The sequence below is a fragment of the Pempheris klunzingeri genome, chromosome 8, assembly GCF_042242105.1.
Source record: "Pempheris klunzingeri isolate RE-2024b chromosome 8, fPemKlu1.hap1, whole genome shotgun sequence".
In the NCBI taxonomy this organism is placed as follows: domain Eukaryota; kingdom Metazoa; phylum Chordata; class Actinopteri; order Acropomatiformes; family Pempheridae; genus Pempheris; species Pempheris klunzingeri.
The window spans coordinates 122456-191888 of NC_092019.1; the positions used below are offsets into that span (position 1 = coordinate 122456).

General features: G+C 49.1%; 6 protein-coding genes across 9 annotated transcripts in view; 4 read left to right on the forward strand and 2 right to left on the reverse strand.

The window, feature by feature from the left end:
* Positions 1–2854, forward strand: part of LOC139205634 (ankyrin repeat domain-containing protein 34A) — a 5258-nt gene extending 2404 nt beyond the window's left edge. Inside the window, exon 2 of the mRNA XM_070835908.1 lies at positions 1117–2854. Coding sequence (XP_070692009.1) covers positions 1201–2802 — 1602 coding nt within the window. The 5' untranslated portion in view covers positions 1117–1200 and the 3' untranslated portion in view covers positions 2803–2854. The remainder of the gene's footprint in view (positions 1–1116) is intronic.
* Positions 2855–9876: 7022 nt separating this feature from the next.
* On the reverse strand, positions 9877–29885 carry iqgap3 (IQ motif containing GTPase activating protein 3). 3 transcript variants are annotated; one of them, XM_070835013.1, is made up of 38 exons: positions 29730–29885; positions 28939–29026; positions 27891–28047; positions 27711–27788; positions 27515–27591; positions 27361–27428; positions 27026–27139; positions 26766–26941; positions 26496–26577; positions 26196–26353; positions 26020–26107; positions 25574–25737; positions 25329–25489; positions 25118–25233; positions 23478–23641; positions 19426–19516; positions 19163–19330; positions 17764–17906; positions 17491–17661; positions 17316–17399; positions 17070–17141; positions 16143–16212; positions 15789–15997; positions 15483–15635; positions 15212–15375; positions 14876–15100; positions 14484–14624; positions 14254–14338; positions 13328–13560; positions 13092–13224; positions 12885–12987; positions 12633–12771; positions 11860–11947; positions 11541–11753; positions 11291–11451; positions 11019–11144; positions 10703–10811; positions 9877–10447 (listed from the first exon to the last, which is right to left on the reverse strand). In XM_070835013.1, the coding sequence occupies exons 1-38, from the start codon at positions 29755–29757 to the stop codon at positions 10334–10336; spliced, it is 4914 nt and encodes a 1637-aa protein (XP_070691114.1). In that variant the 5' UTR covers positions 29758–29885; the 3' UTR covers positions 9877–10333. The 3 variants fall into 3 exon arrangements, with proteins under 3 accessions (XP_070691114.1, XP_070691113.1, XP_070691115.1); XM_070835012.1 differs by having other exon boundaries at positions 26190–26353; XM_070835014.1 differs by lacking the exons at positions 27361–27428; positions 27515–27591; positions 27711–27788; ... (1 more) ...; positions 28939–29026; positions 29730–29885 and adding an exon at positions 27239–27288 and having other exon boundaries at positions 26190–26353.
* A 381-nt stretch (positions 29886–30266) lies between these two features.
* LOC139205595 (tetratricopeptide repeat protein 24) lies at positions 30267–35643 on the forward strand. Its single transcript, XM_070835854.1, has 14 exons — positions 30267–30335; positions 31399–31580; positions 31680–31967; positions 32075–32276; positions 32364–32570; positions 33263–33391; positions 33514–33683; positions 33757–33837; positions 33920–33990; positions 34065–34138; positions 34286–34379; positions 34541–34599; positions 35205–35244; positions 35392–35643. Exons 2-14 carry the CDS (start codon positions 31416–31418, stop codon positions 35492–35494), a joined length of 1683 nt encoding a protein of 560 aa, XP_070691955.1. The 5' UTR covers positions 30267–30335; positions 31399–31415; the 3' UTR covers positions 35495–35643.
* A 536-nt stretch (positions 35644–36179) lies between these two features.
* gnrhr1 (gonadotropin releasing hormone receptor 1) lies at positions 36180–42813 on the forward strand. 2 transcript variants are annotated; one of them, XM_070834889.1, is made up of 5 exons: positions 36180–36346; positions 36652–36733; positions 37681–38206; positions 41847–42048; positions 42153–42813. In XM_070834889.1, the coding sequence occupies exons 3-5, from the start codon at positions 37682–37684 to the stop codon at positions 42548–42550; spliced, it is 1125 nt and encodes a 374-aa protein (XP_070690990.1). In that variant the 5' UTR covers positions 36180–36346; positions 36652–36733; position 37681; the 3' UTR covers positions 42551–42813. The 2 variants fall into 2 exon arrangements, with proteins under 2 accessions (XP_070690990.1, XP_070690991.1); XM_070834890.1 differs by having other exon boundaries at positions 42156–42813.
* Positions 42814–51950: 9137 nt separating this feature from the next.
* On the reverse strand, positions 51951–66134 carry LOC139204768 (immunoglobulin superfamily DCC subclass member 3-like). The gene is made up of 14 exons (XM_070834761.1): positions 65750–66134; positions 60287–60592; positions 60053–60197; positions 59797–59927; positions 59464–59601; positions 59211–59369; positions 54228–54393; positions 53667–53917; positions 53385–53549; positions 53114–53302; positions 52765–52872; positions 52523–52643; positions 52280–52379; positions 51951–52025 (listed from the first exon to the last, which is right to left on the reverse strand). Exons 1-14 carry the CDS (start codon positions 66132–66134, stop codon positions 51951–51953), a joined length of 2439 nt encoding a protein of 812 aa, XP_070690862.1.
* A 215-nt stretch (positions 66135–66349) lies between these two features.
* polr3glb (RNA polymerase III subunit GL b) overlaps positions 66350–69433 on the forward strand; it is a 6088-nt gene continuing 3004 nt past the window's right edge. Inside the window, exons 1-2 of the mRNA XM_070835585.1 lie at positions 66350–66585; positions 68617–68800. Of these exons, the coding sequence (XP_070691686.1) occupies positions 68681–68800 (120 nt within the window). The 5' untranslated portion in view covers positions 66350–66585; positions 68617–68680. The remainder of the gene's footprint in view (positions 66586–68616; positions 68801–69433) is intronic.

Genomic DNA, 69433 nt, shown 5'->3' on the forward strand with positions numbered 1-69433 from the left:
TCTCTCTCTCTTTCTCACACACACTCTCTCACACACACTCTCTTTCTCACACTCTCTCTCTCTTTCTCACACTCTCTCTCTTTCTCACACTCTCTTTCTCACACTCTCTCTCTCTCTTTCTCACACTCTCTCTTTCTCACACTCTCTCTCTCTCTTTCTCACACTCTCTTTCTCACACTCTCTCTCTCTCACACACATTCTCTCTCTCTCACACACTCTCTCTCTCTCTCACACACATTCTCTCTCTCACACACACACACTCTCTCTCTCTCTTTCTCACACTCTCTCTTTCTCACACTCTCTCTCTCTCTTTCTCACACTCTCTTTCTCACACACTCTCTTTCTCACACTCTCTCTCTCTCACACACATTCTCTCTCTCTCACACACTCTCTCTCTCTCTCACACACATTCTCTCTCTCACACACACACACTCTCTCTCTCTTTCTCACACTCTCTCTCTCACTCTCTCTCTCTCACACACACACACACTCTCTCTCACACACACTCTCTCTTTCTCACACTCTCTCTCTCTCACACACTCTCTCTCTCTTTCTCACACTCTCTTTCTCACACACACTCTCTCTTTCTCACACTCTCTCTCTCACATACTCTCTCTCTCTCACACTCTCTCTTTCTCACACTCTCTCACACACACTCTCTATTTCTCACTCTCTCTCTCTCACACACACACACACACACTCTCTTTCTCACACTCTCTCTCTCTCACACACTCTCTCTCTTTCTCACACTCTCTTTCTCACACTCTCTCTCTCTCACACACTCTCTTTCTCACACTCTCTCTTTCTCACTCTCTCTCTCTCTCTCTCACACACACTCTCTCTCACACACACACACACTCTCTTTCTCACACTCTCTCTCACACACACTCTCTCTCTCACACACACTCTCTCTCTCACACACACACTCTCTCTCACACACACTCTCTCTCTCACATACTCTCTCTCTCTCACACACACACACTCTCTTTCTCATACTCTCTCTCTCTCTCACACACACTCTCTCTCACACACACACTCTCTCTCTCACACTCTCTCTCTCTCTCACATACTCTCTCTCTCTCTCTCACACACTCTCTCTCTCTCTCTCTGCAGCAGGTCATGTGACTTCTCGTGGAGGATGGGCAGTCAGCTTTGAGCCAGCTTTCAGTGTGCCGGAGGTCTGAGGCACAGCGAGGGATCATGGGAGATGGAGGCCCCCTGCAGACAGAGGGGAACGCCCTCCTCAAAGCCGTCTTCCAGGGGAAGCTGAGGCTGACCCGCCTGCTGCTGGAGGGCGGCGCCTACATCAACGAGGGCAACGAGCGCGGCGAGACGCCCATCTCCGCCGCCTGCTTAGCGAGCTATGACGATCCGCAGACCCGGCAGAGGATGGTGAGGTACTTGCTGGAGAAAGGCGCCGATCCAAACATCCCGGACAAGAGCGGGAGGACAGCGCTGATGCATGCCTGCGCCGAGCTGGCGGGGAAGGACGTGGTCTCACTGCTGCTGGAGAATGGAGCCGATCCGAGCCTCAAAGACTACTCCGGCTCCTCCGCCCTCGTCCACGCCATCAACAAGGGCGACCGCGACACGTTGCAGGTGCTGCTGGACGCCTGCAAGGCCAAAGGCAAGGAGGTGATCATCATCACCACCGACACGTCTCCATCAGGCACCAAGAAGACCAAGCAGTACCTCAACTCTCCGCCCTCGCCGGGAATCGTGGACAAACTGTCTCCGGCCTGCATGTCTCCCTCCGAGGTGGAGATTGGAACCTCCTCACCGGCCGGAGACAAGAGCAAAGACGGGGAGGGGATCTTCAGCTTTGCGCTCACCTCAGCTTTACCGTTACCATCAGCCCGATTTCCAGGTGAGAAGAGGCCGCCACCACGCAAGCTGCTGAAGAGGCTAAATTCGGAGCCCTGGGGCCTGGTGGCACCCTCGGTGCTGGCCGGAGTGCCTCAGGAGAGGGTTGACGGAGGCCTGGAAGAGGAGGGTGGGTGCGAACTGAGCAGGATGATCACAGAGATCAACGGCCTGTCCGTCACAGAACCGATGAGACCTCTGTTGTCACGACGACACAGCATTGAGACCCACGACCCCTGTTCACCCAAACTCATCGACCGGTCCTGCTCAGAGGACTGCGCGGCCCTCTCCGGTTCCTCCTGGGCCGACAAAATCCAGCAGCACCAGATCCTGTACCGCAGGAACACGGCCCCCGAGTCCCAGGAGAATGCTGGGGGACCGGGGGCGTTGGTGGCCCGGGCCCTGGCCCACCCCAAACTGACCCGGATGGAGCACTATGAGTCAGACACCCACCTCTGCCCAGAGTCCATCCCTGGATCTCCAGACTCCGGTCGGGTGTCTGTGGAGCGGAGAAGGTACAATGCCTCCCCCCTCTCCTTGGTCACCAGCTCCTCCAGGGAGTCTCTGGAGAACATCCCCAACTCGGTGTCTCCCATGACCATGCGCCGGCGTCCCCCAGGGCTCTTGGAGCGCCGGGGCTCCGGGACCCTCCTGCTGGACCACATCTCCCACACCAGGCCTGGCTTCTTGCCTCCGCTCAACATCAACCCCCAGAGACCCATCCCCGACATCCGGGCCAATGGCAAACCCACCTCCCCCATCCACTCCGGGCACAAGATCCTGGTCCCTGTGGCACCAGCGTCGCCCAAACGGGGCCCTGACTTCAAGACAAAGAAGAAGCTGATGAGGAGACACTCGATGCAGACGGAGCAGATGAAGCAGCTGTCCACCTTCCAGGAGATCCTGGCTGAGAAGGTCATCGAGTCCAACGGGGATTGATGGCAGGAGGCGTTGCAGCAAGGCATGATGGGTAGCTGCAGAGAACTTCAGGGTGGTGATTTACTGTGAAGCTGCTACATCAGGTCATCAGCCTGTGACCTATTTAAACCCATGTCCTGGTGTCCATGGGGGGCTGCACCCACAAGGCTTCTGATAAACCAGGGTTCAGTTCAGCTTGTTTTTACTTTACAGAGCCACTGTAAGTTTTTAGCCACTGGTTCTGGGGTTAATGTTGTTCAAGACTAATGATTTAAACCGGATCATGACAGAGACTCCCCCACATCCCTGCCCATTCCTCATGAACCATTAGAGTCCAGACCAAAGACCACCAACCTTTACTGTCCAGGTCCTGAGTGTCTGTGTACGATGCTCCAGGCCTCTTTAACTCACTGTAGGAACAGAGATGATCTATGAACCATCGCAGCTTCAGGCAGCTCCACTTAAACAAAACGCTTCAACTCGTTGTGTCTCTTCAAAGTGAAGCAGCTCCACGATCTATGAGCGGGTTCTGCTCCGTCCTCCACAAGGCTTCAGGAGTGTTTCAGAGACTTTCTCCTGCTCATCAGTGTTCCTGCTCAGATTTAGCTGGTTTGGTCTAACAGGATCAAACAGGCTGTGTTTCTTCTTCTGCTGCTTTAAATGTGTTTCTTTCTTTCCTGCTTTGTTGTGCTGCAGCTACAGACAGCAGCTAAAGTCAAAGTCAGAGTGTTTCTCCATCCCAGATGAACCTCTGGTCGTCATGGTGTTAAAAACCCTCTGACCGGCTGACGTCTGACCTGGTGCCCCCCCATTAGAGAATAATACTGATGTGCTGCTGGAAGATACCACTGACAGTCTGCACGGGGGCTTTTATTTTGAAAACTGAGCAGATTCTCGTTGCTGTTTGTCTGTCTGACTTCCTGCTGCCTCCTCTGCTCTGAGCTGCTTGATGTCCGTCAGAAACAGACCAGGAGTGAATCTTTAGCGGAGCACCAAGATGCTGGGGGGTCTGAAGCTGGTGGCAGGTTTGAGTCTTTGTGGGCGCAGCTCTCCTGTTTCCTTTGTGGGTTCAGCAACTGATGCTTCCTGTGAACCATCATTACTCACGTCAGTCCAACACTTGGAACTATGGACAGAAACAACGTGTTTGATGTTTACAGACGCACTATTTGCACTGAGGTTGATGACGGATGGAAACACGGACCTTCTGCTGTTGACCTGATCTGAGATCTGACAACAAACTGTTGCATCAACAAAGCCGACGTGTTTATTTGAGCTCCTTTATGAGCTCCTTTTCTGACTGAACTACTGAACTACTGCGCTGTACGTCCTCTAGCTATCTCCTCTAGTTTCTGTAGTCGCTGTTTCAGTGTAAATGCTCCCGAGCTCCTCTGGATGAATCTTTATTTTACAGCTCACAGGGACATCTGAAGTCCGTCCATTTCTGAACTTTAACCAACATCACAGAGACGACGCTTTGGTCTGATTTGTGTTGAGATGACATTAATGAAACATCATTTTTCTTGTTTGTGAAATTCCAAAGAAGTCGTGTGGACGAAAAGAACCAAAACCTGCTGAGACTGTAAATACTGTAAAGATGTGCAATAGAGCCAAACCGTTAACGGCACCCTGAAGCCCTTGTCTGGTTCAACTGCAGAGGGCACCAAAGGACACTTAAAGGAGCAGTCCACCGTTTTCTGGAGATCAGGTTCATCTTTGTGTGTCTGCTACAGATGTTGGTTCAGGCCGGGGTTAGCCTAGCTTAGCATAAAGACACATGAAGATGCTTAATGGCTCAGTCACACCAGGAAGAGTAACAGTAAAATGTATGTGAAATATTTGGTTCTAGACTCTCTGTGATATTGTGAGGACTCACAGCGTTAGCTGCTGCAGCTGGAGAGCTAACTGCTAACATGCTAATGGTAATCAGTCACAGCATCTCTGAACTTCTTTCCACTCTTTACTCTGATGCTTTGTTTATCATTTTGTTTAACAGAGTTACTACAGTTAACTAGTTTGGCTAACATTTCCCCCTTGCTTAGTGTCTTAGTGTTAAGCTAGGCTAACATTTCCCCCTTGCTTCCTGTCTTAGTCCTAAGCTCGGCTAACAGTTCCCCCTTGCTTACTGTCTTAGTGCTAAGCTAGGCTAACAATTTCTCTTTGCATACTGTCTTAGTGCTAAGCTTGGCTAACATTTCCCCCTTGCTTCCAGTCTTAGTGCTAAGCTAAGCTAACAGTTCCACCTTGCTTCCTGTCTTAGTGCTAAACTAGGCTAACAGTTCCCCATTGCTTCCAGTCTTTGTGCTAAGCTAGGCTAACCGTGTGCAGACACAGAGATGAAGCTGATGGGAGATGAAACAGAAAAGTTTGAGTGAAACCAGCCGAATGTCTCTGCTGATGGAGTTTGACTGAAATGTTTTCATTGACTCGTCAGAATGGAGATGAAGTGAATTCATGTTGTTTAAACTCGTCCTAAATTCAGGGCTGAATGTGGATCAGTTGGGAAACACTTTGGTCCTGATGAAGGCGCTTCTGAACTGTTCAGTTCATCATGTGACCTGTTCCCTGCAAGTGAACTGAGTTAATCTAACCAACAAACCAGTCTGATCCAGTTTAATCTGGTCTGATCCTTAGAAAACTAGTTTCATTACCACAGTTCAGTTTGAACCAGTGAGAGGGGTGAATCATTACAGTTTAAGCTGGTTTAAAGTGGATCAGACTGGTTTAAACAGGCCCGATAGATGGACCTTGTTGTTGAACGTAGATACTTGAAGTTGAACCTAAATGAAAGTATTTTTGTAAGCCCGTTAGCAGATAGAAACATCTCTAATGAATCCGTCATCTATTTTTCTTCCTTCGCTCTGATTGTAACTTAAACTGTGGAATAAAAACATTTGTTTCATGTTCAACCCACAAACCTGCTGCTTCAGTCTCAACATCTGACGACACCGCCCTCTTTACATTTAGCATCAGGACAGAGGAGGTTTATGTTGGGGGGGTTCATGTCCAAGTTAGGAGGACAAATACTGAATATTAATACACACTTAAACATGTTCTGCTAACAGGTACACTGCAGTGTGTTTACATTGTGGAGGGAAACGAACAAAGAATTTCAATGCTCAGTGTCACCATCGTGTTCTTACTGTGCATATGACAAATAAACATCTTGAATCTTGAATACTGATAACACCTGTAAACCACCTGTGGACCAGTCCAGCTGACTTCTGTCCTCACTGAGGTTCTCTAACCTGTTTTTGATTGTTAAATCTGGGCCAGTAAAGGACCAGTCCAAGGTCCCTGTCTCACCTGTATGTCTCTGAGTCCCCTTTAACAGGAAGAAACTCCCCTTTAACGGGATGTTGATGGTCGGCTACAGGGCACCACCAGAGTGGTGGGTGGAGTCCTTCATGATGCAGACGGCCCTCCTCCTGTTTCTGCTGGTGTAGGTGTCTGTGGTGGGGGGCGGGCTGGTCCAGCACCTCAGCCTCCTCAGGAAGCACAGGCGCTGGGGGGCCTTCCTGACCAGGCAGGAAGTGCTGCAGCTCCAGACGAGGTCCTCTGTGAGGTGTACGCCCAGGTACCTGAAGTTGGAGACCACTGCTGCTCCTCCAATGTGCCGGGGGGTCTGCCCTTCCTGAAGTCCTGAAGAATGGGTAGATGCCATCCTGCTGGAAGAAGTCTGGACGTTTCCAGAAAATGTAAAATATAAATTAATGTTACGTTTGACTCAGTACAAGTGGACCGCAGCCATGCGTGGAGGCTGAGAGCACAGCTAAAACCACCCATGGGTGGAGGAATGAGACCAGAAATAAAAATAAGATAAGATAATCCTTTATTGATCCCCATGGGGGAAATTCAGGTGTTACAACAGCCAGGATACAAAAAAAACAAAATTAAAATCACAATAGAAAAAGAGAAAGTGACAGTCACAGCATGATGTAGTGCAGTATGACAATATGGAATGGTCTAATATCCATCCGTTGTCTCTACCGCTTATCCGGGGAGCTGGAGCCAATCCCAGCTGACTTTGGGCGAGAGGCGGGGTTACCAGCCAATCACAGGGCCAACATATAGTGACAGTCAAACACTCACCAATTAACCTAACCTGCATGTCTTTGGATTGTGGAAGGAAGCCGGAGTACCTGGAGAGAACCCACACTAGCACGGGGAGAACATGCAAACTCAGGTAGATTCGAACCTGGAACCTTCTTGCTGTGAGGCTGACCACCACACCACCATGCTGCCCTGTGGTATATGTGCAAGATAAAAAAAGGACAGTGGGATACTACCATCAAGCAGAACTACTAGTTTAGTAATAATGACAATATTATTAATAATAATAATGACAGGGACAGTTCTAACAACCATATTAATGATAGTTCAGTAAAATACAAAATATAATAGTATAGTTAATAGAATGTTATGTGCATATTTCAGTCAGTTCAGTGCAAGAGGTGGGGGATCAGTGAGTGCTGTTTGTTGGGGGGGGGTCAGCATGATGGCAGGCTGTGTTCTCCACTCTTGTTAAACAGTCTGATGGCAGTGGGCACAAATGAGCCTCCTGGGTGGGATGAGCCGCTGAATGAATGAGCTGCCCAGCTGCCACAGCTCATCGTGGAGGGGGTGAGAGGGTTTGACCTTGATCTTGTCCTTCATCCTCCTCTCCACTGTCTCCAGACTGTCCAGCTCCAGTCCAACCACTGAGCTGGCCTTCCTCACCAGCTTGTTCACCTTGTTGGCATCACTAGCCTTGATGCCTCCGCCCCAGCACACCACCGAGAAGAAGAGGGCGCTGGCTACCACCGACGGATCGAATGACCTGAGTCTCCTCAGGAAGAACAGCCTGCTCTGTCCTTTCCTGTAGAGGGCGTCAGTGTTGTGCGTCCAGTCCAGTTTATTGTTTATTTGTACCCCAAGGTACTTGTAGGAGACCACCCTCTCCACTCCCTCTCCCTGAATGAAGACAGGGACAGGGCTCCTGCTGCTGCTGCTCTGGTAATCCACCACCAGCTCCTTAGTCTTGCTGATGTTGAGCTTCAGATGGTTGTTGGTGCACCATACGATGAAGCTCTCTATCAGTCCTCTGTACTCCTCCTCGTTGTCCTTGGTGATACATCCAACGATGGAGGAGTCTTCGGAGAACCTCCGCAGGTGGCAGGTACCAGAGTTATAGTGGAAGTCCGAGGTGTAGAGAGTGAAGAGGAATGGTGCCAGAACTGTTCCTTGGGGCACTCTGGTGTTGCTATCCACCCTGATGTACTGTGGCTGGCCAGTGAGGTAGTCTGTGATCCAGGCTGTGGTGTCGGGGTGCAGCTGCATCTCCAGTAGCTTCTCTCTCAGCAGACTGGGTTGGATGGTGTTGAAAGCACTGGAGAAGTCAAAGAACGTGACTCTCAGTGCTTCCCTGCTTCTCCAGGTGAGAGAGAGCCTTGTGTGTCAGGTAAATTCAATTCAATTTCAATTCAATTCAATTTATTTGTATAGCCCAATATCACAACAGAGTGTCTCATAGTGCTTTACAAAGTTCACTGAAATAAACAAGTGTAAGCGAGCAAACAATCCCCCCCCACGTAGTCCAGATGGAGTCACACTGCAGCCAGTCATTTGCTTCATCCCATTCCACACCTCTTTGGTGTTGTTCTGTCCCGTCTTTTCCTCAGTCCTCTCCCTGTATTTGTGTTTTGCCTCTCAGCTTCTTCTTTAACTCCTTTTGGACCGCTCGGAGTTCTATGAAAGCCCTTTTCTTCTTGAGAAGGTTTTTTATTTCTTCGCTGATCCAGGGTTTGTTGTTCTGGAAGCAGCGTACCTTTTTGGAGGGTACGATGTCCTCACAGGAACAGATGTAGTCTGTGATGCAGTGAGAGAGGCCCTCGATATCCCCCATAGTCCTCCTGAAACAGCTCCCAGTTAGTGGACTGGAAACAGTCCTGGAGGGCCTCCTCGGCATCCTTAGACCACACCTTCACCGTCCTCGTGCTCTCCACCCGCTGCATCGCCCGAGGCTTGTAGATGGTTTCAAGGTGTATGAGGTTGTGGTGTGATTCAACGAGTGGGGGGACGGAAGAGGTGCTGTATGCCCCCTTCACATTGGAAAATCCTTTTGCCGTTGACCATGAGAGTCCAGGAGTTTGATGAGGTCTCTTTTCAGAAGTTCAGAGGTCTGACTTGGGATGTCATCACATCCTATGTGAAGGACAAAGTGTTGGGCTTCGTGGTGCTTGGCCGGGATGGTGGGAATCTTTCCCATCATATCAGCAACTTTAGCGCCAGGAAAGCAGAAAGTCAGAGCAGACTTTTTCTTTACTTTCCTGATGATTGAGTCTCCAATAATGACGTGTGAAGACTGAATGGGTGAGAAAGGATGGTCAAAGAGGGAGACAAGAGCCTGTTGGACCCGATCCTTGTATTGACAGCCCAAGAATTTACCCGGAGAATTCAGTGGGTCCCAGAAGCAGTTTATTCAGGTCACAGGTAAGGTACGTGCAGCGCTGGGCTCGTGACAGAGCTCTCGGAGGAGCAGCTCAGTCAGAGGAGCCCAGACAAGAGTTAAACATCTGATTTTAAATGATTCTTCCACAGAGTACCGTACATAACCGTGTCCAATTGGCTGTTGGGGTTCATGCGTCACAGGTAGCACGACCCTGAAGTGATGCTATGATATTCTAACAGTCGTGGATGTTGTCTGCGTAGGCCGGTATCTATAGTCATAACTTCAGAATATGTTTTGCACATCACAAGCACTTTTGGTTCCTGCTTATCGGTTAGACTGAGGGTCGTATCTGGACGTTCTCAAAACAAGAGGAGAGAGGCACTGCTCCAGTGCAGCTCAGAAACATCTCATGGAGACACTAAAGCTCCAGTTTAACACCAGAAGAACTTTTTGTTGTTATATTAAGGGTTCTTATTAACAAGCCCTTCCCTTAGGGTTAACCCCCCCCCCCAAACCAAACAGATCCAGACTCGCCTGCTGTTAAACGTTCTCACAGCGGAGACTTCCTCCCTCCTTCTCCACACATTACAGCTCATGACCATCAGCTTGATCAATCAATCAGTCAGTCAATCCATCAGAGTCACAGAACAAAAAATGTTCACCTGGAGAAGTTAATGTGTTTATTGGAGTAAAAATTGTTCAAACATTTAAAAGAAAACACAAGTATTTACAGCTGATCTTATAGCTACTGGTCATCTGATCATTATTGATCAGTCAGCTGACTGATCAATTACAGATGACGTAGGGATAGAAAACCATAAGAGAAGAGGCTTAACTCTGTTTATAGTATAATGATTATTGATCTGTTTGATTCTCTTGTTAAAAAGTGATAACATGCAGCTAAGCCTTGACAATAAAGGAATATATCAATAAAGATTATTAATTGATAACCTTTGTCAATTAATTGATCAGATCTGAAGGACGATGTCTCACTGCACTGTAGTCAGGTACAGACACAGAGATAGGAGTGTTAGAGGATGTCTCACTCAGTAGCATAAACAGGTGTGTGAATGTAGTCAGGTACAGACAGATAGGAGTATAAAGGTAAGAGCTTCACTCGGTTCATTTCTTGAAGAACTTCTTGTTGAGGAGGAAGATGAGCAGGTTGACGTTGACCTTCGCCTTGTCGAATATCTTCATTACCGCCACACCCTCATACTGCAGCTGTAGCAAGTCCTAACACACACACACACACACACACACACACACACACACACACACACACACACACACACACACACACACACAGCTGGAGATGTGATAATGTGCAGGTAACCATAGCAACAGTACTGATGCTTCATTTAACTGAGTGGTTAAATTAAACACGAGTCAAACTGACAGACACATTAAAATATCACTAAGACAACCTCTGTGTGGTCTTCAACTCAGTATCTGGCCTGGTTGGGCCCAGTCTTTGGCCCGGTTTGGTACCTGGTATCTGAGCAGGAACTCCTCCATGTCGACACCCAGGAATCGAGCTTTGACGGTGAAGCTTCCTCTCTCGGGTCCAGGAACGATGTCGAAGACGACGTTCTTAAACCTGAACAGTTTGGCTCGGTTCAGCTCACTTTGACCACCACATGTGTTTACATGTTAAGTTTGATACTTTAACATGAAAGTTTGTAACATTAACGTGTGACGTTAAATGTTTTTAAATGAACATGTGTAACATTAAATTTGGCATGTTTTATGGTGTTGAATATTTAAGTGTGATGTTACATGTTCTCTGTGTGTTCTGTGTTCTCACTGTGTAGCTGGCAGATCTTGGATCTCTAACAGAACTCCTTTCTCCTGCAGGCGAGCGGCACTGTAGCTCACAGCAGGAACCTTCTTCTTCCCTTTGCCCTCTGCCGCCTTCTTATTGGTCGATTTACTGCAACACAGAACCAATCACAGCCTTTGAACTGAGAGGCGGTGGTTTACAGACAGCCAAACAGAGTTTGGATTCAGGCCTGGAGGTGAGTCAGCTTCAGGGCCTCTGATGTAAAACATTAATGAGGCATCGCAGCCAAAATGTACCTGGCAGTCAGGTTGTCCAAACAGGAAGTGATGTAATGTCTGTAGTAGTCAACCTGTTCGCTGTGGAAACCGCTCTTTGCCTGCAGGCTGCCGAGAGTCTGACGGAGCTTCTGAAGCTCCGCCCCCCGACGCTGGCGGTGCAGACGCTGCTGACGAATGTCCTGGGCAGGGGGGTGCAAGTTAATGTTACCTGTTACTGTGTAAAGGTGAGGTCATCATTCTTACAGCAGTATACCAAGCCACTGGTCACCTTCGCAATCATCTGTAGGATCTGGTTTTCAGTTTGGGGGGGTCTCAGGACTCCGAGTCCCTCCAGACGACGAAGACTCCTCAGGATCTTCCTCTTCTTCTCCTCTAAGCTCAAGTTGCCGTTGGCGACCAGCGACTGGTTCCTCTTCATCTTCTCAGGTGTGCGAGCATCCTGCCGAGCACGGCACTGCACCAGCCAACTGTGACACACTTCCTGTGTGGGAGACGCAGAAAAGACAACTGAAGTTTACCTGAGGGTCACCTGTACCTGTACCTGTACCTGTACCTGTACCTGTGTGTGTGTGTGTGCGCGTGCGCACCTGGTCATGTGACGCAGAGGCTCTTAGGATGTCACTCAAAGAGTCACCTGACTGAGTCCTGATGACATCGATGATCAGCTGTTTTGTGCTGAAAAAAAAAAACGCCTTTGTTTATGATGTCACAAACTGTTTGTGTTGTCTCTGTCTGTCTCTGTCTGTCTGTCTCTCTCTGTCTCTCTCTCTCTCTCTCTCTGTCTGTCTGTCTCTGTCTGTCTCTGTCTGTCTCTGTCTGTCTCTGTCTGTCTCTCTCTGTCTGTCTCTGTCTGTCTGTCTCTCTCTGTCTCTCTCTGTCTGTCTGTCTCTGTCTGTCTGTCTCTCTCTGTCTCTCTCTCTCTCTCTCTGTCTCTGTCTGTCTCTGTCTGTCTCTGTCTGTCTCTCTCTCTCTCTCTCTCTGTCCAACCTCCACCCAACATGGACCCCTACAGAAGCCCCCCCCCCCTGATCCTGGGTCTGTTCCAGGTTTCTTCCTGTTAAAGGGGAGTTCTTCCTCCACTGTTGCTCAGTATAACATCTGATGCTGCTCATGTGGGGATTCTTGAATCTTTGGTCTCTCTCTAATTAAACAGTTTGGTCTAGACCTGCTCTTTATTGAAAGAGTCTGGAGATAACGCTGTTGTGAATTGGCGCTATATAAATAAAGATTGATTGATTAATTGATTGGGGCATCTGAGCGCGCTCACTACTGCACATCCAGCTGCTGTCTCAGCATACCTGAGTAGGTGAGGCTAACATGCTAAGCTACCTGAACAGGTGAGACGAATGTGCTAAGCTACCTGAGCAGCAGCGCTCTGGCATCTGGTTTGTCATCTGACTCTTTGAAGACGTCAAACTTGTTGGTCAGCGTCAGAGAAACCTCCATCTTGCTGGTCTGAGGACTGGACTCTGATCCTGGATCTGATGATGAAGACTCTCCTGAGGAGCAGAAAGCTCAGGCGTCAGACCCTGGTTCACCGACACAAACCGGTTTGTACCAGCAGTGTTAGAAACAGTAGCACCAGCACTATCTGTGGGATTGGTTGTAGTACCGATGAGGTCCTGCAGGGGGGGCACTGGTCCGAGGTCCTTCAGCAGCAGTCTGAGGGGGTCTGAGGGGTCGGGACACAAAACCTCCTGATGCTCCAGCAGCAACTGAACACAAAGACACACAGAGTGAAGATCCCGGTGCAGGACTGTTAGTACCAGAAGTACCAGCAGTACCAGCAGTGTCACCAGTATCCAGGTCTGGTACAGACCTGGTGCGTGTTGAGCAGCTCGCTGATGGAAATGTAGACGACAGGTTTGTTGACGATGAGCAGCTCTGAGAACTCGTCCACGTTGAATCTGTCCTCAGGTTCAGGAACGTCACAGACGCTCGACAGGAACTTCCTGTCAGACACAAGCAAGAACCCCATGAACCAGGTCAGCCTAGAGCCGCGAGTCCAGTCCAGAGACAAGTCATTACACCCTGCACGGTCCTGTGGACACTGACCTGAACTTGGTGTGGGTCTGGCTGATGTACTGGTTCAGAGCTGTGACGTGGTACCCATCTCCGTGGAAATGTTTGTTGGCAGCGCCGTGCTGCAGCATGCGGGCGATGGAGCCCAGCATGTGGCGCTGCTCTGGCTGCAGGGCGGAGCCGACAGCACGGTCCACCACATCGAATCCGTCTGGAGCCACGATGGCCGGGTTCATGTAGCGGTAGTAGACAAGGTTCCCAACAATCTGAGACAGGAAGACACCAAAACAACTGAGGCCCGCCTGTTAGCAGCACATTACCAGCGTTAGTGGTATGGTATTAGCGTATGGTTCACTCAGGTGATTGTAACATCAGTTTCCTGATGTAACTCTGGTCCTGAGCTCATGTGTCGGCCATCTGTCAAGGTCAGCTAACGTTCTGGTAACGTTACACTAATTTTTAGCCTATGTTTGTTTACATTTTGGCAATCTGAATGAGCAGTGAGCAGCTCCTGTCTGACGCAGACTGGATGACTGAGACTCACCTGTTCAGACTCCTTCTTGTTTTCAGGCTCCGACTAGAATCAGTTTCTATGCTGTGACGTTAAACTCTGACAGACGGCATCCTGCTCTGATCACTTGCCTGAACACTAACTTCAGCAGCTCAGTGTTTAGGGGGTTAAACCTTGTTACTCTCATAATGAACAGAAAACCAGCGTCCTCTGTCACATGTTTAGGATTATTGTCCTCCTGTAAACATGGTATTTCCTACCTGTTTACTGTGTAAACGCAATGGGTCAGGTGTGTCACCTAACAGGTGAGCTCTGTTGTGTAGAGGGTTTTCATAGTGAACCTACACACTTGTTACATCCACCTGGCCAACCGGACTCTCGTCTACTTCCTGGATCTACACAACACTGGCAGCTGATTGGCTGGGCTCCGTCAAACACTTGGAGTTACCTTGTAGAGTTCGTCTTCACTGGCTTCGGGGAATTTCATCCTCAGAGCATCTCTGAGCACCTTTGCAGTGTAACGTAACCCATACCTGCAACACAGGTAAGACAGGGTGTACAGGTGGAGGAGTATAGGTGGACAGGTGTGCAGGTGGAGGTGGACAGGTGTGCAGGTGGAGGAGTATAGGTGGACAGGTGTGCAGGTGGAGGAGGACAGGTGTGCGGGTGGAGACCTACGGTAGTCTGTGCAGGTTGGAGGTGATGGCCTTGAGGACGCGGTCCGTCAGGTTCTTCAGGTTGATGATGGCGATGTCGATGCGTCTCTGGACCTCAGGGTGACTCAGAGCGACTGCAGGCGAGACGTCGTAGGGCAGCGAACTGCACGCACACACACAGGTGAGTCAGTACGGGAAGCACAAAGGTCCATAACTCACCTACTTCAGCACCATCACACATCCATAACCTGTCTGCTCCACCTACAACAGCCAATTCACAGTGCAACCAGGTAGCAGCAGGAATAACCAGGTGTGACGGTGTCCTGAACAGCAGCAGGTGGATTATGAAGTATCACCCATCCAGGTGAATGTGTGTGTGTGTGTGTGTGTGTGTGTACCTGACTGTGTACTGACCTCCTGTGTCCGGTCTGGCTCTCGGTCTGGTTGATCCAGGTCTTGTAGACGTCGACCGGGTCGGTCCTGATGCTGACAGTCCGGTCCATTAGGACGTCCTGCAGGGCTGGACCCAGAGAGTCCCGCAGGGTATTCTGACCACGGGCGTGGCGGTAAAAGTTCACCAGCATCTTGATGACTGTGGGGTTACCTGTGACCACGTCCTGAGGCCGCTCCACCTTCAGCCTGACACACAGAGACAGGTACACCTCGCTGATGACATCATCACACAGAGACGGAGACAGAGACAGATACACCTCACTGATGACATCACGCAGAGACGGGTATGTTGGTCACCTGATCTCGTAGCGCAGCGCCTCGGTGAACAGGTGGAGCAGCAGGTAAGCCTCCCTGCGGTCGGAGCCGTAGTTAAACAGGCTGAACACCAACATCTCCATGAAGGAGGTGGAGCGGCTCTGAGGCATCAGGAAGATCAGCTGGGCCAGGTACAGGGGCTGGGTCTGGAACACAGGTACACCTGCTCAAAGACCTCACCTGACCACATGCTGTGTGTGCTGGCGTGTGTGTTACCTGCAGAAGGTAGAACAGGTGCTGGCGTGTGTGTTACCTGCAGAAGGTAGAACAGGTGCTGGTAGGCCTCCAGTCTGTCCCTCCGGTCTCTGCTCAGAGCCTTCAGTCCTTTACTTCTCTCCACGTCCATCATGTCCGACAGCTGCTCCTTGTTCTTCTTCGTTAGTTTCTTACAGTGAGACACCACTTCCTGTTCACAGAGACGGACTTGTTAACGCCAACTAGGACACTTACTCTAACAGCACATCAGGTTTCTGTCTTACCTGTCCACCAGTCTGGTTACCTGTCCACCAGTCTGGTTACCTGTCCACCAGTCTGATTACCTGTCCACCAGTCTGGTTACCTGTAGCGTGGCTCTGTTCCGCACCAGCAGGCCGATCTTCAGGTCCATCAGGTCCAGATCGGCCTCCAGCTGTCGGTTGAAGCGGATGGTCCTCACCACCTCCTCCCTCTGACGCAGCAGCTCCGCCTCCTCTTTGATGTCACCATCATCCAGGTCAAGCAGGTGAGCGAACTTCCTAACCACAGACAAGGGGGGCGTCTCCGAGTGCACTGAGACAGGTGGGAGGAGGGGAGGGGCTTAATGACAGCTCAGTCTAAAAAATGACATAATTTCAGACTGACCAATGAAGTCTCATGATGTCAGTTTTTGGGATAATCCGACCAATCAGAGGCAGCGTCTCATTAGTTAACTTACCCAGCATCCTATACTCGTCTCGAGCCCGGCTGGCTCTGAAGAAGGCCTGGATCTTTATTACAGCGCCCACCTGTGGACACACAGGTACTACACCTTCACACCATGGAGACAGAACATGCTGGGGTGCACAGCTAGCTTAGCTTAGCATAAAGAACCCAGACTGGAAGGAGATAACAGCACTATTCTTACTGTTATTATTTTAGTTGCCGTTTGTTGTGCACCCCCCCTCTCTCAAACCTAGACCCAACATGGACCCGACAGAAAGAACCCCCCCCTTTAACAGGGAGTTCCTCCGTTAAAGAGGAGTTCTCCCGTTAAAGGGGAGTTCCTCCGTTAAAGAGGAGTTCTCCCGTTAAAGGGGAGTTCTCCCGTTAAAGAGGAGTTCTCCCGTTAAAGGGGAGTTCCCCCCGTTAAAGGGGAGTCCTCCCGTTAAAGGGGAGTTCCCCCCGTTAAAGGGGAGTTCTTCCTCCACTGGGTCCTAATCTAATCTCTGAGCTGCTCTGTGTGGATTCTTGAATCCTTCCTGTTGAATTCCTGAATCTTTGGTCTCTGAATGAAAGAGTTTGTTCTGAGCTGCTCTTTATGGAAACAGTCTGAGAGAACGCTGCTGTGACCTGAAGCTGGAGAGAGAAACACTGACTGATTGATTGATTGATTGATTGATTGGTTGATTGATTGAGGGGTACACAGCTTAGCAAAAAGACTGCGCACAAGGGCACACAGCTAGCTTAGTTTAACATTAAGACCTGAAACAGGGGGAAGCAGTTTTATTCTCTCATATTTGCTCTTTATTCTTGTGAAATGAGACAGTTTGACCTCCTCAGAGTGTATTTAGAGGTAACTTAATTTTCAGCTCTGGTCTGAAGCAAAGATTCAGAATATCTGACAGAACAAAGAGGCGACGCAGAAACATTTTGTGCAACTCACATGATGTCTGAAGAAACTCAGTCGAGCTTGATATTTTTTCCTCGCTGCCCACGTCCTCACCAACGACTGGATCTATTCATACAAACATTCACGAGGACAGAGACTTTATTACTGACTGTCAGCAGTCTCTCACTCTGATGATTCACCTGAACTTTAAATCTAACTTTAACATTTCAGTTCATCTGGAGACCTTGAAAGCTTCAAGTTGATAAAAACTAGCTTCAGTCGTGATTGGCTGGTTGTTACCTTGACAACGGCTCTCCAGTTCATGTAGAGAAACTGCAGCCGCTGTCGGTACGCCCTCTGCTGGACAAACCTCCTCCAGTGAGACTGAAACAGGAAGACACCACCAACAAGTACGTCACACAGGTGTGCTCTGATGTCACTAGACCTGTGCCCGCCAACAGCGGGGTGTTCTCACCTGGATGATGATGACAGCGGGTGTCTGACTGATCACATAACGCCGCCGAGCCTCCAGCTTCTGTCTGATCAGGAACCCTTGAGCGACGGCCTGCAGACGGACGACGAGGGCCTCACGGCTCCACCACAGGACGCCGCGACTGTATGAGTCCGAAACAGTGCTGACCACTTCCTGTAGGGGACGCACGACATCACACACGGCATGTCGCTGCTGTTGACCAATCAGAATGTTTCATCAGTCCCTCAAGTGTGTCTGTCCTCAGAAGCATCTCACCTGTATCTGGTGTCGGTCCAGGAACACACTGTTGTGTATGAAGCCGCTGGGTTTCTCCCAGCTGCCCTCCAGCCTGTTCAGGTGGAAGAAGTAGAACGAGTCGTCGTCCAGCTGGACTCGAACCCACGGACTCCTGTTGTCTCCTAGACACGGTGACATCACAACGTTAATGGTCGGTCAGCCGTACCTGTCTGTAGTCGGCACAGCCCCGTGCCTGTCAGTAGTCGGCACAGCCCCGTGCCTGTCAGTAGTCGGCACAGCCCCGTGCCTGTCTGTAGTCGGCACAGCCCCGTACCTGTCAGTAGTCGGCACAGCCCCGTGCCTGTCAGTAGTCGGCACAGCCCCGTGCCTGTCTGTAGTCGGCACAGCCCCGTGCCTGTCAGTAGTCGGCACAGCCCCGTGCCTGTCTGTAGTCGGCACAGCCCCGTACCTGTCAGTAGTCGGCACAGCCCCGTACCTGTCAGTAGTCGGCACAGCCCCGTGCCTGTCTGTAGTCGGCACAGCCCCGTGCCTGTCTGTAGTCGGCACAGCCCCGTGCCTGTCAGTAGTCGGCACAGCCCCGTGCCTGTCAGTAGTCGGCACAGCCCCGTGCCTGTCTGTAGTCGGCACAGCCCCGTGCCTGTCTGTAGTCGGCACAGCCCCGTACCTGTCAGTAGTCGGCACAGCCCCGTACCTGTCTGTAGTCGGCACAGCCCCGTACCTGTCTGTAGTCGGCACAGCCCCGTACCTGTCAGTAGTCGGCACAGCCCCGTGCCTGTCTGTAGTCGGCACAGCCCCGTGCCTGTCAGTAGTCGGCACAGCCCCGTACCTGTCTGTAGTCGGCACAGCCCCGTGCCTGTCAGTAGTCGGCACAGCCCCGTGCCTGTCAGTAGTCGGCACAGCCCCGTGCCTGTCTGTAGTCGGCACAGCCCCGTGCCTGTCAGTAGTCGGCACAGCCCCGTGCCTGTCTGTAGTCGGCACAGCCCCGTGCCTGTCAGTAGTCGGCACAGCCCCGTGCCTGTCTGTAGTCGGCACAGCCCCGTACCTGTCAGTAGTCGGTACAGCCCCGTACCGGTCTGTAGTCGGTACAGCCCCGTACCTGTCAGTAGTCGGTACAGCCCCGTGCCTGTCTGTAGTCGGCACAGCCCCGTACCTGTCAGTAGTCGGCACAGCCCCGTACCGGTCTGTAGTCGGTACAGCCCCGTACCTGTCAGTAGTCGGTACAGCCCCGTACCGGTCTGTAGTCGGTACAGCCCCGTACCTGTCAGTAGTCGGCACAGCCCCGTGCCTGTCTGTAGTCGGCACAGCCCCGTACCTGTCAGTAGTCGGTACAGCCCCGTACCGGTCTGTAGTCGGTACAGCCCCGTACCTGTCAGTAGTCGGTACAGCCCCGTACCGGTCTGTAGTCGGTCAGCCGTACCTGTCTGTTTCCTGACTGTGAGCAGTCTGTAGAGCTCTCTCTGATAATCAGCAGCACAGGTAGGAATGAGTCCCTGCAGGTGAACTTCAGGTAGACTCAGAACACGAAGAGTCTGGTTCACTTTGTTCTCCTTCACAGCCTGATTGATTGCAGCCACCGACAGACACACTGAGACACAGAGGACGACAATCAACACTGATTAGTAATGATCAATAGGGGTCTGAATGTTTGATTGATCCAGCTGTTACAGGTTCTCGACTCACGCTTCAGAGCGTTCTGGTTCTCCTGATTGGCTCTCCTCACTGCTTCCTGGATATCAGCCAACCACAGCTCAGCTCCGGGGTCTCTGCTCACCTGATTGGACAGAAGGAGGACATGTGACTTCAGGTGTGAAATAATCAGTAACTGAACAAGTAAGATCAGAGATTCAGATACAGTTCAAGGTTCAAGTGTGAGCTATCAGTTACCTGCGTGGATATAGTGTAGATGGCGCCGGTGAGTGTGGCTGCCGTCGTACCTGCTCCAGACTTATTTTACTTTTAGTCAACTTTTCTTTAACTTTTTGTTAAAGGCATGTTAAGGGCATGTTGTGCCCTTGTCGTATCAAATTTGACAGAGACACACTGGTGAACATTGGTCTACTTCCAATTTAATCCACTTTGGCTCCCGACGCGTCCTGGCCCGGCGAGATCCTGCGAGGGGCCCTCAACAACAACAACGAAGGACGCGCCGGCTACACTCTGCATAAGAGGCCCCGGGGGAAAACGGTCCAGCATCAGGAACAGGCTGAGGCTCAGAGCACACAACCCTCCGCTGCCCAGTATCCTGCTCGCTAACGTCCAGTCTCTGGATAACAAACTGGACGAACTCCGAGCCAGGATCAGGTACCAGAGGGACACAAGGGACTGCAGCATTATCTGCCTCACAGAGACATGGCTGACCCCCATGATACTGGACCACGCCGTTCAACCAGCGGAGTTCTTCTCAGTTCATCGTATGGACAGAACGGCTGAGTCTGGAAAAACTAAAGGCGGGGGAGTCTGTCTCATGGTTAACACCAACTGGTGCAGAAATGTTGCCTATCTCGCCAAGTCCTGCTTGCCCAACCTGGAACTTTTAACAATAAAATGCCGGCCCTTCCTTTCCCCCCAGCTAGATTAGACTCTGAATTTTCTCTTTGGCAAAGACAAGGCATTTTTAAATTTAAAGACCTGTACATAAACGGTCTATTTGCTAGTTTTGATGAATTATTACATAAATTTGACCTTCCACGATCCAGCTTATTTCGGTATTTCCAAGTCCGCCATTTCCTTCAGTATAGCGACCCTAACTTTCCGGGTTTACGCTCACTTCCGAGTTTAGATGATAGGTTAGATATTTCTTTTAACACAAAAAGACTCATTTCAAGGATCACTGACTGTATAACTTCTCTTAACAACAAATCCCTTTTAAAAATCAGGGAGGACTGGGTGGAGGAGCTGGGGGAGGACATAGAGGAGGACATGTGGAATCGTGCCCTACAAAGAGTAAATGATAGCTCTTCCTGTGCAAAGCTAAACATAATACAATTCAAGGTTGTGCATCGCGTTCACTTTTCCAAGGCAAGACTGTCTAAATTATTTCCTAATATAACTGCAAGTTGTGACAGATGTCATAATGCCCCAGCTGACTTAACCCATATGTTTTGGTCATGCCCTGTTTTAGCTCCCTATTGGTCCGTTATCTTTGCGCTTTCAAAGGCACTTAATATTGATTTGCAACCCAGTGCAGCAGCAGCCATATTCGGTGTTATAGAGACATTATGCAATATCAAAAGGACATGAAAATATAATTGCTTTTACAACATTACTTGCATGGAGAAGAATACTTTTACATTGGAAATCCAAATACCCACCTAAAGCACCTTTGTGGTTGAGTGACCTCATGCGGTTTGTACAGTTGGAAAAGATAAAATACTCACTCCGAGGTTCTAGAGAAAAATTCTTCTCCACCTGGGACCCAGTGCTGACTTATTTGGATGGACTCAAAGTTCTGCCTAATACAACCTAGCAGTAACTCCTGCGTATTTTCCATCTTATTTACTTATAATTTCTTCTTCGTGCAAGCTACAGTATGTCACTCAATAATAACACTGGGTATAACATTATTTATTAATTTTTCTCTTATTATTCTGTACTTATATTGTCACCTTTATGAATTCTATGTTTGTTGGATCTGTAAGTGTCAGGTGTCAAGTACTCTCTTATCTGCTAATCTAGGTGAGGTTCCTCCATGTTTCTTGGGTAGGTGGGAGGGTGGGTGTTATGTTAAGCTCATTTTGTGTGTGTATATATATATATATATATATATATATAAAAACAAATTGGAAATTTTGGTACATACTCGTACTCTTATGTCTGTCAACATTTCTAAAAAAAAAAAAAAAATTCAAAAAAAAAAAAAAAAAAAATGCAGGCCCTTCTATCCTCCCCCGGGAATTCACCTGTTATATTCAGCGCCACCTACATTCCACCACAGGTGGACATGCTACCAGGCTAACCACCAGGAAGCAGCCCTCATCGTGGCCGGGGAAGGAAGGTGATGCCGGAACTTCGCTAACACATCACCTTCCCCACCAGAGGACAGAGAACTTTGGACCACTGTTATTCCCCCTTCAAAGACGGCTATGCAGCAAAGACTCAGACCACTCGTCTATTCTCCTTCTGCCCAAATACAAACAAAAGCTGAAGCGTGCGGCCCCGGCACAAAGAGAAGTGATACGCTGGTCTGACCAATCAGAGGGTGGACAAAGCCATCCGCGACGCTCTGAAGTCCCGCACTGCTGCCTACAACACGGGACTCGCCACCGGGAACATGGAACCGTACCGGGCCGCTTCGTACGGCGTCCGCAGAGTCGTGAGGGAGGCCAAGCAGAGGTACAGGAAGAAGCTGGAGTCACAGCTACAGCAGAGTGACAGCAGGGGACTGTGGCAGGGACTACGGACGACAAAGGACTATAAAGCAGCACCGCAGTCCGCGATGCGTGCTGACGTCTCTGCCGACGAACTGAGTGACTTTTATGCACGCTTCCAGGCCCCCAGCCGAGAGGTCGGCATACTGCCCGGCAGAGAGGAGGAAACATGCACCGTGAAGGAGCACGACGTGAGGAGGATGTTTCGACGCGTGAACACCTGGAAGGCAGCGGGACCAGACGGCATCACCGGCCGCGTCCTCAAAGCCTGTGCCGACCAGCTTGCACCGGTGTTCACGGAAATATTTGACATCTCCCTCTCCCAGTGCATCATCCCCACCTGCTTCAAACAGTCTGTTACGGTCCCTGTCCCCAAGAAAGCCCGGCCCAGCTGTCTGAACCACTACCGGCCCATCCCCCTTACCTTTGTGGTGATGAAATTTTTTGAGAGACTGGTCAAGAATTTCATCACCTCCTCCATACCTGCCTCCCTGGACCCCCTACAATTCTCACATAGTTTCCCCACCTGGATACCAGGTGGGGAAACTATGTGAGAATGCTGTTTGTGGACATCAGTTCAGCATTCAACACCATAGTCCCCTCCAGACTGGTCACTAAGCTGCTGGACCTCGGACTCACCCCCCCCCCACCCCCCCCCCCCCCCCCGCAGGTGGGTCTACAGCTTTCTGACCAGCAGACCACAGGTGGTTAAAGTAGGGAAACACCTGTCATCCCCCCTGAACATCGGTGCCCCCCAGGGCTGTGTGCTGAGCCCTCTGCTGTACTCCTTGTACACTCATGACTGCCTGTCCACATCAGACTCTAACACCATCCTGAAGTTCGCTGACGACACAGCTGTGGTGGGTCTGATCTCCAACAATAATGAGGAGGACTATTTGACAGAGATCAGCCACCTGGAGGACTGGTGCAGAGACAACAGTCTCCTCCTGAACGTCCAAGGAGCTGATTGTGGACTACAGCAGGAAGCAGCAGAGGAGCTACCAACCACTCAGGATCAGCGGGACCGAGGTGGAGAGTGGACAGCTTCAAATACCTGGGTGTCAACATCACGCAGGATCTGACGTGGTCCTGTCACATCGACACCTTGGTGAAGAAGGCTGGACAGCGTCTCCACCACCTCAGATGCCTGATTGACTTTAAGCTCCCTCTCAATGTGCTCAGGAACTTTTACACCTGCACCATTGAGAGTGTTCTGGCTGGGAGCATCTCCACCTGGATGGGCAGCAGCACCAAGCAGGACTTCTTGGCCCGGAGGAGGGTGGTCCGCATTTCACTGCACATTATACTGTGTATAACTGTGTATGTGACAAATAAAGAATCTTGAATATAGCTGCGTGGATTTACCTGGGCTTTGTGCTGCCTGGCTCGGGTCAGCAGGGTCAGGTACCTGCAGGTGTTGGCTGGAAGAACCTGATCCAGACCACAGGAGGTCCGCAGCAGAGCAGACAGCAGCTGCTGAGAGTCTCCTCTGATCACAGCCTCGTTAACCAGACCAACCACCAGCAGCTCTGTAGGGGTCACACAGGGGTCAGAGGTCACACAGGGGTCTCACAGGGGTCAGAGGTCACACAGGGGTCACACAGGGGTCAGAGGTCACACAGGGGTCAGAGGTCACACAGGGGTCTCACAGGGGTCAGAGGTCACACAGGGGTCAGAGGTCACACAGGGGTCTCACAGGGGTCAGAGGTCACACAGGGGTCACACAGGGGTCACAGGTCACACAGGGGTCAGAGGTCACACAGGGGTCACAGGTCACACAGGGGTCTCACAGGGGTCAGAGGTCACACAGGGGTCAGAGGTCACACAGGGGTCTCACAGGGGTCAGAGGTCACACAGGGGTCACACAGGGGTCAGAGGTCACACAAGGGTCACACAGGGGTCAGAGGTCACACAGGGGTCTCACAGGGGTCAGAGGTCACACAGGGGTCTCACAGGGGTCAGAGGTCACACAAGGGTCACACAGGGGTCAGAGGTCACACAGGGGTCTCACAGGGGTCACAGGTCACACAGGGGTCACAGGTCACACAGGGGTCAGAGGTCACACAGGGGTTAGAGGTCACACAGGGGTCTCAGGTCACACAGGGGTCAGAGGTCACACAGGGGTCTCACAGGGGTCACAGGTCACACAGGGGTCACAGGTCACACAGGGGTCAGAGGTCACACAGGGGTCTCACAGGGGTCTCAGGTCACACAGGGGTCAGAGGTCACACAGGGGTCTCACAGGGGTCACAGGTCACACAGGGGTCAGAGGTCACACAGGGGTCTCACAGGGGTTAGAGGTCACACAGGGGTCAGAGGTCACACAGGGGTTAGAGGTCACACAGGGGTCAGAGGTCACAGGTCACACAGGGGTCAGAGGTCACACAGGGGTCTCACAGGGGTTAGAGGTCACACAGGGGTCAGAGGTCACACAGGGGTCTCACAGGGGTTAGAGGTCACACAGGGGTCTCACAGGGGTCAGAGGTCTCACAGGGGTCTCACAGGGGTTAGAGGTCACACAGGGGTCAGACACGCCATTGTATTATGGTGTGTTTTCAACAAAAATGTAAAGCAAATTTTCCTGCATGTAATTTACATGCAAAGTTGTCAATCGAAGCTCAAACATGTGAAATCGCAGCGGTGGCACAATTGACACAAAATTTGCGTAATAAATGCAAATTGAAAATGTTCACTTGAGAAGAAGAGAGAACTCCAGCAGAGAGCTCCAGTTTCACACAGAGATGATAAATGTATCCTCAAGGGAATCTCAGTGCTGATTAGCACAAACACTAGCCCCTGTTGGCGCAAACCGTCATCCCTGTAAACACAAATGCTGTGGCGATCAAACTGAAGGGAGCAGCGTTAGGCTAATATTCAATTCACATTTGGAGGAAACAGTTTTTGTTATAGCGCGTGTGTGTGTGCATAAGCGTGTGTGCTTAAGTGTGTGTGTGTGTGTGCATAAGCGTGTGTGCTTCAATGTGTGTGTGTGTGTGTGTGCGTACGTTGGTGCTCGTCCTCCGCAGCACTATTGACTCTGTTGATTCCCTCCTGCAGCTGATTCCAGGTGAGCAGGTTACTGCCCACCTGCTGCTTCACCTCAGACACACACCTGAAGTACCTGAGCACATAGTGACATCATATTCAGCATCATCATCATGGTCATTATCAGGTAGAGACAGACAGGTGGACAAAAAGACAGGAAGAGCCCGATACCTGTCCTGCAAGTTGGGGTCGACATCTGACAGTCCTGCAGCTGGACTGACCAATGAGGAGCTGAACTGCTGCAGATGTCCCGCCTCCAGCGCCTGATTGATGAGAGCGACAGCCGACAGCATCTCCACGGCAACAAACAGCTCCTCCTGCTGCAGCTCCCCCTGGTGGACAGACAGGAAGTACACCTGCCAGTTCTACATCAGTACTACACCAGTCTGTGTGTGTCAGGTGTGTCTCAGGTGTACCTGTGCAGTCCGTCTCTGCAGCAGCTGCAGCTCTCCGTGATACAGAGCGGCAGCGAACGGAAACACCTGAGGCAGCTGGAGGTCAGGCGACATCAGACAGCCGACTGTGAGTCTGTGGTCAGAACCACGAAGACACGAATTCACCTTCTGCAGAGCCACACCACCTGTCAGACAGACAGGTCAGAGCCAGCCAGACAGACAGACAGACAGATTCACTCCTGGTCTGTTTCTGACGGACATCAGTCAGCTCAGAGCAGAGGAGGCGGCAGGAAGTCAGACAGACAAACGGCAAACAGAATCAGCTCAGTTTACAAAATAAAAGCCCCCGTGCAGACTGTCAGTGGTATCTTCCAGCAGCACATCAGTGTTATTCTCTAATGGGGGGGGCACCAGGCCAGACGTCAGCCGGTCAGAGGGTTTTTAACACCACGGACTGAGGGACTTACTGGTTCTGGCTCTCTGAGCGTCCTGGTTGGCGATGGTCACTCCGTCCTGCAGCTCGTCGGGCTCCAGAGGATCCACACAGCCCTGATCCTGGGGTCAGAGGTCACAGAGGGGTTTCATGACGATGCAGCAAAAACACACCATGTATCTGATCCCGTCTGTGTGTGTGTACCAGTGCCTTCTGCTGGCGGTCTGCTGACAGCTGGTCTAGGTACCAGGGCCCGTTGTCAGTACGGAGGCCCCTGAGGGCCAAACATGGCAGCTGCAGAGCTGCAAGCAGAGATAGTTCATTTTCCGAGTCCAGAGCTTCGTCCACCTGCTCCACTGCTGCCCGCACTGGGGATCAATAACAATGCTGGGCTGTGATTGGTTGGTTTTATTTCCTGGCTGCAGCTGAACAGATTTAATGGAGGCTGAGGAGTAAAATCTGTGATTTTTATAAAGAGGTCTGGTGTGATGAACAGCAGAATTGTCTCACCGTTGACGATGTTGATGTTGTTCTGAATCTCTCTCCGAGTCAGAAACTCCTCATAGATATCTTTGTCATCTGGACCTCCACACTGACACAAACACACACACAAATACACACAGTACACTAACTGTACATCTGAACAGAGTCACAGTGAGACTCCGGCAGCAGCAGCATCTGTGCGGTAAATATAATAACATCACTGGACTACAGAGAATCAGAGAAGCTTCTGATTGGTATACAGACCTTTTCTTCTTACCAATCAGAGCTCAAACTCACCCTGGCGGCCTGCTCGGCCTTCCTCGTTTTAGCCTGCCGCAGGATCTCCTGATAGACGGCCATCAGCAGCTCCTGGAGGTCAGTGAGCCGGGCGTTTGGGTTTCTCAGAGCCTCTGCAGTCACCTCCACCTGACCCCACTCCACCGCCTCATTAATGGCAATCACTGCCGCATGGCCTGATGGGAAAAACACGCACCTCGTCAGCCCCTCCTCCTCCTCCTCACTGTGTGACCTCACAGCCAATGAGATCGTCTGTCTACCTGCCGCCTCGTCCTCTGACAGCTCATTGGCCAGAATTCCGCCAATCTTGTTGAATGCTGGCATCTGAATTCCATATTTATCCAACTCCATCTTCATGTGATTGATCTCCTCCTCTGGACACACACACAAACATAACCAATGTTAATGATTGGTTATTGATAAAGTCCCTTTACAACAAAGACACATGCTGTATAAGAATCCTAAACCCACACCAGACCGGACTTCCCCACGGCAATATCTCCATCTCCAGCCCTGCAGTGACCCGGCCGTGCCCTGCAGTGACCCAGTGCAGGACTCTGCTCCCCTTTCAATGACTTTAGCAGATCACAGTCACCTGTGAACTTGACTTTTCCACACAGGTCCTGGATCTGTGGAGCCAGACCCCGTCTGTACAGGTATAGGCTGCAGACAGACAGGCAGAGACACAGACAGGTGAGACAGACAGGTGACACAGAAAGGTGCACATGCAGGCAGACAGGTGAACAGACCTGAGTGCATGGATACAGTAGATGGCTCTGGGCATGTTCTTCTTGTCATAGACATCTGTAGTTTCTGGGTGGAAGATCTGAAGACAACACAGGAAGTATTGATCAGCTGATCAATACTCTGATCAGTTCAGAGACCAGCTGATCAATATGATGATTGATGACAATGACAATGATCTATAATGTTATGCTTACTGACCACTGGTAGTCCAAGCGTCGTCATGGCAATCCTCCAGTGGTTGATGTTGTCAGTGTGACGGAACTGAAGACCCACAGCCTGAAGGATCAATACAGCCGATCAGTGACTATTGTTACTGAGTGGATACTGTGTGTGTGTGTGTGTGTGTGTGTGTGTGTGTGTGTGTGTGTGTGTGTGTACGTGGTAGCGCTGCTGCTCAGGGTCGTAGATCTTCTTCAGAGCGACGGTGTTCGGAGCAAATCGATGAGCCAGTTTAGCGAGAACGACTCCGTTCCTCAACGACTCCTCAAGCTCAGTGGGGGCAGGAAGCTCCTCCTCCATACACGCCTCCATCCACCTGGGGGTCGGGGGGGACAGGTGACAAAGAGGACAAGGATTAGGAGAGGTGAAGAAGAGGGGGATACGGTCTGAGGTACAGACTGGATATAAGAAGTGGGCGTGGCCACTGACGGCACTCGCTGGTTAGTGGACGACGAGTTTGGTTTCATGGACCTCGCCAGAAGTGACGTTTGTTCCACAAAACCCTCCTCTGATTGGTCGGGTTCAGACAGGACCCTCCTCTGATTGGTCGGGTTCAGACAGGACCCTCCTCTGATTGGTCGGGTTCAGACAGGACCCTCCTCTGATTGGTCGGGTTCAGACAGGACCCTCCTCTGATTGGTCAGGTTCAGACAGGACCCTCCTCTGATTGGTCGGGTTCAGTCAGGACCCTCCTCTGATTGGTCAGTGACCCTCTTCCTGGTGTACCTTCCTCTAAATGGACCATCACTGACTACATGAACGTCCTGCTGTGCTGAAGAAGACTGTAAACTAGAGACTGAGAGCAGAAACTGTTCACTGAGCTGATAAATCAGGAGAGAAGTCTCCTCATTTCCTCATTGACTTCCATCCAATCAGACTTCTGTTTGGAGCCAGTGGAGTCGCCCCCTGCTGGACACTAGAGAGGAAGCAGCTTTCAGGCTCTTCAGCATCAGCTTCACTGTTCAGACCCAGAGGACACCGACACTCTTTATAGACTGATACCGACCAATCAGAGGACGCTTCTTTACAGACTGATACCGACCAATCAGAGGACGCTTCTTTACAGACTGATACCGACCAATCAGAGGACGCTTCTTTACAGACTGATACCGACCAATCAAAGGACGCTTCTTTACACAGACTGATACCGACCAATCAGAGGACACCAACACTTCTTTATACAGACTTTATGGGGGGGGGCACTGACCTCTTGGCCTCCTCCAGTCTGCAGAGGTACTGATAGGCCACATTCTGGATCCTTTGTTCATCCATCTGGTCTGCTGTGAGACGCTCATCTGGACACACAGACACAGTGTGGTGATGAAATGGGCTCTGATTGGACAGCAGTCAAACGTCTCCACAATAAAAACATCATCTCAGATCACAGAAGCTAAACACAGAAGAGAAGCGTCTCCTCACTGAGGCTGAACAGGATAAATCTTCCTCACTAACCACGAGGAGGAACACAACGATTTACCCTGTTTAGTATTAGTCTCAGTAAGGATCCTCATCCCGTTCAGGCTGCTGGAGAGCAGGCCAGTGAACACCTGTGGGACAGCCGAGTCCAGTCGCCACCCATCCCTGATGCTCAGGGGGACGTTTCAGTGTTATTTGCTTCTAGTGTGCGTCACCTGTCAGGCTCCTGTTGGCACCTGGCTGACAGTTCGGAATTTAACATTGTCGGGGAAAATAGGTTAAGGTCTGAAAACACATAACCAATTCCGACAGGGCAAGCTAACCTAAGATAGGAGCAGCAGCAGGGAGGCAGTCACAGGGTTTACTGGGTCGTCAGTGTTTCAGGGTAAAACACAGTCAGCTGAAGAATGACTCCGAGCATCTTTCTGCTCAGTCATAAAATCTCTTTCAGCTCCAAAAACACCTGAACGTAAGAGGCAGGTGGACCAGCAGGTGGAAACACACTTAGAGGCAGAGGAAAGCTAAACACACACAAGTATCTTTCAGTGAAACATGGACAGAATGAAATGTTGTTTGGCTCACAGCGACCGAGTCCAGCCGAGTCCGCCATGTTAGCTGCTAGCCGTTGGCTCCGTGTCTTCGTCCAGCGGCAGTTCAACAACGTTTGTCTTTATTAAACTCGTGTTTAAAACGTTTTAAACAGACGAATAACTTCTCTCCTTCGGCTCCGGTGAATCTATCCGTCGCTCCCAGTTGCTTCCGCTGAAGTTTGAAAGCTCCCGCCGCCCTCTGATTGGCCGAATGATCATTCGCTTCTCCCATTGGCTAAAACGTCGCCGCATTGGATTGTGGTCTATGTATTTCCCTGCTGTAAAAATAAACACCCAAGATAATTTGAGTTCATAAAAAAAACTCCTTCGATATCACTTTAAAGATCAGACAGTTTTTGTCCTGTTTCTCTTTTTAACTTTACTTTAACAAAACCTGTCTCCCTGTGGTCGTCTCCATGTTGCCAAGGCAACCCAGTCAACTACACCCAGCAGCAGGTAGCAGGTGTAGCTAGCTGCGACTAGCTGCTCCAGTACGTTATAAACTTCTTATAAACATATCGATCTAATTTGAGAACAGTTATCGATACTGAACACCACTGAGCAGGACCTTCGTGTTCATCATCTTCACCTGGAAACTGTGAGTGTGGCTTCATTGGAGCTGTTAGCTAACAATGCTAACGTCAGTAATGCTAAAGGCTAATGCTAATAACAGTGGCAGAGGTGACAACAGCAACAGGATTAAGAAAATACAGCGAGACAGTTTCACGTGACATTAGTTAAATAATGATAATACTACTAATAACAGTAATAACAACAAACACACTATTAGAATAATGTAATACAATGGTATTTAAGTACAGTCAGTGTAAATCTCTTTTTCCTGTTCTATGTTGATCTGACAGCTTCAGTTTCTTCACGGATTCAGATTTAATTCATTTTTTTTTTACATATTTTGGATTCAGAGTGACTCAAACATTCAATGATTCAATCAATCATTTCATTTACATTCATTTACACACCAAAATATGAATGAATACGGCCCAGGTTAAAACACTGGAATTACCCTTTAATAATGTTGAGCTTTGGACTGTGACCCGTGTACTAGTACTTTTCGTAGGACCCAGTATTTCACTGTCACTGTGTGACTGAGCGTCTTCAGCCAGACTTCATTGTAATTTCTCTTATTTTAGCGTCATCCAATCATCTGTTTGTGTTGGTTCTTCTTCCAGCAGAGGGCTGTTAGCTTTAGCCTCACCAGCTGAAACCAAACAGCAAGAGGAAATTTGGCTTTTCACAATAAATCGCTGTTCGAAATAAATACCTTCACAAGAGACACAGTTTTGAGCTTGAAAAAGAAATCTCCACTCTGGACAGCTTTAGTGGCTCCTCTGGGGCTTTCAGTCATATCACATGGTCTTCATCAGTAGGCTGGGTCCTGCTAAATGGACCCTGGAGCAGAATTGATTAATCGAACTTACTGCTTAATGTGATTTTAGCCATGAAACATGTTAGCTATTTACCAGGTGAGCAGCTGAAACGTTGACACGGTGAACACTTGGTTACAGGTGATCATTTATTTATCACATTAAAAACCTGATGATCGATGGATTGATCAGCTGATGGTTATTGATCATCACTGTGATGGTTTCAGTGCTCAGAAGGACTCATCAGGTCTCAGGTGTGTTCATGTCTCTGTTCAGGTGAACTGTCCTCCAACATGGCCTCTGATGAATCTCCTCCAGTTGGGGGGGAGGTGAAGGTGAGGAGGAAGGAGGTCCAGGACATCGAGGAGTTGACGGCATCCGGTCACAGAGCTCTGCAGGACGGACAGATAGAGGACGCCCTGAGCTGCTTTACTAGAGCACTGAAGGCTGCAGGACAGGTGAGATAGACAGGATCAGAGGTCACAGACAGACAGGTGAGGCATTCATGGTCACCTGTCAGGAGGTTAATCTCATGATGCTCTGCTGTCAAGCTGCAGGACTCTCGGGTACGGCAGGCGTGCTCCTTTAACCTGGGGGCAGCCTACGTGGAGGCGGGCAGGCCTCAGATGGGACTGGACTTCCTGCGGCGGGCCCAGCCCGGCCCGAAGGCCAACCGGCTCCCGGACCTCCAGTTTAACCTGGCCCTGGCTCACAATGCACTGGGGCAGACCCGGGAGGCCGCCGCCTACTTCCTGCAGGCCGCCCAGCTATACCGGTCTCAGGGGGATGGACGCAGTGAGGGGGACGCCTGCATGGAGATGGGCCGCTGCTACAGCACAGGGCAGGTCAGAACCAGAACCTGGACCAGACGTAGAACCTGAATTAGAACCACAGTCAGAACAACCACTCTTATAAGATGTCATGTAAACTGTGTGTGTGTGTGTGTGTGTAGGACTGCTCTCTGGCTGTTCAGGGTTTCCTTCGGGCTGCTGAGGCTTACCGAGTGGCAGCCATCTTGGATTTTGCAGCCTTTGCCCTCCAGGAGGCAGGAGGTCACATGAGCCAATCTGATCAGTTCAGCAATGACGACATTATCAGCGTACTGACAGAGTGTCTGAGTCTGACAGACAGCATCACTGAGCCGAGGATTCTGGGTAACGTGTCAGGTTTAAGGGTTCACCACATCATCTCATTAATTGATTGATTGATTGACGGTTTGTCTTTGTGCTGCTGTCGTCCAGGTGAGCTGTACCTGTCAGTGGGCGTGTCCTACTGCAGGCTCAGGTGTTTCCATAAGGCGGTGATATGTTTCCAGCAGGCTCTGGGACCCTCAGCTCAGCGGCCCCCCCTGCTGGCCAAAGTCCTACACAACCTGGGGGCCGCCCTGAACTCTGTGGGCCAGTTCACACCTGCTGTGGGCTACCACCGGCTGGCTGCTGGCCTTTACGGTCAGCCACCTGTCAATCACATGTCACTCACCTGTCACTCACCTGTCACTCACCTGTCAATCACCTGTCAGCCACCTGACACTCACCTGTCAGCTACATGACACTCACCTGTCAATCACCTGTCAGCCACCTGTCAATCACCTGTCAGCCACCTGACACTCACCTTTCAGCTACATGACACTCACCTGTCAGCCACATGTAAGTCACCTGACACTCACCTGTCAGTCACATGACACTCACCTGTCCGCCACCTGACACTCACCTGTCCGCCACCTGACACTCACCTGTCAGTCACATGATACTCACCTGTCAGCCACCTGACACTCACCTGTCAGCCACATGACACTCACCTGTCAGTCACATGACACTCACCTGTCAGTCACACGACACTCACCTGTCAGCCACCTGATACTCACCTGACACTCACCTGTCAGTCACCTGTCAGCCACCTGTCAATCACCTGTCAGCCACCTGACACTCACCTGTCAGTCACATGAAACTCACCTGTCAGCCACATGTCAGTCACCTGACACTCACCTGTCCGCTACCTGACACTCACCTGTCAGTCACATGACACTCACCTGTCCGCCACCTGACACTCACCTGTCAGTCACATGATACTCACCTGTCAATCACCTGTCAGCCACCTGACACTCACCTTTCAGTCACATGACACTCACTTGTGTGTGCAGGTTCTCTGGGTTGCCGTGGTGACCAGGCTCGCTGTTTCAGTAACTTGGCGTTTGCTTGCAGTCAGCTGGGTGATGAAGAGGAGGCAGCAGAGAGCTTCATCCACGCCCTGCAGGGTTTCAGAGACACGGGTAACCCCCGTGTTACCTCCAGTTACCAGGGTTACCACCACTAGTTAGAGTTCACCACTAGTGACAGGTAACCAGGTGCAGGTGTGTTACCTGTCTATCTGTTTGTACCTGTCTCCCTGCAGAGGACCACCTGGCTCAGGTGCAGGTGTGTGAGTCGTTGGCAGAGTGTTACCTGAAGCAGAGGAAGCAGCAGAAAGCCGTTCAGCTGCTCAAACAGGCTCTGAGCGCCCTGACTCACTGTCAGGTAACACCAGCACACCTGGACACCTGTAGAGGTTTCTACACAGCCCAGGTTAGCCAGTCAGATGTTACACCAGCGATTACATGATCCTAGCCAATCACAGCTCAGCTTCTTTCACCGTCAGGACACCTGTGGTTCTGTTCGGGATCGACTGGTGGAGCGTCTGACCACGGCCCTGCAGCTCAGTCTGACTGTCTGTCCACAGGTGTGATCACATGACCCTGAACACCACGCCACACCTCAACCAATCAGAACACACCACACCATTCACTCCTTTTCACACTCAGAGGCCCTTCCCACTCCAGCTCGGCTCACCCAGGCCACACCCACTCAGGACACCTGCTGACCAGCAGATCAGGTAATCTGAGCCAATCAGCTGACACCTGATCGTAGAGGACCATCTGTTATTAATCTGCCCCGCCCTCTTCACAGGAAGAGCGACATCACACTGAGCCCATGCACAGCGTCCAATCAGCAGCCAGACCATCAGAAGGGGGAGGGGCAAGGTGAGTCTCACTTGTGCCAGATAGGAAGGGAGACATCACAGGTAAACGCTGTGTGTGTAAGCAAGTAAAACAAAGAGAGCTTGTGTTTCCATGGTAACATGCTGGCATTGCCATGGTGCCATCCACCACAGTTCTATGTGTGAACAGGGTCAGAGCAGGAGGCCACAGGTAGACAGGAAGCAGCAGGGGGCAGAGCCACTGCGGGACCTGAATACTTGAGCGTGGTACCTGGACTTCACAGGTAGCACACTCCCAGTACGCTGTATATCCATATATATCAGTTATTGGTAAACCAGCTTCATCAAATGAGCCGACTCCTCAGGTCCCGTGACCTCAGGTGGGCCCTGAGCCACAGGTTGAGAACCTGCTTTGATCCAACTGATAACATCTCTGTGTCTCCAGTTCAGACCAGTCAGACCAGCTGCAGCACTGTGAGTTCCCTCACACACCACAGACACCTGGTACTCCTCACACACCTGGCACCCCTCACACACCTGGCACCCCTCACACACCTGGCACCCCTCACACACCTGGCACACCTCACACACCTGGTACACCTCACACACCCGGCACCCCTCACACACCCGGCACCCCTCACACACCTGGTACACCTCACACACCCGGCACCCCTCACACACCTGGCACCCCTCATACTCCCGGCACACCTCATACACCCGGCACCCCTCACACACCTGGCACCCCTCATACACCCGGTACACCTCACACACCCGGCACACCTCATACACCTGGTACTCCTCATACATCCGGCACCCCTCACACACCTGATACACCTCATACACCCGGTACTCCTCATACACCCAGCACCCCTCACAGACCTGGTACACCTCATACACCTGGTCCTCCTCATACACCCGGCACCCCTCACACACCTGGTACACCTCATACACCTGGTCCTCCTCATACACCCGGCACCCCTCACACACCTGGTACACCTCATACACCTGGCGCCTGGTTCTCAGGTGGGTCTTTGAATTTTCAGCAGGTGAACTGTTTTAATGAAACAGACAGGAAATGCAGTTGTTGACGTACCTGTGTGTGTTTTCAGGTGAGCTGTGGTCACACAGAGAGAACCCTCACACTGACAGGTAACACCTTTCAATCAAATTGCAACAAACGTAGCTCATTCCTGAATCTTTGGGTTATGAACTGGTGCTATATAAATAAAGATTGATTGACTGATTGAACAGACCCAGATGTGAGCTGAGTCCTGATAGGTGGTTGTTTTCTTTCAGTGAAACTTCATTGGTCCACGAGTCAGAGCCCCCGCCCACCAGCAACAGAGAGACCACTCCCCCTGTTTCCAGGTGGAGGTCTCGGTTCTGTTCACTGATGTAGACTCACCTGATGTAGACTCACCTGTTCACTGATGTAGACTCACCTGATGTAGACTCACCTGTTCACTGATGTAGATTCATCTGATGTAGACTCACCTGTTCACTGATGTAGACTCACCTGTGACTTCAGTCAGTATTAAACTAAGTGTGTTCCCATCAGTGTCTGCCTGTCCACCTGTCGGAGGGTCAGTGGTTCGATCCCGGCTCCACACACACACTCTCACACACACACACACACACACACACTCACATACACTCACACACACACACTCACATACACTCACACACACACACACACACACACACACACTCACATACACACACACACACACACACTCACTGATGGTGATTTTCATTTCAACAAATTTTATGAGTCTGGCAGGAACACAAACACTGATCGGTTGTTGGCAGAAATCTGACTGTGGAGATCACCTGTGACCTCATTTGTGACCTCACCTGTGACCTCATCTGTGACCTCACCTGTGACCTCTGAGCTGTTTGTTTCCTGTCAACAGGTTTAAACTTCCTGTTTCATTCATTAATGGGTTATTCTGCTGATCACACACATTCCCAGTCAGAGCTCCATCAAATCCCCCCCGCCTCCCTCTGGTAGCCCCTCCCCCCAATAGCCCCTCCCCCCGGTATCCCACCCCCACGCTGCAGTGTGCAGGTCTTCAGCCTGTGAGTCTCTTCAGGAGCTGCTGCAGTCGACGGGAACCTGAACTGATCCAGATATCACAGCGGAGTCTGGTCTGTGGGGCTTCTTCAGGGGTCTGTGGGGCTTCTTCAGGGGTCTCTGGAGGTTCTTGAACAGACATCATGAGGAGGAGAAACATTGGGAGCTGCTGATCAGGTAAAAACATCAACTCCTTCACAATAAAAGCCTCCCTGCCAGACGGGATCAGAGACAAAGAAAATGATGATTATATTCTGTAAATTGTTATTAAACCTGAACCAAACTGGTTCTGGTCGAAACAACTTTCAGGTGATTATTGATTTTGATCAATAAAACATGATCAGGTCTCATTGGGTGGGAGTCTTAACAGGTTTTCCTGATGCAAACAGACATCACCAGATTCCAGCTGTGAGTCCAGTGTGCTACAGTGTGTGTGTGTGTGTATGAGTGTCACTGACTGTAATTACTTTACTTTGATCCAGGAGACACTTCAGCCAATCAGGTGAGGGGGGAGGGGCCTGATACTCTGCGGTTTGCAGCAAGAGAGAGGTGCAGGTTGCCAAGGTGACACCATGATCTCACACACACACACACATCCTGTGGCCAAAAATAAACTGCAGACAGCTCAGAGCTGCAACCTGACCTGTGTGTGTGTGTACAATCGATATCAAAGGAATGTTGATCTGACAGATGATCCTTTTGTTGTTTTCTGTCTCTGTATCAGTTATGAACTTTATTTTGTAAAATATTTTTCCCTAGCTTTTATGCTGAAGGTCTGGTGTAGTTCATGAATCTGAGCTCAGCAGGCTGATTCCTGAGGGAGGGGGGGCCAGGGTGTGAGCCAGTTACTATGGTAACCCCTCACAGATTCTTTAAGGAGCACTTTAACAAGACTTTTATCTCTGATCTTTAATCTGCGCAGACAGACAGGAAGTCTCCTTCACAATAAGAGCTGATGGAGTGTTGACAGACAGACAGACAGGTGGTCTGCAGGCATCCAATCAGAGCAACAGATTCAAGATCAACCACTGATCACAGAGCAGTTGACAGCAGCAGGTTACACTGTGAATAAATAAAAGTATAACTGTATTAATAAATGTGTGGAAAAATGAATAACTAAATAAATGAATGAATACATTAATAAAGGAATATAATTATACATTTATTTATACATTAATTTAAATATTTATGTATTTATATATTTAGTGAAAATCCTCTATACAACGATGACTTAAAACAGCAGATTTCCAAAGGAGTTTATGGATAAATTAAATTGTGTGTCCAATAAACGACATGCAATGTAAATCAGGCAGATTGTTCTGTGTTGAAGGAGCGAGGCTAGCAGTCTCCCTCTGCTTCCAGCCTTTGTGCTAAGCTAAGCTAACCACCTGCTGGACCTGAAACGTGGCTGTGGATGTAACTCGATGTTGTACTGTTCCTCTAAAAGTTGTGACCCCAGGTTGCTAAGGATATGACATCACTCATGACCTTTTTCTTCTTCTCCTCGGCAGGATGTCAGGTAACTGGTCATCACTGGCTCCACCCCCCAGCCCCATATCCCCACCCCCTCCCAATATCTCCCACCCCCCCCGCCTCGCAGACTGGGAGGCTCCCAGCTTCACCCGGGCCGCTCAGTTCCGTGTCGGCGCCACCTTCCTCCTCTTCCTGTTTGCCACCTGCAGTAACCTCGCTCTATTGGCTAGCTTGTGGTGTGGGCGTGGCCGGCGGCTGGCGTCTCACCTGCGGCCGCTAATGTTGAGCCTGGCGTCGGCTGACCTGATGATGACGTTCGTGGTGATGCCTCTGGACGCCGTGTGGAACGTGACCGTGCAGTGGTACGGAGGCAACGCGCTCTGTAAGCTGCTCTGCTTCCTGAAGCTGTTCGCCATGTACGCCTCCGCCTTCATCCTCGTCGTCATCAGCCTCGACCGCCAGCACGCCATCCTGCACCCACTGGACGCTCTGAGTGCGCACCGCAGGAACCGACGCATGCTGCTACTGGCCTGGAGCCTCGGCCTGCTGCTTGCATCGCCACAGGTAACACTTCACCACAGGTAACACAGGTAACACTTCACCACATGTAACACAGGTAACACACACCACAGGTAACACAAACCACAGGTAACACACACCACAGGTAACACAGGTAACACAAACCACAGGTAACACAAACCACAGGTAACACAGGTAACACTTCACCACAGGTAACACACCACAGGTAACACAGGTAACACTTCACCACATGTAACACAGGTAACACACACCACAGGTAACACTTCACCACAGGTAACACACACCACAGGTAACACAGGTAACACTTCACCACAGGTAACACAGGTAACACACACCACAGGTAACACAGGTAACACTTCACCACAGGTAACACAAACCACAGGTAATACAGGTAACACTTCACCACAGGTAACACACCACAGGTAACACACACCACAGGTAACACAGGTAACACTTCACCACATGTAACACAGGTAACACTTCACCACAGGTAACACTTCACCACAGGTAACACACACCACAGGTAACACACACCACAGGTAACACACACTACAGGTAACACAGGTAACACTTCACCACAGGTAACACAGGTAACACACACCACAGGTAACACTTCACCACAGGTAACACACACCACAGGTAACACAGGTAACACATGATGTGATCGTCACCTTAGGGGGACTGACAGATATAATGTGCCTGAAATAATAACACACAAAAGATTCTGATCTTTCATGTCTTCATTGAACACACCCATTCAACATTCAAAATGGTGGACAAAGTGAACCCCTAGAATTAGTAACTGGTTGACCCCCCTTGGCAGCAATAACCTGAACCAGGCACTTTCTGTAGCTGTGGATCAGACCTGCACATCGTCCAGGAGGATTGTAGCCCGTTCTTCCTGGCAGAACTGCTTTAGCTCCGTCATATTCTGTGGACGTCTCGTGTGTGGCTCTCTTCAAGTCATTCCGTAGCATCTCTGCTGGGTTCAGGTCTGGGCTCTGACTTGGGTCATTGTCCTGTTGCATCACCCAACTTCTACAGAGTTTCAGCTGACCCTAACCCTATGTCAGCCAGTTCCAATGACGCCTTCAAATCTTTGGCTGTCACTCAGGGTTGTTTCTTTACTTCATTGATGAGTCTTCATTGTGCTCTTGGGGTCATTTTGACGGGGCGCCCACTTCTGGGTAGAGTAGCCACAGTCCCAAAGTGTCTCCATTTGTAGACTCTAGACTGGTGAGTTTCCTTTCCAGCTTTATGTAAATCAACAATTCTTGATCGTAGATCCTCTGAAAGCTCTTTTTGGCCAGGCATGGCTCACATAAGTGTATTCTTCTTGTGCAAACTCAAAAAGGTTGAGTGGTTTTTCTCAGTCAAAGTAGCTCTGGTCCACACCTCCAAACTCATTTTCTTAATGGGAATCCAGGTATGCTAACACCTGACTCCAATTAGCTTTGTTGAGGTTATTAACTCAAGGGTTCACATACTTTTTCCACGAGCACTATGAGGTTTTTTTATAGTTGTTCTTAATGAAGACACGAAAGATCAGAATCTTTTGTGTGTTATTATTTCAGGCACATTATATTGGTCAGTCCCTTTGACTGAGATGAAGATCAGATCACATTTTATGACAAATTAATGCAGAAAACCACGAAATTCCAAAAGGTACTTTTTCTTGCCACTGTGCATGTGTACAATATATACACTATATGGACAAAAGTATTTGGCCACACCTGTTAATTATTGAATTCAGGTGTTTCAATCAGACCCCTTGCCACAGGTGTATAAAGTCAAGCACCTAGCCATGCAGTCTCCATTTGCAAACATTTGTGATGCAAAATGGGTTGTTCTGAAGAGGTGCTGCTGTGATAGGACGCCACCTCTGCAATAAGACGGTTCGTGAAATTTCATCCCTGCTGGATATTCCACGGTCAACTGTAAGTGATATTATTAGAAAGTGGAAGAGTAGGAACAACAGCACCTCAGCCACAAAGTGGTAGGCCACTTCACGTGGCCTTCAGATTAGCTCAAGAACACTGCGTAGAGAGCTTCATGGAATGAGTCTCCATGGCCGAGCAGCTGCATCCAAGCCTTACATCAGCAAGTGCAATGTAAAGCGTCGGATGCAGTGGAGTAAAGCAGCCGCCACTGGACTCTAGAGCAGTGGAGACGTGTTCTCTGGAGTGACGAATCACGCTTCTCCGTCTGCCAATCCGATGGATGAGTCTGGGTTTTGGCGGTTGCCAGGAGAACGGTATTTGCCTGACTGTATTGTGCGAGTTTGGTGGAGGGGGATTACAGTGTGGGGAGTTTTTCAGGGGTTGGGCTTGGCCCTGTAGTTCCAGTGAAAGGGACTCTTGATGCTTCAACATACCAAGAGATTTTGGACAATTTCATGCTCCCAACTTTGTGGGAACAGTTTGGGGATGACCCCTTCCTGTTCCAACATGACTGTGCACCAGTGCACAAAGCAAGGCCCACAAAGGGTCCATAAAGACGTGGATGAGCGAGTTTGGTGTGGAGGAACTTGACTGGCCTGCACAGAGTCCTGACCTAAACCGGATAGAACACCTTTGGGATGAATTAGAGCGGAGACTGAGAGCCAGGCCTTCACGTCCAGCATCAGTGCCTGACCTCACAAATGTGCTTCTGGAAGAATGATTCCCATAAACACACTCTTAAACCTTGTGGAAAGCCTTCCCAGAAGAGCTGAGGCTGTTATAGCTGCAAAGGGTGGGCCAGCTCCATATTAAACCCTACAGATTAAGAATGGGACGTCATCAAAGTTCATGTGTGTGTAAAGGCAGATGTCCGAATACTTTTGTCCATATAGTGTATATTGTCTACATGTACTGTACGTGTGTATATACACACACATGCCATGCAGTATACAGTACACACAGCGTGTACTCTGAGCTGTTGATGACTGCAGCAGAATATTTTACGTGTCTGTGTTCCAGCATTAATATTCATGTATAATAATGTGCTGGAGGGAAGCTGAAGGTCAGACGTCTTTCAGAGATCACACGTGTGTTCATCTGCTGCTAAACATGGTGTTCATATGATCGGAGCTGCAGTTAGATTCTAACACGTGAACCTGCAGAGAAACGCTGCTGAACATGAAATCCCTGCAGGAATGTTCTGATGGAGGGATTAGATCTCCTGCTGTTAGCTCGCGCTGGCTGCTCTCCTTGGTTTCTATAAGGAATGCTAACAACGCTGGAGGACACAAACGGCAGAGACACAGTTTAAGAGCAGTAGAAGAAGAACCACTGAGAGACACGCTGACTGTCCCACTGTGACGAGGCTGATTAAAGAAACATGGAGAACATGAACCTCATATGTTGGGTTCTCTCAGCAGAAACATCATGTGTTCACTCTAGAAAACAGAAAAACAGATTCACTCACCTGAGTCTTGCTCTGTCAGAGCCTGAAAAGCTGATTAGCAACTGTTAGCCGTTAGCTGTTAGCCATTAGCTGTTAGCAGCACCGCTGAAGTTTACTCTTGCCAAGATGACCAGGCACCATATACAGGCAGCCAGGAAGAACTATTTTATTTTCAACATTATTATTAAAAGCTATTCAAATTAGAGTGTGTCTAAGACCTAGACCTACACCCCACCTGTGCCCAGGTGCAGTGATGCCGTGTGTCTGGTCTCTGCAGCTGTTCATCTTCCGGGCAATCAGGATGGAGGGTGTCGACTTCACTCAGTGTGCGACTCACGGCAGCTTCAGCCGCCGCTGGCAGGAAACTGTTTACAACATGTTCCACTTCACCACGCTGTACGTCGTCCCCCTGCTGGTGATGAGCTGCTGCTACAGCCGCATCCTACTGCACATCCACCTGCAGCACCTCAGAGACAAGGGTAACACACACCTGTAACACACCTGTACGTCCTGCTGCACATCCACCTGCAGCACCTCAGAGACAAGGGTAACATAACCCTAACAGAGCCCCTCCCCCTCTCAGCAGGTGAGTCGTACCTGCGTCGCAGCGGCACTGACATCATCCCGAAGGCTCGGATGAAGACGCTGAAGATGACGGTGGTCATCGTGCTGTCCTTCGTCGTGTGCTGGACGCCGTACTACCTGCTGGGGATCTGGTACTGGTTCCAGCCCGACATGCTGCGCGTCACGCCAGAGTACGTCCACCACGCCCTCTTTGTGTTTGGGAACCTGAACACCTGCTGCGACCCCGTCATCTACGGCTTCTACACGCCTTCCTTCAGGGCCGACCTCGCCGCCTGCTGCCGCAGGACAAGGAGCGACGCCTCCCTGAGGTCTCCGGACCGGCTGTCCACCGGGCGGGGTCATCACAGCGGCGAGCATGAGTCAGACGCCACCAACAACCAGGCTGCAGGAGACTGATGGCAACCAATCAGAGGACAGGATTTCTGATGTCACACTGTGAGGGGGCAGACCTGGATCAGGACTGTCTGCCCCCTGGTGGACTAAACCTCCTCCAGCAGCTTTAATAGCTGATTCAATGTGATGAGTTCTAATGAGTAAAATGATGTTTATGTGTCTGAGGAAGGACGCTGCTGTTATTGATTGATCCATTGATTATTGATCAGACTGTCAATGTGTTTCTGCTTCACATTAAAGAGGAACTCGGCCTCCTGTTGCCGTGTTCTGACTGCACAGGTGTTAACGATCACAGTGTTCACGAGAGTGTTTGGCCTTTATTATTAGATGGTGAAGTTTTAGTCACCAGGGCGCCACCACAGTACGTGTTAACCAGCATACGTGCCATCACTGACTTCAAGAGCCAATCACAGCCAGAAGAGATTCAAGATTCTTTATTAGTCACATACACAGTATAATGTGCAGTGAAATGTTTTGAGTGCCTGTTCCACACTGAAACAATAAAATAAAATAAATAATAAATAACACACAAAGTGAAACAATAAGAGTAGAAAACACAAGATAAATAAATAAATATACATATATATATATATATATATATATATATACACATACATACATACATACATACACACATATATTTATATATGATGTCTGGTGTCTCATCTTCTTCTTGACAGTACCTCATAGATTCTCTACGGGGTTCAGGTCAGGGGAGTTTGCTGGCCCACCATGCACAGTAAAACCATGCTCAATAAACCAGGTTTTGGTAGTTTTGGCGGTGTGGGCAGGTGCCAAGTCCTGCTGGAAAAGAAAATCGGCATCTCCATAAAGCTTGTCAGCTGATGGAAGCATGAAGTGCTCTACAATGTCCTGGTAGACAGCTGAATTGACTTTGCTCTTGATAAAACACAGTGGAGCGACAGCGGCAGATGACACGGCTCCCCAAACGATCACTGACTGTGGACATTTCACACTGGACTTCAAGCAGCTTGGATTCTGTGCCTCTCCACTCTTCCTCCAGACTCTACGACCAAATGTACTTTCATCTGAAAAGAGGACTTGGCACCACTGAGCAACAGTCCAGTTCTTTTTCTCCTTGGCCCAGGTAAGACGCCTCTGACGTGGTCTCTGGTTCAGGAGTGGCTTCACGTGAGGAATGGGACATTCGTAGCCCATGTCCAGCATCCGTCTGTGTGTGGTGGCTCTTGATGCACTGACTCCATCCAACCACACTTTTTCCTTCCACTCAACTTTCTATGTGCTTGGATACAGCACTCTGTGAACACCCTCCTTGTGCAGAGTGTCAATGACAACTGCCAAGTCAGCAGTTTTCCCCATGACTGTGTAGCCTACTGAACCAGACTGAGAGGCCTTTTAATGGCTCAGGAAACTTTTGCAGGTGTTTCGAATTAATTACCTGATCAGAGCATGACACTGTGAGTCTACAATATCGAACTTTTTCACAATATTCTAATTTTCTGAGATACTGAATTTTGGGTTTTCATGAGCATGAGAATTAATCTATATAGTATATAAGTTTCACTTTTTGAATTAAATTACAGAAATGAATGATGAACTTTTTCATGATATTCAAATTTTTTGAGATGCACCTGTATATATACACACATATAAAGACACATATAAAGATAGATAAATAAATACATAAATCAAAGTCTGAAACCTGTGTAGAATGTGGATTAGTATTGCAGGTTGTGAAAAGATTGTCCATAAAGTCTATTTTTCCAGGTTCAGCAGACGGACGGCCTGAGGAAAGAAGCTCCTCCTCATCCTCTGTGTTAACCCTCAGGCAGCGGTAACGCCGACCTGACGGCAGCAGAGAGAAAAGTTTGTGGCTGGGGGGCTCCCTCACAGTCTTCCTGGCCTTTGACCTGCAGTGCTGCTGGTAAATGTCCTGCAGGGTGGGGAGGGTGGTTCTGATGGTGCGCTCAGCCGAGCGGACCACCCTCCTCCGGGCCAAGAAGTCCTGCTTGGTGCTGCTGCCCATCCAGGTGGAGATGCTCCCAGCCAGAACACTCTCAATGGTGCAGGTGTAAAAGTTCCTGAGCACATTGAGAGGGAGCTTAAAGTCAATCAGGCATCTGAGGTGGTGGAGACGCTGTCCAGCCTTCTTCACCAAGGTGTCGATGTGACAGGAGTCCGAGGTCCAGCAGCTTAGTGACCAGTCTGGAGGGGACTATGGTGTTGAATGCTGAACTGATGTCCACAAACAGCATTCTCACATAGTTTCCCCACCTGGTATCCAGGTGGGCCAGGGCTGTGTGAAGCAGGTGATTTATGGCGTCATCTGTGGATCTGTTGGGCCGGTATGCAAATTGTAGGGGGTCCAGGGAGGCAGGTATGGAGGAGGTGATGAAATTCTTGACCAGTCTCTCAAAAAATTTCATCACCACAAAGGTAAGGGGGATGGGCCGGTAGTGGTTCAGACAGCTGGGCCGGGCTTTCTTGGGGACAGGGACCGTAACAGACTGTTTGAAGCAGGTGGGGATGATGCACTGGGAGAGGGAGATGTCAAATATTTCCGTGAACACCGGTGCAAGCTGGTCGGCACAGGCTTTGAGGACGCGGCCGGTGATGCCGTCTGGTCCCGCTGCCTTCCAGGTGTTCACGCGTCGAAACATCCTCCTCACGTCGTGCTCCTTCACGGTGCATGTTTCCTCCTCTCTGCCGGGCAGTATGCCGACCTCTCGGCTGGGGGCCTGGAAGCGTGCATAAAAGTCACTCAGTTCGTCGGCAGAGACGTCAGCACGCATCGCGGACTGCGGTGCTGCTTTATAGTCCTTTGTCGTCCGTAGTCCCTGCCACAGTCCCCTGCTGTCACTCTGCTGTAGCTGTGACTCCAGCTTCTTCCTGTACCTCTGCTTGGCCTCCCTCACGACTCTGCGGACGCCGTACGAAGCGGCCCGGTACGGTTCCATGTTCCCGGTGGCGAGTCCCGTGTTGTAGGCAGCAGTGCGGGACTTCAGAGCGTCGCGGATGGCTTTGTCCACCCTCTGATTGGTCAGACCAGCGTATCACTTCTCTTTGTGCCGGGGCCGCACGCTTCAGCTGTTGTTTGTATTTGGGCAGAAGGAGAATAGACGAGTGGTCTGAGTCTTTGCTGCATAGCCGTCTTTGAAGGGGGAATAACAGTGGTCCAAAGTTCTCTGTCCTCTGGTGGGGAAGGTGATGTGTTAGCGAAGTTCCGGCATCACCTTCCTTCCCCGGCCACGATGAGGGCTGCTTCCTGGTGGTTAGCCTGGTAGCATGTCCACCTGTGGTGGAATGTAGGTGGCGCTGAATATAACAGGTGAATTCCCGGGGGAGGATAGAAGGGCCTGCATTTAACCATGAGACAGACTCCCCCGCCTTTAGTTTTTCCAGACTCAGCCGTTCTGTCCATACGATGAACTGTGAAGAACTCCGCTGGTTGAACAGCGTGGTCCAGTATCATGGGGGTCAGCCATGTCTCTGTGAGGCAGATAATGCTGCAGTCCCTTGTGTCCCTCTGGTACCTGATCCTGGCTCGGAGTTCGTCCAGTTTGTTATCCAGAGACTGGACGTTAGCGAGCAGGATACTGGGCAGCGGAGGGTTGTGTGCTCTGAGCCTCAGCCTGTTCCTGATGCTGGACCGTTTTCCCCCGGGGCCTCTTATGCAGAGTGTAGCCGGCGCGTCCTTCGTTGTTGTTGTTGAGGGCCCCTCGCGTGACGTTCTGTCTGTGTGGCGTTCTGTCTGCGTGGTGTTCTGTCTGTGTGGCGTTCTGTCTGCGTGGCGTTCTGTCTGTGTGGCGTTCTGTCTGCGTGCCGTTCTGTCAGCGTGATGTTCTGTCAGCGTGACGTTCTGTCAGCGTGACGTTCTGTCTGCGTGGCGTTCTGTCTGCGTGACGTTCTGTCTGCGTGGTGTTCTGTCTGCGTGACGTTCTGTCTGCGTGGCGTTCTGTCTGCGTGACGTTCTGTCTGCGTGACGTTCTGTCTGCGTGGCGTTCTGTCTGCGTGGCGTTCTGTCTGCGTGACGTTCTGTCTGCGTGCCGTTCTGTCTGCGTGCCGTTCTGTCTGCGTGATGTTCTGTCAGCGTGACGTTCTGTCAGCGTGACGTTCTGTCTGCGTGGCGTTCTGTCTGCGTGACGTTCTGTCTGCGTGGCGTTCTGTCTGCGTGACGTTCTGTCTGCGTGCCGTTCTGTCTGCGTGCCGTTCTGTCTGCGTGCCGTTCTGTCTGCGTGCCGTTCTGTCTGCGTGACGTTCTGTCTGCGTGGCGTTCTGTCTGCGTGATGTTCTGTCAGCGTGACGTTCTGTCTGCGTGGCGTTCTGTCTGCGTGACGTTCTGTCAGCGTGCCGTTCTGTCTGCGTGACGTTCTGTCAGCGTGCCGTTCTGTCTGCGTGGTGTTCTGTCTGCGTGACGTTCTGTCAGCGTGGCGTTCTGTCTGCGTGACGTTCTGTCTGCGTGACGTTCTGTCAGCGTGACGTTCTGTCTGCGTGACGTTCTGTCTGCGTGCCGTTCTGTCTGCGTGACGTTCTGTCAGCGTGCCGTTCTGTCAGCGTGGCGTTCTGTCAGCGTGCCGTTCTGTCAGCGTGGCGTTCTGTCTGCGTGGCGTTCTGTCTGCGTGACGTTCTGTCAGCGTGGTGTTCTGTCTGTGTGGCGTTCTGTCTGCGTGGCGTTCTGTCTGTGTGGCGTTCTGTCTGCGTGCCGTTCTGTCAGCGTGATGTTCTGTCAGCGTGACGTTCTGTCAGCGTGACGTTCTGTCTGCGTGGCGTTCTGTCTGCGTGACGTTCTGTCTGCGTGGTGTTCTGTCTGCGTGCCGTTCTGTCTGCGTGGCGTTCTGTCTGCGTGACGTTCTGTCTGCGTGACGTTCTGTCTGCGTGGCGTTCTGTCTGCGTGGCGTTCTGTCTGCGTGACGTTCTGTCTGCGTGCCGTTCTGTCTGCGTGCCGTTCTGTCTGCGTAATGTTCTGTCAGCGTGACGTTCTGTCAGCGTGACGTTCTGTCTGCGTGGCGTTCTGTCTGCGTGACGTTCTGTCTGCGTGGCGTTCTGTCTGCGTGACGTTCTGTCTGCGTGCCGTTCTGTCTGCGTGCCGTTCTGTCTGCGTGCCGTTCTGTCTGCGTGACGTTCTGTCAGCGTGACGTTCTGTCTGCGTGGCGTTCTGTCTGCGTGATGTTCTGTCAGCGTGACGTTCTGTCTGCGTGGCGTTCTGTCTGCGTGACGTTCTGTCAGCGTGCCGTTCTGTCTGCGTGACGTTCTGTCAGCGTGCCGTTCTGTCTGCGTGGTGTTCTGTCTGCGTGACGTTCTGTCAGCGTGGCGTTCTGTCTGCGTGACGTTCTGTCAGCGTGACGTTCTGTCTGCGTGACGTTCTGTCTGCGTGCCGTTCTGTCTGCGTGACGTTCTGTCAGCGTGCCGTTCTGTCAGCGTGGCGTTCTGTCAGCGTGCCGTTCTGTCAGCGTGGCGTTCTGTCTGCGTGGCGTTCTGTCTGCGTGACGTTCTGTCAGCGTGGCGTTCTGTCTGCGTGACGTTCTGTCAGCGTGACGTTCTGTCTGCGTGACGTTCTGTCTGCGTGGCGTTCTGTCTGCGTGACGTTCTGTCTGCGTGGCGTTCTGTCTGCGTGCCGTTCTGTCTGCGTGCCGTTCTGTCAGCGTGATGTTCTGTCAGCGTGGCGTTCTGTCTGCGTGGCGTTCTGTCTGCGTGGCGTTCTGTCTGCGTGCCGCTCTGTCAGTGTGATGTTCTGTCAGCGTGACGTTCTGTCTGCGTGACGTTCTGTCAGCGTGGCGTTCTGTCTGCGTGCCGCTCTGTCAGCGTGACGTTCTGTCTGCGTGCCGTTCTGTCTGCGTGCCGTTCTGTCTGCGTGCCGTTCTGTCAGCGTGGCGTTCTGTCAGCGTGGCGTTCTGTCTGCGTGACGTTCTGTCGGCTTTGATCCACATCCACACGACATAAAAACCATCAGGTTCAAACACAAAGAAACTTGTTTTAGTTCCACAGAACTCATTTTTACTGAAATACAAACTTTTCATTTGGGTGTGAAGAATCAAACAGATTTAAACTGAAATGATGGATGAAAACAGATGATCCACAGAGAGGAACGAGTCGCTGAATAACATACAGACACGTTTGGTTTCTACTTTAATTCAGTTTTATTTGGTTTTCATGTGTCTAAACGTCAGAAAGGAGAATCTTTAGCAGAAACATCTTAACACCACAGAAGAAGAGTTCAGCCTGGAGGATGGACACAACCAAACTCCATTCAAAAACTGTTCAAGTTTATGTGTGTCATTGTTCAGTGTGAACAGGATCAGGTGTGAATCCGGTTTTGTGTCTCAGCAGCGTCGTCCATCTGTTCTGTTTAAAGCTATGGGACGCTTTTCGTTTTCTTGACACATTCATGAAAATAAAATGTTTGGAGAGAAAAGAAATCAGAAACATTAAAGCATCACTTTTCTCATTGGTTCTAGCCTTCAATCACTACGATCAATCGATCGCTACGTCTACACTACGTCTTCGTCTTAGTTTCTACAGCGTGTTGACAGCAGGAGGCAGGTTCATCTGACCAGGTAAGACTGTAGTACTCACTGTGGTACTCACTGTAGTACTCACTGTGGTACTCACTGTGGTATCAACACAGTGTGTATTACAGTGTGTGTATAGTGTGTATACAGTGTGTATATAATGTGTATTACAGTGTGTTACAGTGTGTGTATAATGTGTATTACAGTGTGTGTATAGTGTGTATTACAGTGTATAATGTGTATTACAATGTGTGTATACAGTGTGTATTACAGTGTGTGTATAGTGATTATTACAGTGTGTATTACAGTGTGTAGTGTTTATTACTGTGTACAGTGTGTATAGTGTTTATTACAGTGTGTATTACAGTGTGTGTATAGTGTTTATTACAGTGTGTATTACAGTGTGTGTGTGTGTGTGTGTGTGTGTGTGCGTGTGTGTGTGTGTATACTGTTTATTACAGTGTGTATTACAGTGTGTGTATAGTGTGTATTACAGTGTGTGTATAGTGTGTATTACAGTGTGAATTACAGTATGTGTATAGTGTTTATTACAGTGTGTATTACAGTGTGTGTATAGTGTGTATTACAGTGTGTGTGTGTGTGTGTATACTGTTTATTACAGTGTGTATTACAGTGTGTGTATAGTGTGTATTACAGTGTGAATTACAGTGTGTGTATAGTGTTTATTAGTGTGTATTACAGTGTGTGTATAGTGTTTATCACAGTGTGTATTACAGTGTGTGTATAGTGTTTATCACAGTGTGTATTACAGTGTGTGTATAGTGTGTATTACAGTGTGTGTGTGTGTGTGTGTGTGTGTGTGTGTGTGTGTGTGTGTGTGTATACTGTTTATTACAGTGTGTATTACAGTGTGTGTATAGTGTGTATTACAGTGTGAATTACAGTGTGTGTATAGTGTTTATCACAGTGTGTATTACAGTGTGTGTATAGTGTTTATCACAGTGTGTATTACAGTGTGTTTGTGCCTTCAGCTGAAAACACGACGTTTCTTAAATTCTAGAAATATTTTCAGGTGTTTAAACTACCAACAAAAAGAATAAAGTCAAACAATAAAAACGGAGGTTAATGGAATCATCATAATATTATTAGCAATAAGAATCAAATTTAATGGTTTCAGGTTTTACTTTTGGCAGAATTTCCTCTTCGCCGCCAAACGGCAGCGACGGAAAAATAACAATCAGCTGAAAGTTCTAAAAAAAGAACAGCAGCAGGACATTTTACACATTTCACCTGGACCTGGACCTGGACTCGGGTACCCCAGGCAGGCCTCAGTCTGGTAGGTTTTTGGTTGAAGTCTCTGTGTTTCAGGTTTTTGGCTCTTTTAACTTGTTTGAACACTTGAGCGCTTCGTCTTCAAACACTTAAAAATATATTTTAGCGTCTCATCGTGTTCGTCTGAAATCAAACGCGTTTGTTTTGGTTTGTTTGGAAACAGGAAGTGGAACAAACGTTTAAAACAGAAAATCTTTTGGATCTTTGGACGTTGAGACGTTTGGCTAAAGCAGGAAGCTGCTGTTCATCTACCGGATGGTTAGAGGACATCAGGTCCAACATGGCCAACAAGGCCATTTACCTGCACGTAGGTGACAGGAAGTGGCCTCCTTCACCAAAATAAAACATCAAAACGTTCATTAAAGGGGGACAGAAAAGGACCAGACATCTCCAAACTCTTCAGGACCCAAACAACCTGACAGGTGCGACCTGGATCAGGTCTGGACTCAGGATGGCACTGGACTCTAGAAACCTGATACCTACAGAAGACTTTTAGTTCTGGCAGGGTCTTGTTGAAGCTCAGGACTACGGTCATATTTTGGACTTTGGTGTTTGGACCGTAAACTCTGAGACTCGGCAGAGATACCGGATCAGATCTGGGAGGTTTGGACTGTTAAAGGTCCGCCTCCACCAGACCTCAAACGTTCAGACCTGGAGCTGGTCTTTGGGCCCTGGAAGCTGCTTGAGTCGGACAGGAAGAGTCCGGTCTTCTGAGAGGGGGACCTGGTGGACTGTTCCACTGCTGGACGGTTCAAGGGTTCGAAGGTTTCTGGACGTTGGCGTCGGTGCAGAAGGTAGACGATGGCACCGTGGCCCAGCCAGAGCCTTTTGGTTCTAAGGTAGCTTAGCTTGACCAGCAGCAAGAGGCTAACGGCGTTTGGCGTTGACCCTGAGGTAGCTCTCTTTGGAGGTAAAGAGTTTGGTGGGGGGGTTGGGGGGGGGGTGCAGCTGAATGTGGACTTCCTCTCCATCCTGGTCTGAGGTGAACTCAGTGAGACAAACAAACACTAAACATTAATGTGGCGTAGAGGAGCGCTAACGCCCTCCACGGGCACCGGCTGACCAGGAGGAATCAGTCCCTTTGGCTCTGGGCCTCAGAGGACCCACGGGGGGCCTCCTGAGGGTCCCTGGGGTGCCGGACTCCGGTCAGACCGGTAGAAGGCCTCATTGGGCAGGAAGCTCGGCACCAACGGTGACAAATGCAAAATGACCCAAACTGAAGGAAAAAGGTTTTGGTTTAAACAGGAAGCAGCCGGGACGCCACATCTGATACCACACGGGACCCGCCAGAGTCACATGACCAAGTGGCCACATGGTCATGTGGTCAACATGTTTCAAAAAGTCTCAGCTTTGGTTTCAGGGTGAATTGTGGTGGAGGGTCGTGGACATCTGTGAGGGGGGGTTGTGGTGTTGTGAAGGTTTTTGTTCCCGTGTGGAATCAGACGCCGTCCAGGTCGTCCTCAGACAGACTCTTCTTCATCATCATCATCATCATCATCACAATAATCTCTCATTCATCCGTTCATAAAGGCTGACGTGGCTGTAAGGCTGACAGGAGGAGAGGATGCCACTTCAGGCTGGGGGGGTGGGGGTGTTTGGGGGGTGGGGGGTACGGGGGCTTATCCGGTGGCGGGCTGGAAAGGTGGCGTTGAGTCGACCATCACCATCACAGGATGAGGGGCAGAGTCACACCTCTGTGGGCGGAGCAGACAGGAAGTGTTAGATAATGATGCCTGAGTCAGACCACCAAAATAAAAGACTCTTCAGAACATGGACGATAACGTTACTCTCCTGTGCTGTGTTTTTGGCAGTTCCGGTTCTGCGTTCTGGTTTAGATCAGTGATGTTTATCAGATGTAGGTTAAATCTGATGGTCACATGACATGAGCGACCCCTGACCACATGACTAGGGAGCAACTGAGAGTCTGTTGTCACGGCAGCAGTGTTACCTGGCTAAGCTCGATGCTCTCAGGTGTGTCACCTTTAGGACCTCTGACACCATTCAGGGTGGGCGGAGCCTCCCAGGACCCTGACTTCCTGCAAAACAGACTGAAGAAAGAGAGGACGATGACATCATCAGGATGGTGATGATGTGAGGATGATGATGATGATGATGATGATGATGATGATGATGATGATGATGATGGTGGTGAGGGTGATGGTGATGGTGATGATGATGATGAAGGTCTTACTTGCGGCGGTATCCCAGTAGGATGAAGAGCAGGCAGCAGAGGATGCAGGCGAGGCCGCTGTGGATGCCGACCAGCAGAGTCGAGGAGCCACGAGACGGATCGCAGTTACAGCTGGGACCATCTGGGACACAGAACCGGCATTTAGACTGGGAAAACTGGGAATACTGGGACCAGTGGGAACACTGGGACCACCGGGAATACTGGGACTGAAGGGGGGTCAGGGATTATGTCCAGGCTCTTACCTGCTGCGGTGTCTCCTCCCTCTGCCAGAGACACCAGTCGACGAGTGGACGGACTGTCCCCGTTCCTGTTGAACGCCACCAGCTGAATCTCGTAGACCGCTGCCGGCTCTGCAGGAAGGAAACAACCAACGAACACGCTGAACACATTCAGACCCATCAGCTCACCACCAGACGGCCGCAAAACCTCCAGTTTCATTTACTCACTTCTATTCTTCATTCTGTTTTCTGTCTTTTTTAATCTGCAAACATCCATCAGGCTAAGCTAGGCTAAGAGTTTTCCCCTGTGTCCAGTCTTTGTGCTAAGCTAGGCTAACAACAACAACAACAACATACTGTCCCTTTAACTGACCCAGGTGGGAGATGGTGTGGGTGTTGATGTGTGCAGGGAAGGTGTCCTGCCCCTGGACGTCTGGGTGGGAGACCCCGCGGTACTCCAGTCTGAAGCCCTCCAGCGCCCCCGGCCGACCGGGCAGCTCCCAGAACACCTGCATGGCCGTCAGGTTCAGCACCTTAGTGAAGAAATTGGGAGCGCTGGGAACTGTGGGACACAAACAGAGTTTACGGTGGACTGTTAAAGGTATCTAAGGTGGACTGTGTCAGTGTGTTTAGGGTGGACTTACCGCCCCCCAGTGTGGTTGCGGTGATGGTGTTGGACTGCTGGCTCCCCCCCAGGGCAGAGTAAGCTTTCAGGTAGATGGAGTAGGTGGTGGCTGCTTCCAGGTTGATGAACTCGTGTCTGAAGGTCATTTTACTGACGGCCTCCTGCAGCTCGGCGCTGTCCGGCTCTGAGGAGGTCACAGGTCACAGTTCAGATCTTAAGTGTTACTCTTCTTTAACCCAGGGTTAAAGACCGTTTGACCTTTGACCTCATTTTATCTCATCTAGTCTGACCCCCCACGTACCCCCCAGCCGTCTGATGTGCAGGACATATCCTATGATCTGCTGGCTGACGTGCTCTGCCGGCTGGTCCCAGCTCAGCTGCAGGCTGCTGGTGCTCTGGGCTGTGGCTTGCAGGCCGGCGGGGGCCTCAGGCAGCTCGGGCCCCTGGCTGATGGCGAGGCGGGCGCTGGCCTGGTTGGTACCGGCACTGTTCTCTGCAATGCACTGATAGATGGCCTCGTCCTCGGGGGTGATACGAGTGATGGCGAGAGTCCTACAGGGTGGGGAGGGAGGAGAGCAGCTGATGATGATGATGATGATGATGATGATGATGATGTCTGAATATAACCGGCCTGTCAGTGATGTAAACGCCCTGTGGCGAGTAGTGGTTATACGCTGTTCAGCTAGCTAGTGCTGTGTTAGCTAATGTTTGCTTCTGTGTGTACTTACTAAATCATGTTCACTTTTAGAGATGATGAGAGTTAAGTACAAGTACCTCACATGTGTACTTAGATAAAGTACTGGGTGCCCCAGTGTTATGTGATGCTGGCCCCCCCGCCCTCCAGGCGTGTCGGCGTTCTTACGTGTTTCCGTTGGTCAGCTTGACATTGCCGCTGGGCGTCAGCAGCTTGCCGTTCTTCAGCCAGATGAGGTGCGGCTCGGGGGCGCCGGACGCCATGCAGCTGAAAACGGCACTGCCCCCCCCAGGCCTGGAGACAGACTGAGGCCACTGGACAAACTCTGGAGGAGCTGCGGAAGGGAGAGGGAGGGAGAGGGAGGAAGGAGAGGGAAGAGGGAGAGGGGAGAGGGGAGAGAGGGGGGAGAGGGGAGAGAGGGGGGAGAGGGAGGAGAGGGAGGAGAGGAAGGAGAGGGAGGAGGGAGAGGGGAGAGAGGGGAGAGAGGGGAGAGGGAGGAGAGGAAGGAGAGGGAGGAGGGAGAGGGGAGAGAGGGGGGAGAGGGAGGAGGGAGAGGGAGGAGGGAGAGGGGAGAGAGGGGAGAGAGGGGGAGAGGGAGGAGAGGGGGGAGAGGGAGGAAGGAGAGGGAAGAGGGAGAGGGGAGAGAGAGGGGAGAGGGAGGAGAGGAAGGAGAGGGAGGAGGGAGAGGGAGGAGGGAGAGGGGAGAGAGGGGAGAGAGGGGGGAGAGGGAGGAGAGGGAGGAGAGGGGGGAGAGGGAGGAAGGAGAGGGAAGAGGGAGAGGGGAGAGAGAGGGGAGAGGGAGGAGAGGAAGGAGAGGGAGGAGGGAGAGGGGGGAGAGGGGGGAGAGGGGAGAGGGAGGAGAGGAAGGAGAGGGAGGAGGGAGAGGGGAGAGAGGGGGGAGAGGGGAGAGAGAGGGGAGAGGGAGGAGAGGAAGGAGAGGGAGGAGGGAGAGGGGGGAGAGGGAGAGGGAGGAAGGAGAGAGAGGAGGGAGAGGGGGGAGGGAGAGGGGGGAGAGGGAGAGGGAGGAAGGAGAGAGAGGGGGGAGAGGGAGGAAGGAGAGGGAGGAGGGAGAGGGAGGAGGGAGAGAGGGAGGGAGAGGAGAGTAGTAGTATTATTAGTAGTGGTAGCAGTACTTGGAAGTGGAAGCAGTGGAAGCATCATCATCATCATCATCATCATCATCACCACCATGAGGAAGACTATATCATATTATGGACTATTTTACATAAAACATGAACTGTGGATGAAATCGCTCACTTCAGTCTGAACTTGAACTTGTCTCTTTGTGTTTGAACACCACTTTGACCTCTGACCCCCCCGAAAACACACACGCCCCCGCAGACAGACAGGTGCTGTCTCGCCTCCTAGTCCGTCTCCACAGCAACAGAGGCCATAAACACAAGAGTCTCTGTCACCCCAAGTGACCTGCTGAAGGACCGCCCCCTGCTCTACATACGGGGTCAGAGGTCAGAGGTCAGAGGTCAGAGGTCGGGGTGAGGAGGGTAAATAGGAGCCATTCATCAATGGAGGGGAAAATTTTGTGTGTGTGTGTGTGTGTGTGTGTGTGTGGGGGGGGGGGGGGCTTAGGAGAGAAATAGAGTTGATTTGTGGAGAGACGACAACCTTTCACACACTCTGTGACTCAAGTTCAAGAGCAACACACACACACACACACTAACACACATTCACTAACACACACACGCACTAACACACATTCACTAACACACACGCACACACACTAACACACATTCACTAACACACACACACACTAACACACATTCACTAACACACACGCACACACACTAACACACATTCACTAACACACACACACACTAACACACACTGACTAACACACACAATCACTAACACACATTCACTAACACACACACACACACACACACTAACACACATTCACTAACACACACACACACTAACACACACTCACTAACACACATTCACTAACACACATTCACTAACACACACACACACTCTCTCACTCACACACACACACTAACACACATTCACTAACACACACACACACTAACACACACTGACTAACACACACAATCACTAACACACATTCACTAACACACACACACACACACACACTAACACACATTCACTAACACACACACACACTAACACACACTCACTAACACACATTCACTAACACACATTCACTAACACACACACACACTCTCTCACTCACACACACACACACACACACACACTCACACACACACACACCAACAGAATAAAGTCCTCATTGTGGAGTGGGACCCTTCACATGCTAATAGTTATTCTAATGAAGCTCTCAGTGTGGGAAACACACACACACAATGAGCCGGTTGACCTCTGACCCCCCCTCAGCCCTCTGTCAGCTCCTCTGTCTGCAGCAGGAGGAAGAGGAGGAGGATGAAGGCCAACTTCCTGCTGCTGGTCCCCATCTGAGGATGTCTGCTGCGACTACATTTATAGATGTTTATAAATGTTTATTGATGTTTATAAATGTTTATAGATGTTTATAAATGTTTATTGATGTTTATAAATATTTATAGATGTTTATTGATGTTTATAGATGTTTAGGAATGTTTATTAGTGGTTATAAATGTTTATTAGTGTTTAGAAATGTTTATAGATGTTTATAAATGTTTATTGATGTTTATAGATGTTTATAAATGTTTATTGATGTTTATAGATGTTTATAAATGTTTATTAATGATTATAGATGTTTATAAATGTTTATTAATGTTTATAGATGTTTATTGATGTTTACAGATGTTTAGAAATATTTATTAGTGTTTATAAATGTTTATTAGTGTTTATTAATGTTTATAGATGTTTATAAATGTTTATTGATGTTTATGAATGTTTATTAGTGTTTAGAAATGTTTATTAGTATTTATTAATGTTTATAAATGTTTATAAATGTTTATTAATGTTTATAGATGTTTATTGATGTTTAGAAATGTTTATTGGTGTTTATAAATGTTTATGAATGTTGATAGATGTTTATAAATGTTTATTGATGTTTAGAAATGTTTATTAGTGTTTATAAATGTTTATTAGTATTTATTAATGTTTAGAAATGTTTATAGATGTTTATTGATGTTTACAGATGTTTAGAAATGTTTATTAGTGTCTATAAATGTTTAATAATGTTTATGAATGTTTATTAGTGTTTATAAATGTTTATTAGTATTTATTGATGTTTACAGATGTTTAGAAATGTTTATTAGTGTCTATAAATGTTTATAGATGTTTATAAATGTTTATTGATGTTTATAGATGTTTATGAATGTTGATAGATGTTTATAAATGTTTATTAGTATTTATTAATGTTTAGAAATGTTTAATAATGTTTATGGATGTTTATAGATGTTTATGAATGTTTATTAGTATTTAGAAATGTTTATTAGTGTTTATTAATGTTTATAGATATTTATAAATGTTTATAGATGTTTATTGATGTTTATAGATGTTTATTGATGTTTACAGATGTTTAGAAATGTTTATTAGTGTCTATAAATGTTTAATAATGTTTATGAATGTTTATTAGTGTTTATAAATGTTTATTAGTATTTATTAATGTTTATAGATGTTTATTGATGTTTATAAATGTTTATTAGTGTTTATACATGTTTATTAATGTTTAGAAATGTTTAATAATGTTTATAGATGTTTATGAATGTTTATTAGTGTTTAGAAATGTGTATTAGTGTTTATTAATGTTTATTTACAAACCTGCTCACAAAACAATCGCACACACACACACACACACACACACTGTAAGCAGGACAGCGCCTGTCATTATCAGAAATTAATAATATTAATAATAATCCATCAAGCCATTGATTCCTGATCATGGTCACTGATGAAGTACAATGTAGTATAATGTAAAGTAATGCAGTATAATGTAGTATAATGCAGTATAATGTGAAGTAATGCAGTATAATGCAGTATATCGCAGTATAATGTGAAGTAATGCAGTACAATGCAGCATAATGTGAAGTAATGCAGTATAACGTGAAGTAATGCAGTATAATGCAGTATATTGCAGTATAATGCAGTATAATGTGAAGTAATGCAGTATAATGCAGTATATTGCAGTATAATGCAGTATAATGTGAAGTAATGCAGTATAATGCAGTAATGCAGTACAATGCAGTATAATGTGAAGTAATGCAGTATAATGCAGTATATTGCAGTATAATGCAGTATAATGTGAAGTAATGCAGTATAATGCAGTATAATGTGAAGTAATGCAGTACAATGCAGCATAATGTGAAGTAATGCAGTATAATGCAGTATAACGTGAAGTAATGCAGTATAATGCAGTATAACGTGAAGTAATGCAGTATAATGCAGTATATTGCAGTATAATGCAGTATAACGTGAAGTAATGCAGTATAATGCAGTATAACGTGAAGTAATGCAGTATAATGCAGTATATTGCTGTATAATGCAGTATAATGTGAAGTAATGCAGTATAATGCAGTATAATGTGAAGTAATGCAGTATAATGTGAAGTAATGCAGTACAATGCAGTATAATGTAAAGTAATGCAGTATAATGCAGTATAACGTGAAGTAATGCAGTATAATGCAGTATATTGCAGTATAATGCAGTATAACGTGAAGTAATGCAGTATAATGCAGTATAATGCAGTATAACGTGAAGTAATGCAGTATAATGCAGTATATTGCTGTATAATGCAGTATAATGTGAAGTAATGCAGTATAATGCAGTACAATGCAGTATAATGTGACGTAATGCAGTATATTGCAGTATAATGTGAAGTAATGCAGTATAATGTGAAGAAATGCAGTATAATGCAGTATAACGCAGTATAATGTGAAGTAATGCAGTATAACGCAGTATAATGCAGTATAATGTGAAGTAATGCAGTATAATGTGAAGAAATGCAGTATATTGCAGTATAATGTGAAGTAATGCAGTATAATGTGGAGAAATGCAGTATAACGCAGTATAATGTGAAGTAATGCAGTATAATGCAGTATAATGTGAAGAAATGCAGTATAACGCAGTATAATGTAAAGTAATGCAGTACAATGTGAAATAATGCAGTATAATGCAGTATATTGCAGTATAATGCAGTACAGCGCGAGGTAACGCAGTATAAAGTAGTACCTTGTACCACTAGGCGTCCGAGCGCCGTCCTCCTGGACCTACTTCCTGGTCTGTTGGCGGAGCAGACGTAGACTCCTGAATGCTGCAGCGTGGCGTCAGAGATCATCAGGTTACCTGTTCCCAACACCTGGATCCCCTCCACGCCGATCGACCGGCCGTCTGACACACACACATATGCATGATGTTACCATGGTTACCGACTGACAGGTCTGATCGATAACACGTCACTAACTGAAGGTTAACGTGTGGTTACCAAGGCGACTCCAGGACACGATGGGACGCGGGTTTCCTGTGGCGATGCATTCCAAAATGGCGGTCTGGTGAACATTGATGGTGAGGTTCTGAGGACCGGACAGGATGACGGGCTCCCGGTACGTCCTGGACCCTGCAACTGGACCCACAAAGACCAGAACCCAGCATCAGCACCCAAGAGACACAACCTAGGGGGTCCATGGGGGGGCTGAGGTCTGATATGTGTCATGCTGGACCCTGAGTCAGTCTGTCAGGTTCCATACTGGGACCTGAGCTCGGTCTGTCAGGTGTCTATAGGGGGCCCTGAGTTCAGTCTGTCAGGTTTCGTTCTTACCGGTGACAGACAGCTGGGCCTCGTGGCTGTATCGAGTGTTGGCGATGTTTGAGGCGACACAGCGAAACAAACCGCTGTCTGTCCGCCGAACACTGGTGATCTGGAGCACGCCGTTAGGCAGCAGAGTGTACCTGCAGGACACGGACACACATTAAACATGTAAGAAACATATATGTTCAGTACATGTGTTCAGTGTGTATCAGACACAGGTTACATGAAGCACATGTTAATGCTACATGGAACATGTGAAGCCCACCTGGGGTCCTCGGTGCTCAAGGGGCGTCTGTCTCTCTGCCAGGTGATGTTGGCCTCTGGGATTCCGTTTACCTGGCAGGTTAATCTGGCCACACCCCCTTCATCCACAGCCACCGAGTCTGGGTGAGACAGGAACTTAGGGAGGGCTGGGGGGGGAGACAGGCTGGTGAATACACGACGCTGTTCATGTGTTTATGTTCTTAGTATGTTGTTAGTATGTGGTCATGTGACTCACATGCGAGCAGGACGCGGGCCTTGCGGCTGATCAGCATGCCGTAGCGGTTCTGTGCGGCGCAGTCGTACTCTCCTGCGTCCGTCTCGTTGCTCTCTCGTCTCTTGGAGAAGTTCCTGATGAGCAGTGTGCCGTTATTCAGCACCGTGGCTCTGGCACCGGTCGCCACGGGAACGCTGTTCTGTCTCCAGGTGATGGTGATTGGTCCCTCTCCCTCCACCTGACAGTCCAGCATCAGGGGGCGGTCCCTCACTGCGATGACATCACTGGGTTCAGTGAGGAAGGCCAGCTCTGATGCTCCGCCCACACCTGAGAGGAGAGACCAGGTGAGACAGAAACAGACCTGAGATATAAACCAACTGTTCATGTTCACATGTATCATATCAGCATGGTGGTGATGGTGGTGATGGTGATGGTGATGGTGGTGATGGTGATGGTGATGGTGATGGTGGTGATGGTGATGGTGATGGTGATGGTGGTGGTGGTGGTGATGGTGGTGATGGTGATGGTGGTGATGGTGATGGTGATGGTGGTGGTGATGGTGATGGTGGTGATGGTGATGGTGATGGTGGTGATGGTGATGGTGGTGGTGGTGATGGTGATGATGGTGGTGATGATGATGATGGTGATGGTGGTGATGGTGATGGTGATGGTGGTGATGGTGATGGTGATGGTGATGGTGGTGGTGGTGGTGGTGATGATGGTGATGGTGGTGATGGTGGTGATGATGGTGGTGATGATGATGATGGTGATGGTGGTGATGATGGTGATGGTGATGATGGTGATGGTGGTGATGATGGTGATGGTGATGGTGGTGATGGTGGTAATGGTGATGGTGGTGATGGTGGTGATGGTGGTGATGGTGATGGTGGTGATGATGGTGATGGTGGTGATGGTGATGATGGTGATGGTGATGGTGATGGTGGTAACGTTGGTGACGGTGGTGGTGGTGGTGATGATGATGATGATGATGATGACGGTGATGATGGTGGTGATGGTGATGATGATGATGATGATGATGATGATGATGGTGATGATGATGATGATGATGATGATGATGGTGATGATGGTGGTGATGGTGATGATGGTGATGGTGATGGTAATGATGATGATGGTGATGGTGGTGATGATGGTGATGATGATGATGGTGATGGTGGTGATGGTGATGGTGATGGTGATGGTGATGGTGGTGGTGATGGTGATGATGGTGATGGTAATGATGATGATGGTGATGGTGGTGATGATGGTGATGATGATGATGGTGATGGTGGTGATGGTGATGGTGATGGTGATGGTGGTGATGGTGGTGATGGTGATGGTGGTGATGGTGATGATGGTGATGGTGATGGTGGTGATGGTGATGATGGTGGTGATGATGGTGATGGTGATGGTGGTGATGGTGGTGATGGTGATGGTGGTGATGGTGATGATGGTGATGGTGATGGTGGTGATGGTGATGATGGTGGTGATGATGGTGATGGTGATGATGATGATGATAATGATGATGATGATGGTGATGATGATGGTGATGGTGATGATGGTGATGATGGTGGTGATGATGATGGTGATGATGGTGGTGATGGTGATGATGATGGTGGTGATGGTGGTGATGATGGTGATGATGATGGTGATGATGGTGGTAATGATGGTGATGATAATGATGATGATGGTGATGATGATGATGATGATGATGATGATGATGATGATGATGATGATGGTGATGATGGTGATGGTGATGGTGGTGATGATGGTAATAGTGATGATGATGGTGATGATGGTGGTGATGATGGTGATGATGATGGTGATGATGGTGGTGATGATGGTGATGATGATGGTGATGATGGTGGTGATGATGGTGATGGTGATGATGATGGTGATGATGGTGGTGATGATGGTGATGATGATGATGATGGTGGTGATGATGGTGATGGTGATGATGGTGGTGATGATGGCGATAATGATGATGATGATGGTGGTGATGATGATGGTGATGGTGATGATGATGATGGTGATGATGATGGTGATGATGATGGTGATGATGGTGGTGATGATGGTGATGGTGATGATGATGGTGATGATGGTGGTGATGATGGTGATGATGATGATGATGGTGGTGATGATGATGATGGTGAAGACAATGGTGGTGATGATGATGATGGTGATGATGACGATGATGGTGATGATGGTGGTGAAGACGATGGTGATGATGATGACGATTATGATGATGGTGATGATGACGATGGTGATGATGATGAAGATGATAACAATAATCACAAATCAGCTTTCTATCCAGTTCACACGCTCTGCTGCTCCTGTCTGTGCTCCCGTTGCCTTCTAGTCTCTGATCAGTAATCAGTAATGTGTTTGCTCTCGAACAAAAGGAGACAAACCAGCATTTAGTGCTGAAGTGGGTCAGTGAACGCATCGCCCCTCCTCTTTTCAACTTGAACTTGGTTGGGATGACTTTCCCAGCGACCCCCCCAGACCCCCCCGTCCTGCATCTTGTTCTCCAGCTGCTGCTTCAGATGTGGGAGGACAGATTCGCCGTGACGTCTGGTCCCAGCCCCCCCCCCAGTATGAATGACGACAATAATGACAACAAAAGTGTGAACCAGACACAACAGACCCCCCCACCCCAATCCGCCAAATCCCCCAAAACACCACAAACACACCAACTCTTGTCAGCCAGCAGCTGCTCCACAAAAACATCCTCAGAACCACAGAATCAAAAATCTGTCCATGTTCTCCTGGTCTGATTCTCTTAGCCTGGTTCTCCTGGTCTGGTTCTCTTAGCCTGATTCTCCTGGTCTGGTTCTCTTAGCCTGGTTCACCTGGTCTGGTTCTCCTGGTCTGGTTCAGTTCTGCTCATTTTTGAGTTCTAGTTCAGCTTTGTTATCAAAGAACAAATGAACCTCTGATGAAGAGACTCCTTCAGTCTGTGCTGCTCTGGAAACATGTTTCTGATGCTGTACTCAGTAACTGAGCCAAACTGAGCCAAACTGGGCCAAATCTGGCCAGAGCAACGCCACACTTTCCTCTGCAGTGCCAGAACTGAGCCGACACTGGAGACAGGTTCTGGACAACCAGGAGAGTCCTGAACCTGGACCAGAACCTGACAGCCGTCTGATTCTGGCGACCACGACCAGGCCGAGGTCCACTTTTTTCACTACAGCCGACGCCGAGCCATAATCAGTCTGACTCGGCTGGTCCTCAGTGATGTCACCAACAGAGGAGACACCTGGAGCTGTTCGGTCCTCCAGGTTCAGTCGGGCTCAGGTGTGTCCTAAACCACTGATCCATCACAGCAGACTCACAGCAGTCAGGCGTCAGGTGCTGACACTCAGCCACATCTGGACCAGAACCGGTGAACCAGTGAAGCCGTCTGTTCACAGTAACATGATGATAGCACATCATGAACAGGAAGTGGACAACTGGACAGGTGAGGATCCACTGACACTGTGAGGACCTACTGACACTGTGAGGACCGACTGACACTGTGAGGACCCACTGACACTGTGAGGACCCGCTGACACTGTGAGGATCCACTGACACTGTGAGGACCGACTGACACTGTGAGGACCTACTGACACTGTGAGGACCGACTGACACTGTGAGGACCCGCTGACACTGTGAGGATCCACTGACACTGTGAGGACCCACTGACACTGTGAGGACCGACTGACACTGTGAGGATCCGCTGACACTGTGAGGACCGACTGACACTGTGAGGACCTACTGACACTGTGAGGACCGACTGACACTGTGAGGACCGACTGACACTGTGAGGACCCGCTGACACTGTGAGGACCGACTGACACTGTGAGGACCCGCTGACACTGTGAGGACCCGCTGACACTGTGAGGATCCACTGACACTGTGAGGACCCGCTGACACTGTGAGGACCTACTGACATTGTGAGGACCCACTGACACTGTGAGGACCCGCTGACACTGTGAGGACCTACTGACATTGTGAGGACCCACTGACACTGTGAGGACCCTGGGGTCTCGGTTCTCACACGGCCTGTGTGGGTCCACCTGATCAGCTGATCCTGATCTCTGTCGTGTCTCTGGCTGCACGTTCAGGATTAAATCCAACCGCACCCCATCTGGGTCCTCATTATACAGCTGGGGGGGGGGGGTCATTTAAAACACTGGAGCAGACAGTCCAACCCCCAACGCTGAATTAACCCTCCAAATCCCCTCATCCCCCCACCCACCCACTGGCCCCCTGCAGACGGGACCTTGGCCCCTAAAGGTCATGAGACTCACAGTTCAGGTTCAGCAGCCTAACCCCCCCCATTGTCACACGCCCAAATCTGACTGTGAACTTCACAGTGACGACCCCCCAAAACAGACCAACCCCCGACAGACGAGCAGTAAATCCTCTATTAGAAACACCCTGACGTGTCCCACTGACGATGAAGATGATGGCGAAGGTTCAGATGTGAGAACAGAATCTGAATGTGACCCCCCCGTCAGGCATTTAGACACCAACATGTGAACTAATGTGGATTTTAAAGTGTTTTAAAAACACCAGAATGACCCTTTAAAACAGCTGATGAAGCAGCACGTCGCACCTTTAATAGGTAACATCACCCTGTGTTTGATGATGTCATGTTGGATTAAAACATCCTCACAGGAATAAGACACACACACACACACACACACACACACACACACACACACACACAGTGAAGAGGCTTTTGTTAGTAACTCGATTTCAACTCAAGTTCAAGAGCAAAACACACACACACACTCTCACACTCACACACACACTCTCTCACACACACACACACACACACACACACACCGTCTGTATGAAAATGAGGCTGAGTTAAATTAACTGATTTTTGAATTGAGTCTGGTTCACAAACCGTTTTTTTCTGCTTTGTTGCATTTTGTTTTTGTTCAGTAAAGTTTTGATGATTTTATTTGTGTGTGAAATGAAAAACCATCAGGTTTTCTGATCAAATGATGATCAAAGACAAGACGCTCAGATCAGGATCCTGATGGTTCATCTTCATCATGTCTGAAAGAATCGTGGTAGGGTTTTATTGATCTGTGTGTGTACTCTGTAGTACTCTGCAGTACTAGTACTCTGTAGTACTCTGTAGGACTAGTACTCTGTAGTACTCTGTAGAACTAGTACTCTGTAGTACTCTGTAGGACTAGTACTCTGTAGGACTAGTACTCTGTAGTACTCTGTAGTACTAGTACTCTGTAGGACTAGTACTCTGTAGTACTCTGTAGAACTAGTACTCTGTAGTACTCTGTAGTACTAGTACTCTGTAGTACTCTGTAGGACAGTCAGTCAGTCAGTCAGTCAGTCAGACAGTCAGTCAGTCAGTCAGTCAGTCAGTCCTGACTGATTTCTCATATCTGAATGATGTTTTATTGATTATAGATTTAATAACCCTCCTGTGTCTGTGATGAAGATGAGTAGTAAAAGATGAAGATATCAGACCTGAGCAGCAGAGTCCCAGCAGCATCATCATCATCAGCAGCACCATCGGCGTCTCCATCATCCAACTCTTCATCATCTTCATCTTCCACTTTAAATCCAAATCATCAGAAAGTTCCAGAAGCTCCCAAACACACCGATAAAACTCCCTCCTCTTCCTCCTCTTCTTCTCCTTCTCCTCTTCCTCCTCTTCTTCTCCTTCTCCTCTTCCTCCTCTTCTTCTTCTCCTTCTTCTCTTCCTCGCCGTCCTCCTCTCTGGACTGGAGCTGCTTCTGGTCTGATGTGGATCAGCTGATGATCCAGACTCAAACCAACCCCACAGGGACAGGCCGAGGGGCGGGGCCTCTGGGAGGGGCGGGGCCTCGGTGACCCTGAGGTCAGGTGACATGAGGACGGGGAGGGGTGGGGTCACAGCTGAAGTCAACTTGGAGCTGCTGGATCATAATGGAGTGGGGGGGGGCACAGAAACATGGAATATAGAGGGAAAAGAAAGAAGGAATAAAGGAGGGGAGGCCTGTAACTGTGTAACACACACTCCGGACAGCGGGGGGCGGCACCGGGAGGACCGGAGCACCACAGAGGAAGAGGAAGACGAAGAGGAAGAGGAAGAAGAAGAGGAGGAGGAAGAAGATGGCGGCGCGCGGGTTGGTGTAAACAAAGATGTTGTTTTGTCTCCGGGAGGAAAAGTTGAACCTCTGAAGAAGAGATGAAAGACCGCGGAGGAGAAGAAGAAGAAGAAGAGGAGGGTCAGTACGTTCGCACTGATTAAACCACCGAAGAAGAACAAGGGTCGATAACTACAGTCTTCAGAAGCCGCGAAGAAGAAGAAGAAGAAGGAGGTATGACTCACCTGTTAACCTGGGGGGGGGGGGGGGGGGCAGCCAACCAGCGCTGTTAACTAGTTGTTAACTAGCTGTTAACTAGCTCCTTCAGTCCTCAAACCAGCTACAGTAATATAGACAGCTGTTGGTAACGTAGTAATACTGCATCCTAGTACTCACTCAGTACTGCATTATAACTCAGTACTGCATTATAACACTCAGTACTGCATTATAACTCAGTACTGCATTATAACTCAGTACTGCATTATAACACTCAGTACTGCATTATAACTCAGTACTGCATTATAACTCAGTACTGCATTATAACACTCAGTACTGCATTATAACTCAGTACTGCATTATAACACTCAGTACTGCATTATAACACTCAGTACTGCATTATAACACTCAGTACTGCATTATAACTCAGTACTGCATTATAACACTCAGTACTGCATTATAACTCAGTACTGCATTATAACACTCAGTACTGCATTATAACTCAGTACTGCATTATAACACTCAGTACTGCATTATAACTCAGTACTGCATTATAACTCAGTACTGCATTATAACACTCAGTACTGCATTATAACTCAGTACTGCATTATAACACTCAGTACTGCATTATAACTCAGTACTGCATTATAACTCAGTACTGCATTATAACACTCAGTACTGCATTATAACTCAGTACTGCATTATAACACTCAGTACTGCATTATAACACTCAGTACTGCATTATAACTCAGTACTGCATTATAACACTCAGTACTGCATTATAACTCAGTACTGCATTATAACTCAGTACTGCATTATAACACTCAGTACTGCATTATAACACTCAGTACTGCATTATAACTCAGTACTGCATTATAACTCAGTACTGCATTATAACACTCAGTACTGCATTATAACTCAGTACTGCATTATAACACTCAGTACTGCATTATAACACTCAGTACTGCATTATAACTCAGTACTGCATTATAACTCAGTACTGCATTATAACACTCAGTACTGCATTATAACTCAGTACTGCATTATAACACTCAGTACTGCATTATAACTCAGTACTGCATTATAACTCAGTACTGCATTATAACACTCAGTACTGCATTATAACTCAGTACTGCATTATAACACTCAGTACTGCATTATAACTCAGTACTGCATTATAACTCAGTACTGCATTATAACACTCAGTACTGCATTATAACTCAGTACTGCATTATAACTCAGTACTGCATTATAACACTCAGTACTGCATTATAACTCAGTACTGCATTATAACACTCAGTACTGCATTATAACACTCAGTACTGCATTATAACACTCAGTACTGCATTATAACTCAGTACTGCATTATAACACTCAGTACTGCATTATAACTCAGTACTGCATTATAACTCAGTACTGCATTATAACACTCAGTACTGCATTATAACACTCAGTACTGCATTATAACTCAGTACTGCATTATAACACTCAGTACTGCATTATAACTCAGTACTGCATTATAACACTCAGTACTGCATTATAACTCAGTACTGCATTATAACACTCAGTACTGCATTATAACTCAGTACTGCATTATAACACTCAGTACTGCATTATAACTCAGTACTGCATTATAACTCAGTACTGCATTATAACACTCAGTACTGCATTATAACTCAGTACTGCATTATAACACTCAGTACTGCATTATAACTCAGTACTGCATTATAACTCAGTACTGCATTATAACACTCAGTACTGCATTATAACACTCAGTACTGCATTATAACTCAGTACTGCATTATAACACTCAGTACTGCATTATAACTCAGTACTGCATTATAACACTCAGTACTGCATTATAACACTCAGTACTGCATTATAACTCAGTACTGCATTATAACACTCAGTACTGCATTATAACTCAGTACTGCATTATAACTCAGTACTGCATTATAACACTCAGTACTGCATTATAACACTCAGTACTGCATTATAACACTCAGTACTGCATTATAACTCAGTTTGATTCTCTGTTCATTCTTTCAGGATCCAGATTCACCTCCAACCACCTGACCCCCCCGACCTGTCTGACCCACCTGGTCCAGGTGTGATGGCGGGGCGGGGCCGGGGGCGGGGCCGGAGGATGATGACTTTCAGTGTGGAGGCCGTCGGCATCAACAGAGGAGACAGTTTACCCCCATCAGTCCAACAGCCCACACCCCTGTTTCCTGTGAGACACACACACACTCACAGGCACTCGCACACGCTCTCACACACACACTCACACACACACACACACACACACACACACACACACACACACACACACACTCACACACACACACTCACTCACACTCAGTCACACACACACACACACACACACACACACACTCACGCACACGTACACACACACTCACTCAGTCACACACTCACACTCACACACACACTCACACACGCACACTCACACTCAGTCACACACACACACTCACACACACACTCGCACTCACACACACACACTCACTCACACTCAGTCACACACACACACACACACACACACACACACTCACTCACACTCAGTCACACACACACACACACACACACACACACACACACACACACTCACGCACACGTACACACACACTCACTCACACACACACTCACTCAGTCACACACTCACACTCACACACACACTCGCACACGCACACTCACACTCAGTCACACACACACACACACACACTCGCACTCACACACACACACTCACTCACACACACACACACTCACACACGCACTCACACTCACGCACACTCACACACACACTCACTCACTCACACTCACTCACACTCACTCAGTCACACACACACAC

Bases quoted from the DNA above. Each gene is read 5' to 3' on its own strand.
- iqgap3 (XM_070835012.1), bottom strand. From the start codon at position 29,757: ATGGCGGACTCGGCTGGACTCGGTCGCT. The intron at 26,108-26,189 runs GTACACACACAC...CTCTGACCCCAG, and splicing joins ACCGCCAGCAGAAGGCACTG to GATCAGGGCTGTGTGGATCC. The intron at 14,339-14,483 runs GTAGGTCTCCAC...CCTGTGTTGCAG, and splicing joins TCCAACCTGCACAGACTACC to GTATGGGTTACGTTACACTG.
- LOC139205595 (XM_070835854.1), top strand. From the start codon at position 31,416: ATGGCCTCTGATGAATCTCCTCCAGTTGGGGGGGAGGTGAAGGTGAGG. The intron at 33,838-33,919 runs GTGTGATCACAT...TTTCACACTCAG, and splicing joins GTCTGACTGTCTGTCCACAG to AGGCCCTTCCCACTCCAGCT. The intron at 35,245-35,391 runs GTAACACCTTTC...GTTTTCTTTCAG, and splicing joins GAGAACCCTCACACTGACAG to TGAAACTTCATTGGTCCACG.
- gnrhr1 (XM_070834889.1), top strand. From the start codon at position 37,682: ATGTCAGGTAACTGGTCATCACTGGCTCCACCCCCCAGCCCCATATCC. The intron at 38,207-41,846 runs GTAACACTTCAC...TGGTCTCTGCAG, and splicing joins TGCTGCTTGCATCGCCACAG to CTGTTCATCTTCCGGGCAAT. The intron at 42,049-42,152 runs GTAACACACACC...TCCCCCTCTCAG, and splicing joins GCAGCACCTCAGAGACAAGG to CAGGTGAGTCGTACCTGCGT.
- LOC139204768 (XM_070834761.1), bottom strand. From the start codon at position 66,134: ATGTCACCTGACCTCAGGGTCACCGAGGCCCCGCCCCTCCCAGAGGCC. The intron at 60,593-65,749 runs GTCTGATATCTT...CTCTCCTCTCAG, and splicing joins GCTGGGACTCTGCTGCTCAG to GTGTGGGCGGAGCATCAGAG. The intron at 54,394-59,210 runs GTACTACTTTAT...TCCCTTCCGCAG, and splicing joins CGGACGCCTAGTGGTACAAG to CTCCTCCAGAGTTTGTCCAG.